The sequence below is a fragment of the Pongo abelii genome, chromosome 4 (assembly GCF_028885655.2).
Source record: "Pongo abelii isolate AG06213 chromosome 4, NHGRI_mPonAbe1-v2.0_pri, whole genome shotgun sequence".
In the NCBI taxonomy this organism is placed as follows: Eukaryota; Metazoa; Chordata; class Mammalia; order Primates; family Hominidae; genus Pongo; species Pongo abelii.
In genome coordinates this window covers 26,894,832-26,958,397 of record NC_071989.2, presented here as the reverse complement: position 1 = coordinate 26,958,397, position 63,566 = coordinate 26,894,832, and the positions used below count along the sequence as shown (strand labels likewise).

The 63,566-nt window shown below is 34.1% G+C and overlaps 1 protein-coding gene across 1 annotated transcript; it reads right to left on the bottom strand.

Annotated features, from left to right (window-relative positions):
- Window positions 1-14,506: 14,506 nt before the first annotated feature.
- LOC129059355 (uncharacterized) lies at window positions 14,507-39,654 on the bottom strand. The gene is made up of 3 exons (XM_054555444.1): window positions 39,079-39,654; window positions 32,635-32,725; window positions 14,507-14,694 (listed from the first exon to the last, which is right to left on the bottom strand). The coding sequence occupies exons 1-3, from the start codon at window positions 39,408-39,410 to the stop codon at window positions 14,641-14,643; spliced, it is 477 nt and encodes a 158-aa protein (XP_054411419.1). The 5' UTR covers window positions 39,411-39,654; the 3' UTR covers window positions 14,507-14,640.
- Window positions 39,655-63,566: the final 23,912 nt, after the last annotated feature.

Below are 63,566 nucleotides of genomic sequence, written 5' to 3'. Positions count from 1 at the left end.
TGTGTGTGTGTGTGTGTGAATTATATTTTCTTTATTCATTCATCCATTGATGGACACATAAATTAATTCAGTATCTTGGCTATTGTAAGTAGTTCTGCAGTAAACATAATAGTGTATGTCTTTGATGTTCTGATTTCTTATTTTTGGATATTTGCCCAACAGTGGCATTGCTGGATCATAAGGTAATTCCATTTTTGATTTTTTGAGAAATCTTCATACTGTTTTCCACTATGAGTGTAGTAATTTACATTCCTACCAACAGTTTGCAAGGGTCCCCTTCTCTCCACATCTTCATCAATATTTGTTATCTTTTGTCTTTTTGATAATAGTCATTCTAATAAGAATGATTTGACATTGTGGCTTTGATTTGCATTTTTCTGATGATTAGTGAAGTTAAGCAATTTTTCTTATATCTGTTAGCCATTTTTTGTATTTTGGAAAATGTGTATTCAAATGTCTTGTTCATCTTTTAATCAAGTTATTTGTTTTCTTGCTATTGAGTTGTTTGCATTCCTTATATATTTTGGAATGTACACCTTAATAGATATGTGCAAATATTAACAATATTAATAGATAATATAGATAGTAGATAATATTACTGGATAATGTGCAAATGTTTTCTCCCATTCTGTAAGCTGTCTCCTCATTCTGTTCATTGTTACCTTTGCTGTGCAGAAGCCTTTTAGTTTGATTGAATTTCACTTGTCTATCTTTGCTTTCATTGCTGTGTTTTTGAGATTAAATCCAAAAAATTAATTCCCAGGCCAACGTCATGGAGCTTTTCCCGTTTTCTTCTAGTAGTTCCACAGTTTTACACTTCAGTCAGTCTTTAATCCATTTGGGGTTTATTTTTAAATACGATGAGAGATAAGAGTCTAATTTCTTTCTTCTACATGTGCATATCCAGTTTTCCCAGCAGCATTTATTGAAATCTATCTTTTCTCCATTGTATGTTCTTTGCACCTTTGTCAAAAATCAGTTGTCTGTAAAGGCTTAGACTTATTTATGTTCTTTCCATTCTGTTCCAGTGGCTTATGTGTATGTTTTAATGCCAGTACCATGTTGCTTTGGTTACTGTAACTTCATAGTATATTTTTAAGTCAGGTAGTGTGATACCTCCAGCTTTGTTGATTTTGCTTATGATTGCTTTGGCTGTTTAGTCTTTTGTGGTTCCATATACATTTTAGGATTACTTTTTTCATTTCTGAGAAGAATGACATTAGTATTTTGTTAGTGATCGCATTGAATCTGTAGATTTCTTTGAGTAGTATGGATATTTTAACAACATTAAGTCTTTCAATCAATAAACACAATATATCATCACTTATTTGTGTTTTTTTCATTTTTCTCATAAATAGTATAGAGTTTTCATTGTAGAGATATTTCACCTCAGTGTTTAAATTTATTTTTAAGCTTTTTTGTAGCTATTGTAAATGAGATTGTTTATTTGATATTTTTTCAGGGAGTTCATGTTAGCGCATAGAAACACTATTGATTTCCATTATGTTGATTTGTATCCTGAAACTTTACTGAATTTGCTTGTTAGTTCTAATAGTTTTCTGGTGGGGTCTTTAGAGTTTTCTGTATATATTAATAAGATCATGTTGTATGCACACAGAGACATTTTAACTTCTTCGTTTCCAATTTGGATGCCTTTTCTTTCTTTCTCTTGCCTGATTGCTCTGGCTAGAACTTTCAGTACTATGTTGAATGGAACTGATGAAAGTGGGCTTCCTTGTTTTTTTCCCAGATATTTGAGAAAAAGCTTTCAATCTTTCCCCATTTGGTACAATGTTGGCTGTGGATTTGTTATATATGGACTTTACTGTATTGATGTACGTTCCTTCAATACTGAATTTGTTGAGAGTTTTTATCATGAAGGAATATTGAATTTTCAAATGCTTTTTCTGTATCTATTGAAATGATCATATAGCATTTGTTAATGGTTCTGTTACTGTGATGTATCATGTTTATTGATTTGATTGTGTTGAACCACTTTTGCATCTCTGGGATGAATCCCACTTGATCCTGGTGAAGTAAATTTTAATATGCTGTGGAATTTGGTTTGCGAGTATTTTGCTGAGAATTATTCCGTCTATGTTCATCAGGGACATTGCAGGGATATTTTCCAGTAATTTCCTCCTTTTAGTTGTGTCCTTGCCGAATTTTGGTATCATGGTAATGCTAGAATAATAAAATGAATCTGGAAGTATTCCTTTCTCTTTAATATTTAGGAAGAGTTTTATACGAATTTTTATTAGTTCTTTAAATACTTAGTAGAATTCAACAGCAAAGACATCCAGTCTTAGCTTTTTCTTTGATGGGAGATATTTTATTATTAGTTCAATATCTTTACTCAGATTTCCTTTTATTCATAATTCAATTTTGGTAGGTTATGTGTATCTAACACTTTATCATTTATTATGGGTTATTTCATTTTTGAGTGTATAATTATTCAAAATACTCTCTTACGATCTTTTGTATTTCTGCTTTATCAATTATCATGTCTTCCTTTTCATCTCTAATTCTGTTTATTTGAGTCCTCTCTCTTGCTTTTCTTTTTATCCAACTAAAGTTTTGTGTTTTTTTATGTTTTCAAGAAGACAAATATGATTTTTGTTGATCTTTCTATTGATTTTATTGTCTCCATTTCATTTATTTGTGCTCTTAACTTTATTGTTCCCTTCCTGTTATTAATTTTGGTCTTACTTTGTTCTTGTTTTTCCAGTTCCTTGAGAAGTAACATTAGGTTGCTTGTTTAACATCATTTTCTTTTTTGACTTGGGTATTTATTGCTACAAACTTCTCTCTTAGTACTGCTTTTGCTATATCTCATACTTTATTTTATGTGGTGTTCAAGTTTTCAATTTTCTAAAAATTATTTAGTTTCCCTTTTAATTTATTTATTGGCCCATTCTTTTTTCAGGAACATGTTGTATAATTTCTGCATATTTATAAATTTTCTGATATTTCTCCCGTTATTGATTTCTAGTGTTAGAAATGTTGTCATCAGAAAAGATGCTTGATATAATTTCAATCTTCCTGAATATATTAAGAATTGTGCTTTTGCCTAATATACGATCTATCCTAGAGAATGTTCCACGTGCATTTAAGAAGACTGTGTATTCTGCAGCTATTAGATGGAATGCAGTTAACTATTGCAACAATTTTTAGGGTAAGATAAAATAAAAGCATGCCAGGACTTTTTTGGAGGGAAGAGTGGTGAAAATGAGGATAATAAAAAAGGATAAAGGCTACAATAGATTGGTGGTGAACTATAAATGCATTTTTTGGTCATTGATTTTCCGTAAATGAATTGGTATGAGTTTACCATGCATTTATTGGTTCTTGATAGAGCTGGATTTTTGTTACTGACTGTAATAACAAACTTTATTTCAGTTGATTTCTAGGCCAGTGCATTTAGTACTATTTTCCAATTCAATTAGACATTTATTAGTCTTCTTTGATAATGTCAATAATTTTCTTTAATAAGAATTTTATTGCAAAGAAATAAATATGATTATTTACCAAATATACTTACATGTCTATTTTATTCCAGTTGTTTCACAAGAATTATTGACTAATAATATGATCTAACGTAATCTATCAGAAAGATTTAGTACGCATTTGGGGTTGACATAGTTCCTCTCTCGTGAATGACTTCAAAGCCTCAATGGTTCCATTTCTTAATGTTCAATAATCTGGTTTCTATTTTAACTCATCTTATGGCATTGCCTGTGCTGTGTTCTTTAAGTCAAATACAATTTCTTACCTCAGGTGTCATTTACTTAACTTCACTTAGATATTTTATAATGCTTATCAGTCATCTTAGCTAATTCTTTCCACTTTACTTTTTAATATATTTTCAACTTCTGTGTTTTCATCTAACTGTATCTTTCTTTTGTTTCCTTTAGTCATATCTCTTCATTTTCCATTCTCTGACTGAGACATTTCTTTCTTGCAGCAAAGTGCTTTTATTTCTCTAAATAAAATGAGTCTTCATTTTAAATTTGCCCCACATGTCTAACAACGTAACTCATATTTACTTGGATACCGTGTAACTAATTCAGCCACAACATACATAACATTTATGATACACACCTTCATGTCTACCATCAGAATAGTTCCTTTTCTGCATTTTACCTCTTCTGAAAATCTACAGAGATATCTTAACCTTGTTTTCCTAAGAAAAAAATATACTTTTTTTTATCATTTTTGCATCTCAATATGAGATGTATTTTAACTTACAATATATAAAGCTGCTTTTACATATTTTTTCTGCTGATCTTTCTGACAAAAACAATCTGTATTGTACAGCAAGATCAAATGATTGTTTTACAAGGTCAACAAATTTATAAGTATTTTATTATCCACATATTTAGATCTTTACCTTCTCAAAAGACAAAGTACAATTATGTTTTGCTAAAATGGAAAAGAAACAGAACTGAAAGGATTACAAGACTTCATTCATTCACAGGAAAAATAGATTATGCAATAGAAAAAGTTGAGATAAGTTTAAAAAGAGAAACTCTAATGTTTGGTAGAGACGAAGATCAAGAAACTACAAGATAGTGGGGAGGAGAGAGAAAAAGTAGAATGCACACATACTTCAGGAGATGCAGGTAAAAGAAAGGAGATTAAGCCATATTTAGGCTTCTGCTTTTTAGTATTAGATATAAATAGAAGGGAGACAGCTATTCTTCTTTAATTTGGGGAAACTGATTTAAAAAGCCTAACAAATTCATTAAAATATTTTTTCACGTGAGAATTTGTTCTTGAAACTCTGAAGAGATTTACTTTGTTTGTTTGCTTCCCCTGAATCCATAATTCTGAGGAAAATTGTTCAGAAGCATAAGAAAATATAATTTTTATGTGAGAATCTAATTTTTAACATTTAACATGAAAATGTTACTCATTCAAAGGCATCCACTGATATCAAGTCAATAGCAAGATCAGGACACATTGATGCACAGCCAAAGGTTAAGTCAAGCATTTCTGAGACCAGGGCGGACCAAACATGAAAGAAATGTTCATGAACTAATCAGTGAGTCCCTCTTGTAGTTTTTGCCAAATTACAAGTGTGTGTCTGTGGCTCCCATCTTCTGTGAAAAGGGAGTCATTTTGCAAATAAAATATATTTTAATATGTTTATAGACACAGTATACATTGTACAAATGAGTGGTATTTTGAAAAGTAACAGGTTTTTAAAGAAATTTTGACCTGCCTTTGTCAATCAACAAGGAAATTTGAAGGTGAAGTTATTTGAATACTACCTGATGACATTGGCTGCCATTTTCCAATGCATTAATATTAACTATTGGCTGCAATCCATTGCAGGTACAATTAAATTTAATACTCCTTATGTTATAAGTAATTTTTAGATGTCTATAATAATGAATAAAAAGTTTAAAAATACTATAAATATTTTAATAATGACTATGGCTTTGAGATTCTACAGAATTTCCAGGAATTCTGATTTCTCATTTTCAAATTCCAAAGACTAATAATATTTGTCAGTAGTTAGAAAAAAATTTTAGTACATTATAATGTATATATTTTTAGATTATTGAGATTGACTCTGTCATTGTACATTGATTTCTGTAGATTAGAAGACTCCAACAAATTCTGAAATCAAGTTTAGAGAGTTACTACATAAAATGTAACAATATTCTACCCATTCTTCTTTCACTGTGCTTTAGAATTTTTCTCCTCTACATCTGCTGAAGATTTCATCATTTTCCTCTAGTCTCTAACTCCTCTGTTCAGCACTACTTGCCTTCTTTAGGCTATCCTCCAAAATTAGCTATTTTTTCTTTATTCCTCTCCTTTTAATTTTTTTAATGGTTAGGTTAGTCCCCTGGTGTTAAAAATATGCATATAATTCTTCTGCTTTATTTAAGAACTGTCTGCCTCTCTTCTGCTTTTCAAATCCGATGTAAAATATCTCTTATAGTCCACAAAAATTTGAAACAATTCAAAGGTGGAAACTGGTAACTGGAACTCTTTTGTATGGTGTTAACATCATACAGACAATATCACAATCCAATATTATTAACTTGTTATTGTTATATACAACTTTTATCGAACAATTTATGTTGAAAAAATACATTCCCAAAATCATGCCTGTTACTAACAAAATGCATCTATTCCTCATACAGCTGGGAACACAGTAACCCTCTCTCCAGATAGGTTGAAAAGCGATTGTTCCAATGTCAGGTGAGTTTTGTTTTGTTTTGTTTTGTTTTTTCTAACTGGAGGAAATTCCTCTTTTGATATCATATGTCTTAATACTGACATATATGATTATCTACTTTTAAAAATCATGTGATGGAGAAAAGGAAAGAAGAGAAAAAATAACTAGCATACACATACATTCACTTCAAAAGAAGTAAGAAATATTATTCCATTGCAGTTCTCATTTCTGAATTGGGCCACATAATTGTAGCTAATTGTAAATCTTTGTTTTGTAAACTCAAAACAATAAACTCAACCTGATCTAGCTTATGTTCTTTTCATACTTAGCCCACAATATTGGGATCCATCTTCACAAATAATCTATAGATTTTTGTTAGTATTAACAAAATAATGCAATTATATTTTTGTGCACCACGCCTGCTTGTGTGGCATAATTTGTCCCTAGCTCTCAAAGCTCTCTGTGACTTGAGTCTGGGGAAACCTAAGGAAGCAACAAGAGATGCAGGAGCATACTAGGACAGATAAGAGCCACCCAAGGATGTCCAGGCTCTAATGCCTGGAACCTGTGAGTATGTTACTTTGCCTGGCAAAAGTGACTTTGCAGATGTGACTAAATTAAAAATCTTCAGAAGGAAGGTTGTCTTCGTTTTTCTGGGTTGGCCTATTATAATCACAAAGCCCTTAATAAGAAGATGGTAGAAAGGCTAGTGTGAGAGGAGATGTGGTGATGGAAACAATCAGCAAGAGGTTGGAAAACCTCATAATTCTGGCTTTAAAAACAGAAGACAGGGCCAGGCCCAGTGGCTTATGCCTATAAACCCAACAATTTGGGAGGCCAAGGTGGGTGGATCACTTAAGGTCAGGAGTTTGAGAACAGCCTGGACAACATGGTGAAACCCCGTCTCTACTAAAAATACAAAACTTAGCTGGGCATGGTGACACATGCCTGTAATCCCAGCTACTCAGGAGGCTGAGGCAGGAGAATTGCATGAACCCAGTAGGTGGAGTTTGCAGTGAGCTGAGATTGCGCCACTGCACTCCAGCCTGGATGACAAAGCAAGACTTCATTTCAAATGAATAAATAAATAAATAAAAATAAAAAAGGAGGATAGGATCATGAGACAAGGAATGTGAGCAGCCTCTAGGAGGTGGAAAACGTAAGGAAATAAATTCTTTCCTAGAGCGCCCAGAAGACATGGAGACCTACTGAGATACATAGATTTTAGCCAAATAGGACCCATTTTGAACTCTGACTTCTAAAACTATAAGGTGATAAATTTGTATGGTTTTAAGTCACTAAGTTTGTTGTAGTTTGTTACTGAAGCCATAGGAAACTAATGAGGGGATAAATCCTGCAAAGGATCATCAGTGTTTTACAAAGCAATTATTTTACAGAAATTTATTATATTTTTTGCAGACAAAGAAAGATTAAGCTCATAGAGGGTAATCATCAAAGAGATGCTGTAACTGGTGAAATAAAATCAGAATAATTTATAAGCTTAAGTTCTTTGGTTTCATTTGAATTTACCTACATACCCATCCCATTTTTCAAGGCTTTACTCTTACAAAATTAATGCTCGATTTTAACATAAGAGACCTTGAGCATTTTGAAATTCCTTTTGTGCTATAGCTCAGATCCAAACAGGATTAGATTCTGGATTTTGTTTTCAGGAACCTCTAACATGCAAGTGCTGAGAGTTTCTCTTTATGTATTCATAGGAGAAAAATCTGGGGCTTTGTAGTTAAAGCCATGAACTCATTATTTTATACCCCAAGTCTTTTATTGAATTTTGACGCAATTATCTAACCCCATTGTATCTTTTATTTCCATCATTTTTTTTTTGAAATTTAGAAAAAAGGTCTCACTTTTTCACCCAAGCTGGATTGCAGTGGCATGATCACAGCTCACTGTAACCTCAAATTTCTGGGCTCAAAGGATCCTTCTGCCTCAGCCTCCCAAAGTGCCAGACTACAGGTGACAGCCATTATACCCAGCACCATATCCTTTTATATAACTTATCAACTTATCACCTGATAACTTGCCTTTTATGCACAAGTAATTATCAATGTCAAAAAGTAGTATTTTAAGTCATTGTTTTGACACTTTCTATGTTTTGCCATTCTGTGAACTTCTAGCACTCCCTTTACCCTCAGAAATACTGTCATAATGTCTTAAAATTGAATCATACAAGATAAGTCATTTCAGATAAATCATATCCAAATCAAATAAGCCATTCTTAAGGTACTGTTCCTCTAGACACATTTCTGGTTCTAAATTCCATATCAGTGCATTAATTAGAAAAGCAGAACTCATTATGGAGTACATATGAAAGGATTTACTATAGACATCATGAGGGATGATTACAAAGTTTAGGTAAGACTGTTGCATCTATATCTGGATCTATATCCTAAGGTCAGAAGGGCATTAATATGGTTAGGCTTTGTGTCCCAACCCAAATCTCATCAGAATTGTAATCCCCAGATGTTTAGGGAAAGACCTGGAAGGAAGTGATTGGATTATGGAGGTGGTTTCCTCCATGCTGTTCTTGTGATGGTGAGTGAGTTCTCACAAAATTTGATGATTTTACAAGGCAGTTTTCCCTGCTCTTTCTTGCCTATCTCTCCTGCTGTCTTGTGAAGAAGGTGCCTGCTTCCCCTTCTGCCATGATTGTAAGTCTTCTGAAGACTCCCCAGCCATGCTAAACTGAGAGCCAATTAAACCTCTTTCCTTTATAAATTACCCAGTCTAGGGTTGATATGGCTTTGCTCTGTCTCCTCATTCAAATCTTATCTTGTAGCTCCCATAATTCCAACATGTTGTGGGAGGGACCTGGTGGGAGATAATCGAATCATGGGGGTGGTTCCCCCATACTGTTCTTGTGGTAGTGAATGAGTCTCACAAAATCTGATGTTTTTTTTTTTTTAAAGGGAGTTTTCCTGCACAAGCTCTCTTTCCCTGCTGCCATCCATGTAAGGCATGACTTGCTACTCCTTGCTTTCTGCCAAGATTGTGAGGCCTCCCCAGCCTTGTGGAGGGGGAGTCCATTAAACCTCTTTTTTTTTGTAAATAGGCAAGTCTCAGGTATGTTTTATCAGCAGCATAAAAATGAACTAATACAGTAAATTGGTATCAGTAGAGTGGGGCACTCCTGAAAAGATACCTGAAAATGTGGAAGTAACTTTGGAACTGGATAACAGGCAGAGGTTGGAACACTTTGGAGGGCTCAGAAGAAGACAGAAAGATGAGGGAAAGTTTGGAATTCCCTAGAGGCTTGTTGAATGACTTTGACAAAAATGCTGATAATGATATGGACAATGAAATCCAGGCTGAGGTGGTCTCAGATGGAGATGTGGAACTTGTTGAGAACTGGAATAAAGGTGACTCTTGTTATGTTTTAGCAAAGAGATTGGTGGCATTTTGCCCCTGCCCTGGAGATTTGTGCAACTTTGAACTTGCGAGAGATGATTTAGGGTATCTGGCAGAAGAAATTTCTAACAGCAAAACATTCAAGAGGTGACTTGTTTGCTGTTAAAGGCATTCAGTTTTAAAAGGGAAACAGAGCATAAACAGCAAAAAAGTTTTGAAAATTTGCAGCCTGGCAATGTGATAGAAAATAGAATCCCATTTTCTGAGGGGAAATTTAAGCTAACTGCAGAAATTTGCATAAGTAACAAGGAGCCAAATGTTAATCACCAAGACAATGGGGAAAATGTCTCCAGGCCATGTCAGAGGTCTTCACAGCAGCCCCTTCCATCACAGGCCCAGAGGTTTAGGAGGAAAAAATGGTTTTATAGGTTGGGCCCTGGGTCCCTGTGCTGTGTGCAGCCTAGGGACTTGGTTCCCTCATTGAGTGGCTTCAGCTGTGATTAAAAGGGGCCCAGGTACAGCTTGGGCTGTTACTTCAGAGGGTGGAAGCCCCAAGCCTCGGCTGCTTCCACATGGTTTTGAGCTTGAGGGTGAACAGTAGTCAAGAATTGAGATTTGGGAACCTCCACCTAGATTTCAGAGGACGTATGGAAACACCTGGATGCCCAGGCAGTTTGCTGCAGGGGCGGCACCCTCTTGGAGAATCTCTGCTAGTGCAGTGTGCAAGGGATATGTGGGGTCAGAGGCCCCAAAGAGAGTCCCTACTGGTACACTGTCTAGTGCTTTGCAGGGTATAGCCCCTCTCCTGGCTGCTTTTATGGGCTGGTGATGAGTGGCTGTAGCTTTTCCAGGTACACAGTGAAAGCTGTGTGTTGATCTACCATTCTGGAGTCTGGAGGTTGGTGGCCCTCTTCTCAGAGCTCCCATGTGTTGTGGGAGAGACCCAGTGGGAGACAAATGAATCATGGGGGTGTTTTCCCTCATACTATTCTCATGGTAGTGAGTAAGTCTCAAGTGATCTGATGGTTTTAAAAAGTGGAGTTTCCCTGCACAAGCTCTCTTGCCCTGCTTCCATCCATATAAGACATGGCTTGCTCCTCCTTGCCTACTGCCATGATTGTGAGGCCTTGCCAGCCACGTAGAATGGTAAGTCCATTAAACCTCTTTCTTTTGTATAGTGTCTAGTCTTGGGTATGTCTTTATCAGCAGCATAAAAATGGACTAATACAAGGGTATTTCTTTATAACAGTGTGAAAACAAACTAAAATAGGCTATCAGGAAGAAAAGATGAACATGAAGTAGAGGAAGCACAGAAAAACCTGAACCAGTGAGGATGTACTGTAACCCACAAGGAAAGCCTGTCTCAGTCTCTCATTGTCTGGATTCCTTTCAACTTCAGTGATCAAGGTGTTTGTTCTAAATGACAGGCTAATGCCTTTCCCCATAAAGCAAAACACATACTTGGACCAGGATTTGAAAAATCTTAAGGAAGAAATCCACCACAAACTAAAGCTTTGGTCCTGGTTGCTGCCTCAATCCAGCAGCAGATAGCAGTTAGGGGATAATTAGCTGGTAAGCAATGACTCCAGTGCCCTCCCCTGACTTTATTAGTATAAAAGTCTGGGTCTGCTGTTTCACCTCCACCTTTAGTATCTTGAATAAAATCACTGTGGTCTACAATAATTTGAGTTGACTCAAATACAAATTCACAATAGTATCCAAAATATTTCAAGCCAGTATGGCCACTGCTATTTACTATTCACAGTAGTTAGATGCCACAGATTTGAAATAGTGTCTTCAAGACCACCTATTTTATGGAGAAGTAAGCCTTTAGTTGTAGGAAGTTTGAGGGCCTGGGGTAAACTGGGTGTTGGAGAAGGGCACTTGTAGAAGGGTTGGGCAGTGGCTATTAAGAAAGTCACCTGTAAGTTTTTCAAATGTTAACAACAGTATGATTATACTATTGGCATGCTGTCAACTGTGACAATTCAGCAAACATACTTTGAATGCAGGATGAATGAACATTTTAATGATTCTGTTGTTCAGCAGAATAAGTGAATTTGCTCTCCGTTGCATCCTTGAAATAATTCATAATCCTTATTCCTTTTAAACTCACAGTTTAATGTACCATGTTAAGTATCGCTTTTCACAGTTTTAAAATTAATTTGCATTTTATTGTAGTCAATATACATTTAGACTCTCAAGATCACAAATTCAATGGTAATTTCACTATTTGAATGTATTAATTAGTTTACTTAATTGGTATTTCAAATGCAGATATAGATTGCCACTATCAGAGAGATGATGTGAAGAATCTCAAAATATATAAATCCTTAATGCATTTTATGCTAATTTTTATTTGTCTAGTTACATTGTAAAAGGTTAAAAAATTCAGTATTCTTTTGCTATATGTTAGAAATTTTATTCATATTTACAAATTTAATTTTATATTTTTAGGGTTAAGCATAGTAATTTGACCATTTTACATAAGAATAATGTTTATACATTTTATAATCTCACAATTATATTTTATTATTATGAAGAAGAAAAAACTCAATATATTTTGTTTTTCAAATAAGTGTCTCAATTCATTCTTGTAATTTACTATTTTTAATAGTAGCCTAAATATTGTTATTTTTTTCTAAATTTGAGTTTGATATTTACACTGTATAACATTGAAAGATACAAAACTTTCTCAGGAGGTAAGTAAAGACTATTTGACCCTTAAATCTCATTTTCTTTCCAGAACTCTAGGGAACCTAGCTCATTATTTCTTCAATTCTAATACTAATAATATTTTTCTGAGTGTGTAACATATTTGTTAATACATACATATATTTCCATTTTATAATGTATTTTGACTTTAGCCAACCTGATTTTAATATATGCAGTAGTACTAAGTTACAAAAAATAAACTTGCAATCAATTGTGTGATTTATAGTGATGTTCTTCAGATCTTTCTAATAGGTTATGCTTTAAATAATTGACTGATTTCTAAGATGAAGTTGATTTCATCATAAAAGGTATGTTCAGGCTATTAAAAAAGTATGTGCATTGGGATAGAAATAGTCATGAGAACTCATCTGGGAAGCCCATGAACTGTGTCACTTAAAGTGAGAAAAACTGTGGTTGATGTGTTTGATGATTGCCATAATGTATTTCATCTTTCCACATTCAATGATAGTGTTATTATTTATGTACCAGGGAATAATTACCTATATATCCCAGAAACATTTTATGAATTTTATATACTTACATATTTACTCATTTTTAGTATCGGCCCTTTGTACTCTCATGAAAGTAATTTATTAATTCATTTATTCACCATTGGCTGGTTGGTGGTGACTAATCTCTCAGGCAAGATACCTTCTATATAGGATTGTTCTTCCTGGAGGAGTAAGCCATTATGCAATTATAAATCATCACCATACACTTTTTACAACAGTTGGAGGATAGATGAACCAGCCTCATGAGGAGATCTGGGCATGGTCACTACAGCATTCACTGTATCAACCCTTGACCTTGCTCAGATTTATTTACTATTTATCTTGTTAACTATATTCAGAAAGAGATTCAGCAGAGTTATTTTCAGTCACAACTTGCAGAAAAAAAAAATAAACTTACGAGACGTGAATTGATGAGATTAAGTAATCTTCTCAACAGCAGTTGAACTTGAGTTCAAAATGATATTCATCATGCACTTTCTCTGTCATGCATTCATGACTCCCTACCCTTCCACCAAGCCAATATTTCTTTAACTGAAGAGGTTTACCTGGAGGGATAACACAGCATCTCATTCTAATGGTTTCTATGTCTATTTCCCCTCTAAAATTGTGTATGTGCATCAAGAGATACACACGTGAATGACTCAAATGCCAAATATATTTGTACTTGTACCTATTAAATAATTACCACACATCTTTATGATGATCAGGTTCCATTACTCTTGCTAATATGGAAATTTGTTTCTGCGCTTTCTGTTACAAGGATGTGAGAAATCATCCAGACAACGCTGCAGCCAAGCATTTATGGAGAAATGGATCCATCTGAGACCTGGGCTTTTTGGACAAAACAGTCTATATTTGTTGGAATAGAGAAACAAAAAATTTCTAAATGTGTCATTGACAGTAATGGAGAATAGAGCCATGCTTACTTCTATTTATTTGTTCCAAGAATCATGTATGTAATTTCTCAGTGTTGGAACACACACACAGTGGAACTTGTGTACTAATGTTTACCTGCCTAGTAGATGGTGGATGCTGTCTATTGTGAAAGGCAGGTCAATTAGTCAGAAGTTATATTTGTGGGGTTTAATATCAGTAGATCAGATAACTCTGTGATTCCCTCAAGCAGAAGTGCTTAACGAAGTCCTCTAGGCAAGGAAAGCAAACCAATATCTGCACTGTGCCTCAACTCAAGTAAGGAGGAATCATTGTCTGATGTAATCAGCTTGGAACCAAGTTGCTAATGTTATTCTCAAGGAATGATCCTTCTCTTGTGTCTTTACAAGTCTTTGAAGGTGGCATTAATATGCCATTGTCTCTGAGATATAATTTTGGTTTTGATTTTCTACCCCAATGGTGACAACATAGTCTAAAATTATTTTATTTGGATTTTCCTACCACAATACATCATATTCTAAAGGGCAAATAAATCAATGTGAGGACTTTGCCAATTGCTAAGATTCTTCACTCCATTTATATATTCATGAATTCAAGGAATAACCAATTGAGCTAAAGAGTGTCATTCAGACTAAAGGCTTTATCACTTCCCAGGACAAACCAAATGGATTGACTGATTAATGCTAAGATATAACAGCTGGCATGGACTTAATAGTGCCCTATCTCCCCCCAAAGCCTATTTGCTGAACATCTAACTCCTAGTGCAACTGTATCTGGAGACAGGGCTTTTAAGACGGTAATAACAGTGACATGAGATCATAAAGGTTGGGCCCTAATCCAATAGGACTGGTGTATTTATAAGAATAGAATAAGATACAAGTGATGTATGCACACAGAATAAAGACCACGTGAAGACACAGTGAGAAGATGCCCATCTACAAGCCAACAGGAGAGGCCTCAGGAGAAAGGAACTTTGCTGGTACCTCGATCTTGGTTTTCAAGATTCCACAACTGTAAGAAAATTAATTTTTGTTTAAGCCAACCAGTCTGTGTAGTTTTATTATGACAGCTTGAGAAGACTAATACAATAGCCCAGCATTCTTGGCTCCAACTTTGGAGTACTTTGATGGGTTATCCCATTTTCAGAGATCCCCAAACGGTCAGTAGATGCCTTGGAGTGATTACAACAGGGGGTGTTTGTTATTGCTGCCTAATTCTTCCTTCTGCAAAATTCAGATTTCTTTCTTCTCCTCTCCTCTATTCCACAGTTGTTGATCCCACATATCCCCTAATAAACTTTCAACATGCGAATCCCTTTACACTAAACTGAGTAAGAACCCAGCCTTCAGCATTTCCCTTGTATATGTTTGCCTCCTTGTGGGTAAAGGTGTTAACAACAATACTGATACAGCATGCCAGGCACTAAGTCCTGGTACCAGCTATTTTAGGTTAACTTCCTTAGAGACACCCCAGAGTCTGAGAGAGACATTCTTGTTAAAGTGATTGAGAGAATGTTTTCCAGACACTGGAAGTACAGGAAGCAGGTGAGAGTAGGGTAACAAAGTTAACCATGAATGGGCCCTTGGCTGGAGACTAAATTTAGCCCCCTCCCTCTATAATATCTGAAGCACAAGTTCAACCACAGAGATGGCTCCAATTGAAGCAATTGAGCCTGTCATTTCATCAGTTAGTCAGTGACCACAAGCTACCATTTTGGGTAAGGTGCTCCTATTCAGTCATTCGCTCAAGAGGAGTAATCAGCTGTGAGCTTTTGGTAGCCATCACTCCCAGAGGCTAGCAGGTTGGTGTACATGTCTGGTGAAGGGATCTTGGGGAGAGTACCTTTAGCAATCACGGTGTCACATAAAGCAGTGATAGCAAGCATAATGTAAAAAAGATGTTCAAAATAGCACATTTAGTGTAAAAAATATATTGACAGCAATTTAAGTGTAGGAACTAATTGCATCTATAAATGCATAACATTTATATCAAATTTGTTGATATAGATATTGCTATTTAAGAAATACATTATAATACATAATTATATAAAATGTTATGAGTAAATTCAGAAGTATATATTATTTAATGAAAAATTACATATCTTAGATATCAATATCTAACAAATGTATTGATTAAGATAATGTATTAAAAATGTTTTCAAAGCTGAACCAAAAGTAACTAAATTTCATCTGTCACATCTGAAACCAAATTTTTTTAAAGATTGAAATTTGAGAAATAAAAATAACAAGGATATACAAAAAGCTTTATATTTTTGGAAGTCAAAAGAATCAAATCAACATGGAAGCAACTCATATATGGGCATAACAGAGAGCCCCGTAATATAAAGTGTTTAATATGATTAATCACGGGAAATACAATACTTATCTGAGAATGATGTATGTGTACAAATGAATATATATAAATTATTTTAAATATATATTTCTAAAGTTAACTCATAAGTTCAGAATTTTTATTAAAAATCTATTAGTTCTTTGAGAAATCTCCAAACTATTCTCCACATTGGCTGAGCGAAATTACATTCCCAACAACAGTGTATAAGTGTTCCCTTTTCTCTGTAGCATTGCTAGCATCTGGTGTTTTTTGACTTTTTAATAATAGCAATTCAGACTGTTGTGGACAATATCTCATTGTAATTTTGATTTGCATTTCTCTGATGATTAGTGATGATGAGCATTTTTCTTATATTTGTTGACTGTCTTCTTTTGATAAGTGTCTGTTCATGTCCTTTGCCCATTTTTAAATGGGGTTATTTTATTTGGTTAAATTGTTTCAGCTCCTCATAGACTCTGGATATTAGATCTTTGTTGGATGCATAGTTTCAAATATTTTCTACCATTCTGTAGGTTGTCTGTTGACTGTGTTGATGGTTTCTTTTCCTGTGCAGAAGCTCTTTAGTTTAATTAGGTTCCATTTGCCAATTTTTGTCAAAGCAGAGCTACCATTTGACCCAGTAATCTCATTACCAGGTATATACCCAAAGGAGTATAAATTATTCATTTATAAAGACACATGCATGAATATGTTCATTGCAGCACTATTCAAAATAGCAGACATGGAATCCTCTCAGGTGTCTACCAATGCTGGACTGGATTAAGAAACTGTAATGCATATACACCATGGAATACTAGACAGCCACAAAAAATGAAATAATGTCCTTTGCAGCAACATGGATGAAGCTGGAGGTCATAATCTTAAGCATATTAATGCAAGAACAGAAAACCAAAAATCACATGTTCTCGCTATACATGAGAGCTAAACATTGAGCACACAGTGTCATAAACCAGGGAACAATCAGCATTGCACAATACTAGAGGGGGGAAGAAGGGGAGCATGAGTTGAAAATGTAACCTATTGGTTACTATGCTAACTACCTGGCCTAGTTAAAATATGTAACAATCCTACACGTGCACCACCTGTATCTAAAATAAAAGCTGAAATTACAAAAAAAATTGGGACCACTAAAAAAAACTCTGTTGGAACTAAAAAGTTAGATCTGAAAAAGGCAACATAGTAAACCATATAATCATATTACGATGTATTATTTGCATAGAATTATGATTGTCAATCTAAACAGGAAATAAGAGAATAACCTATAAAGAAATAAAAAATTAAATATTAAAAATAAATTTTGATAATCTCTGTAAAACAAAATTAAAAGGTAGAAAATATCTTTTGGAGATTTATTTATAAACAGTAAACAAACATTAACTATAATCTATAAAGATAACAGTTCACACAAATCATTACAAATTACATAAAATTTGGCTAAAACAGAAAAACTGTTCTAAGTACAAGCTGATATTTCTCTTACAGAAACAGTACATATAGCACATGAAACTGAATTAAAAAGTCTAAAGATAATTGGAAACAAAACAATTAACACAAGAAGTTGGAAAAACTCCAAGTTAATTTATGTTTTTGCTTTTAAATGGAATTGAAAAATCTCATACTGAACTTAGTTGATCATTTGGTATTACCTTTCTGGAAAAAAATTTGAAATTTGAAATATAGTCTTTGAAAATAAACACAATTTTGAAACATTCAAATTAACTTGATATATATACAATTTAAAATGTGCAATTATATTTTATAAATATTACTTATTTTTAAAATGCATATTGATTTTTAAAGTTGTCTATTTTACAATTATACTGAAGAGTAAACATTGAAAACAGTTCATAGTCCAATTGGAGAAAATTGAAACAATATATTATGTAATATAAATTCAATAGCATATGAAACAGCCATGAAAGTCATCCTTTTGAAAAATATCTACTCCGATAGTAAAATAATCTATATTAAAATTTGTAGAAAAAATTGCTTATAAATAAAATCTACACTGTCTAAAAAATTGCATGTATCATCAATTAAAAATGTCTATATGTGTATGAATGCATTCAGTAGCAATAATTATCATTGGATACAGGTGAGCAAGTAATTATTTCTATGTGTTTCTTCTTTCTGCATTTTGCAAAACAATGACAGTATAAGAAAGAAATAGAATCCTCCAAATGGATGAATTAAAATAAAAATAATTAGTAATACACCATTATAGTTACTTTTGTAAACATCGTCCTCATATCCTTCACAGACCTTATAAAAACCCATGTTTCCCACACAATTTAAGGCCAATATCTACCTCTGTGATTGAGGTTCTATAACCACAAATATTATCATTTTTCTGTATTCATTTTTCCCTACTCTCTTGGTTGTAAACTTGTTGAAGTGCGTTCTACATCAAAGAAAAAAAAGTCTTTTCCTTATCTTTTTTTAAAAAAATTCAAACCCTTCTACAATTATTACTCAACTACAATAGCTCCCTGTGTGTTTACCTGCATTTATTTGATATCTTTCCTTTAGGATATTTTATTTTTTATGTAATATCACCATCTCCTATTTTTGCAACATCATTGTTGGCTGCTTTTTTCCACCTCTATTTCTAAAACTTATTAGCACATTTTTACTTCTCTCATATGTTTGCATGCTCAAGATTTGTTTATTTTTAATAGAAGAAAAGAAGAAAAATTAAATTATTCCACATCTTATGCAACATTGATATGTGCCTATACTCATCTTATGTAGCCAACTTATTCAAACAGTCATTCATCTTACTGTGCCTATATTTTTATCATTCAATCTTCTCCCCACTCTAATTAGGACTCCACTTATCTTTCGACCACAAAAAATACTATGCTAGTATGATTACACGGTCATAAATAGTTTTCAAAATTTTCCATTGCCTTTTAAAAGTGATTATATACTTAGTGTCAAAAAAATCTACAAATAGAATATTTTCTGTTAAATAGTTGTAAAATGAGTTAATAAATGAATAACTGAACGAGTAACATAAGTTCCATGACATGTACTAAATTTTTTATCATTCTCATGTATTTGACAATATTTTATATACATTTTCATATTTTAATTTATGTGGTGTAAAGTGCATTCTAGAACAAAACTGTCAAACTTTCCTCTTTGTTTTCAACAATAATTTGTTAATCTTAGGCACAACTCATGTCAACTCTATTGAAAATTTGGGGGCATAGATATGAAAGCTCTATAGTTATAATTACATTCCTAGGTAAATAGAGTAACTGATATAGATTTTTCCAGAAATAGAGCTCCTTCATCTAACCACACACTCAGTATTGATTTAATAGCAGAAACTCTTATTTCCACATTAACTTTTAACTAGTGGTCCACTCAGTGGAAATGTTTTCTGTATAAGATGTGCCTTCCCAATATTAATAATCAATATAAGAAAATAGAAATATTAAATGGTCAAAAGGAGCTCTGTAATTGATTGTATTGCTGCTCAGTTGAAAACACCTAGAGACATTAGTCAGTAGGATCAGCCCCGGAATAAATTAGTGAATTAACAAGGGATATGGTTATTCAGGGAATTTCATGAGATGATAATAAAATACTTGGGAAGTTTTAATGATTAAATTTTCCCCAAGGAAACCTGTGCTGAACATTCATTAAAAGTATTCTCTAACATCTCTTACACTTTTTATACTTCCTCACAGTTATTCAAATATGAATAATCACATTTCTAAAAATGTATGTAATGATACCTATATGAGGAGTTGTAGGAGTCATGCATGAAAAGATTTCAAAAGGTGGCATTTCAAGGTTTCTTCAAGAAACATCCCCCTTTTGAATTAAAGTACCTGTCACCTTATATTTTAGTATTATTCAAATAGAACATTTAATGAGAACATAATCTCTGACATTTTCTTAGATGCTATATTCTTTAATTTTTATAATAACCCTCCTTTACCATAGTCATAATTCATGAAAAGGAAACTGAGGCTCAGAGGCGTTGAATGCATGTGTGGGTTTTAATGGCTAAATTGGTACTGAGCCAAGGTAAAATTAATTGACTCTGAACTCCAGTTATGTTTCATTTTGCTCTATGATCCCTAGAATGTGGAGGTATTTTTTTCTACTTCGAGAAAAGATGAACTGTTAATACTCAGACGATTGTATCTGTGTGTCACACTGTGCATAATGACTAATAAAACTGCTTACATTTTAAATTATTCTCTGCCAGAAAGTTACCACTTAACCTGAGAAGAACACATTTATTTACATTCCAAGGGCAGTTTGAGATTTGAATTAAACATAAGTGTACACAAGAAAGGCATCCCATGGTGTTTTCCAGGAAGTCAGCTTCTAAGAACTTATTAACTCATATATTTTCTGGGCCGATAAATGGTAAACTAAATGCATTGTGCAGTCAATGGGAGACTCCTGAACTGAGAACCAGGACGTCTACACCCTAGACTTAGTTACTGAGCTAACTTACTCTATACCCTTGGATCAGTTGTCATTTCATGTTTTTTGGCCATATTCAAAAGCCTTTCACAATGAGGGGAGTAACTAGACCATTTATGGGGTTGTTTTGAGCCTTAAAATAGTTTAGAAAGAGTGAAATAATTATAGAATTCTCCTCACAAAGATCACAATCCTTCTAGATTCCCCATCTCAGTTAACCAACCCACTTGGTCAGTCCTCAAGCCATAAGACATTTTCATTGTATTCCTTTCTTGTGTATCCTATGGAATATTGAGACATTAACAGAGAAGGGTTTTCGGTGCAACATGGATGTCAGGGAACATGGAGTCACTCAGCCTCTTTTTATCACATGGACAAACTGTGGATTGCTCATCCTTAAAGGCTTTCTATTGCCCTGCTACTTGACATAGTTCATCAAAGATGCATGAAGATGGTAGATTTTGTCAGCATTCGAATGACCTAGTGTATAGTATAGGGGGCATTCTCAGCTTGGATGCCAGCTGCTCAGAAAGCTGCATATAACCCTGGTAAAGGAACTAGTGAGCAGAGCTCTGCGTTAGTGCCTATTTCCCCATAGCAAGCTGCAGCAGCTGCGGAGCTATCTTGGAAGTGAGTTTGTGGCCCTTTACTTCCTAACTTCATGTGTTTAAAGTTGCAAAAAGTTCTTTATTTTTCACTTCCAAAATGTGGCCTGAATTTGATCCAATCAATCATATCTACAACTATCATTTTAAACAAAGCCTACATGATTGCTCTATTTTTTCATAAGGCAAAAAGATTGATGCCAACTCATCCTGTCAGACTTAGATGGCCAGATTTCTCACTGAAATGCTAAGTTCACATTTTATTAATATCCTCTTTCACCATTCTTAAATAGCTGCACTAGTCTGTTTGTTCCCTGACTAAAGTATTTCCACCTAAATTTACACCTCTAATAATTATTATTATTTATTATTATTATTATTATTTTTGAGATGGAGTCTCGCTCTGTCATCCAGGCTGGAGTGCAGTGGCACAAACTTGGTTCAATGCGAACTTCGCCTCCTGGGTTTAAGCGATTCTCCTGCCTCAGCCTCTCAAGTAGCTGAGATTACAGGAGTGTGCTACCACGCACAGATAATTTTTGTATTTTTAGTAGTGACGGGGTTTTACCATGTTAGCTAGGCTGGTTTCGAACTCCTGACCTCAAGTGCTCCGCCTGCCTTGGCCTCCCAAATGTTGGGATTACAGGCGTGAGCCACTGCGCCTGGCCTGTAAGTTTTCTCCTATCATCATTCATGTCTCAGCTCTGAGAAAATCCTTCTCTGCACAGTTGTTTAAGGTTTCCCAACTGTCTGCCCCTCCCTAATTATCACAATGTTTTACCTTATTACTTTTACTAATCACTGTCATATTATTATTTAATATTAACATTTTTATTTCCACTAGGCTGTATATTCCCCAAAAGAACATAAGACTGTGTCTTGTTCAATCATGAATTCCAAATAAATGCAATAAATAATAGATTTTATGATACAGTGAATAAGATGTAGAGAGTTGAAGGATGAATGAGAAGAGGAATAGAGAAGTAGCAAAGTAGGTCTAGAGATACCTGTGACACTTGGGACAATTGAGTTTTTCTTGATTAATGTTCATATTCATGTGTAATATATGTGTGACATATATTTTATGATCTCTATAGTCTTTGTATTCTAATCATACATCTTCATGCATATCCATATATCATTAATATACAAGAAAATAACCTCATTAAGATTAAATTTATAAGAAAGTATAAAACACAGAAGGTTAATCTTGTTCATTTTTATTTCTGATTTACAAAAGGTGAAAAATGAGCATTCCCCAAAAGTGGTACAATCGCTTCTATTTTAGATAAAAATACTCAAACACTAGGCTGTCTTTTGCTTTATTATTAGGCAAAACTTTTAGATGAGAAATAGTCTGGTTTGCTGTGTTTTACACATCACAGTAGTTTATTCGCTGATCCAAGTTGGTTTAGACTTTTTGTAACCTTATTTGTTGCTGTAAAATAAAATATTGGAATTTGGCTTGTGAGTAGCAGAAATTATTTAGAATTACTCCCTTAAGAGAATGAGTTCTCAGTAGAATGTTGTTTTGAAAAGATGAATAGTATCAAGGGAACATAGAAATCTTTATTGAGATATATTTTGCTTTGTTGTATTATAGTGCTGTGTTTTTTTTCAAGTGTTATTTAGAGTAATAGTCCAAAACTATCCTAAAACTTAGTTGAAATAAAGACAGAAAGAATAGCAAACTAATCCTGATAAAATTCCAAAGACAGAAATGAAAAGTAGTCAAAGGGGAAATATTAACTAAAATTGATAAAAGAAAAGAAAATAAATTGATAAAATAATGTCACTTTAAGACATCAGAATAAAATGAAAGACAGATAGGTTTCAATTTAATGATTGCTTTGTGGCCTATATGAAATACATTGATTTCTCAGTCTAACTTTTAATAGAAAATCATATCTATTTCAAGATAAAGCTAAAATTTGAGTTAATAAAACACTACATGATAAAGAGTTCACAAAATGTTTTTCATTGAGCCAGCCATAAAAACCAAAGCATGGTCATCAACATTGTATAGGACCTCTCTAACTCCTATTTCTTTCACTTCTGTGTCCCTGGGATTATGCTGTTATATGAAGTAATACCAAATACACTATTCCTTCAAGCTCTGATTTATGGAGATACGATGGTAAGGAAAAAAAAAAAGAACGCTAAGAGTTTGCTGGCAACTTGAAAATAATCAATTTAAGTAACAATTTTTCTTCAGTGTAGCATATACTATATAGGCAAATTAGATTATATTGCTCTGATGTAATAATACAGAACAGTAAAAATGAAAAAACAATAGCTAAAGCAACAAAGTGAATAAATCTTAGAAACAATGTATTTGGTATAAATTTGGACTTGCAGAAGAATACCCCCAAAATGATACTATCAGTAAATATTCAAAGGCATGCAAAAGCGAAAACACAATTTCTATGGATACCTATGTTTTTTATTAAAACATAAAAGTGACAAGAGAAAAAATTTATTTGTAAATAAATTTTACTGTGATGTGTAAAACACAGCAAATCAGACTATTTCTCATCTAAAAGTTTTGCCTAATAATAAAGCAAAAGCCAGCCTGGTGTTTGAGTATTTTTATTTGAAAATAGAAGCGATTGTACCACTTTTGGGGAATGCTCATTTTTCACCTTTTGTAATTTTTAAAATTAAAAAATATTTTCCAGGACTGGAATAACATTATGAGTTATATTTGTTACCTTTAATTGTTTAGATCTAGATTAAACTTTATAAATCAAAATATATTACTGAATAATTGTGTTTGTCTATAATTAAATATTTTTGATTCATGCCTAAAGTATTTTGTCACGCTAAAGATATCACCACTAAATAAAAAAGAAATATATTTTTAATTCAGTTTGTTTTTAAAAAAAATTTATTGGTTGGTAAAATTGTGCATCTCATCGTTTCAGAAAACTGTATAGGAGACATCAACATTTAAAGTATTGGGTATGATAATCTGTGAAAAAAGTACGATTAACTATCTATTTGTTGAACGATAACATGCTTTCTTGACCAATATTCACAACATTTTCACTCCTAAAAACATTTTCTTGTATAGTTTCCATATATCACAAGGTCTTACCTATCAAACTTATCAGCTTTATCAACATGCAATTTCTTTTTTGTTCTAAAATTTATCTAAGCCTTGTATTTCAATTTTTAATCATCATTAAGAATTATTGTACTCATAATAAGGTAATGTTTTGTATCAAAAGTAGACAGTTTTTAATTAATTTGAATGACCTTATTTTTATGAATCCTATAGAATTTTATTTTAACATTAATGAAAACCTAATTGGAATCTAGCAGGTTATCTGATAATCTTATATTTTATAAAACTGATGCTTATAATAATGGTAGCTATAAACTAAAGATAGAATGAAAATTTTCAAAATGTCTTATTGAATACTAAGTGATTATAAAATAATACTTAATATACAAAAGCCATAAAACATATTTATAAAATGCAAATGTGTGCACAACACCAGATTTAAGTTCCAAGATATACCATCTTTATTGTTAATTCCTCTGATTTCATTAATTTCCTAATCCTATTTCTGCCCTTCCTATTTAGGGATAAATTTTTTCTCATGTCACTTTTATGTTTTAATAAAAAACATAGGTATCCATACAAATTATGTTTTTGCTTTTGCATGTCTTTGGATATTTACTGATAGTATCATTTTGGGGGTATTCTTCTGCAAGCCCAAATTTATACTAAATGCATTGTTTCTAAGATTTATTCACTTTATTGCTTTAGCTATTGTTTTTTCATTTTTACTCTTCTGTATTATTACATCAGAGCAATATAATCTAATTTGCCTATATAGTATATGCTACACCACAGAAAAATTGTTATTTAAATTTATTATTTTCAACTTGCCAGCAAACTCTTAGTGTTCTTTTTTTTTTTCCTTACCATCACATCTCCATAAATCAGAGCTTGAAGGAATAGTGTATTTGGTATTACTTCATATAACAGCATACTCCCAGGGACACAGAAGTGAATGAAATAGGAGTTAGAGAGGTCCTATACAAAGTTGATGATCATGCTTTGGTGTAAAGTTTAAGTGATAGCTTGATCTAACAAGACAATATTTGAAAAGGCTGTATTGATAAATATATACGGATTTGCGAGGAAGAATTATCCACTGGCTCCATTCTACCATTGGTTAAAATTTATCCCATTGTATGTGACCTCCACTCTGTCTGTGGGTTGTGCATACGGGGTACCCGGTAGAGCCCATGGCATTATGTCATTCAGTGTCAATAGCGTATTCTGAGGCAGGAGATTGTAAACAGGGCAGCTTGTTTGGAGTTGAGCCAAGTTAAAATTTGTCTGAGCCCAAGACATGCTAGATTTCACAGAAAATGGTTAACCAGTGCAAGAGGCCAAAGGCAAGCCATGGATAAAGTTAAGAGGATTTTGAAGTGGATCCTAAAATATATCTTATAAAATGGTGTTTTACATCCTCATCAGCACTAGAACTTGTCAGTTTTTAAATTTATTTTTATTTTTTGACCAGTATCACAGATATAAAATGGTATCATATTTCCAACTATTTATTCCTGACCTCTAATAAACATTTAAGACTTTTCTTGTGAAGTTACAGTTATTTAAGTTGAACCATATGAAATTGTTTATATTCAACTCTTTTGACACACAGAAAAGGTAATTTCAAGATTTCAGTGTAATAGTGTTGTTCACACATTTTCCCCCTTAAATTTGTTGTTTAATCATTTTAGTTACCTATTTCTAAGAGTTATTTTAATGTCACAATTATATTCTGTCAATTCATGGTGATTTTCAATATGATTTATGGTATCTTTTGATAAATAAAATTTCCGAATTTTAATGTAGTAATTTTTTATATTATGGCTTCTCTTATGAGCTATATTTTAATACAAATATATATGTAAATGAAGTTTTAATTTTTAGCAAAAAAGTCTTGAGATTTAACAGGAATCATATTGATTCTGTCATTACATTTTACTTGATATAAATCTTTATGTGAATTAGCATGGTCTAGTGTTCCATTTATTTGAGTATTTTTAACTGTTTTTCTCTTAAAAATATTTATTATTTTCTTCAAACAAGGTTTGTATAACTTGCATTAGAAATGTAACCTGAAGTTTATCCTAGATTTCTCAAATCAGTGTCCATAAATCATATTTTCTAAATATTTATACTGTTACCTGTAGACATACAATTGATTTTCCACTAAACATTTTATTAAAGGATAACACACATAAAAAACACAAACCGTAAGAACAAAGAATGATGAGCAACCATGCATTACTTGTAAGAGGAAGTAAGATATTACCAGAAATGCAGACGTTCCCCCCATGCGTTCTAGGTCACAATGTAACAGTAATTTACGAAGGAAACTGCCATCGTGATTTCTAAACCAAAAGATATTTTTTATGTATATGAAATCTTATAGATGCAATAACAGAGAATAGATTATTTGACCTCTGATTTTCTTTGTTTAACACTATGCTTTGAATTTCATTCATGAATCACAAGTTTATATTTTTGATTATCACTATTCATTACAAGAAATTTCTTTTATTTATTTATTTATTTATTTATTTATTACTATTATACTTTAAGTTTTAGGGTACATGTGCACAATGTGCAGGTTAGTTACATATGTATACATGTGCCACGCTGGTGGGCTGCACCCACTAACTCGTCATCTAACATTAGGTATATCTCCCAATGCAATCCCTCCCCCCTCCTCCCAACCCACAACAGTCCCCAGAGTGTGATGTTCCCCTTCCTGTGTCCATGTGTTCTCATTGTTCAATTCCCACCTATGAGTGAGAATATGCGGTGTTTCGTTTTTTGTTCTTGAGATAGTTTACTGAGAATGATGATTTCCAATTTCATCCATGTCCCTACAAAGGACATGAACTCATCATTTTTTATGGCTGCATAGTATTCCATGGTGTATATGTGCCATATTTTCTAAATCCAGTCTATCGTTGTTGGACATTTCGATTGGTTCCAAGTCTTTGCTATTGTGAATAATGCCGCAATAAACATACGTGTGCATGTGTCTTTATAGCAGCATGATTTATAGTCCTTTGGGTATATACCCAGTAATGGGATGGCTGGGTCAAATGGAATTTCTAGTTCTAGATCCCTGAGGAATCGCCACACTGACTTCCACAATGGTTGAACTAGTTTACAGTCCCACCAACAGTGTAAAAGTGTTCCTATTTCTCCACATCCTCTCCAGCACCTGTTGTTTCCTGACTTTTGAATGATTGCCATTCTAACTGGTGTGAGATGGTATCTCATTGTGGTTTTGATTTGCATTTCTCTGATGGCCAATGATGGTGAGCATTTTTTCATGTGTTTTTTGGCTGCATAAATGTCTTCTTTTGAGAAGTGTCTGTTCATGTCCTTTGCCCACTTTTTGATGGGGTTGTTTGTTTTTTTCTTGTAAATTTGTTTGAGTTCATTGTAGATTCTCGATATTAGCCCTTTGTCAGATGAGTAGGTTGCGAAAATTTTCTCCCATTCTGTAGGTTGCCTGTTCACTCTGACGGTAGTTTCTTTTGCTGTGCAGAAGCTCTTTAGTTTCATTAGATCCCATTTGTCAATTTTGGCTTTTGTTGCCATTGCTTTTGGTGTTTTAGACATGAAGTCCTTGCCCATGCCTATGTCCTGAATGGTAATGCCTAGGTTTTCTTCTAGGGTTTTTATGGTTTTAGGTCTAATGTTTAAGTCTTTAATCCATCTTGAATTGATTTTTGTATAAGGTGTAAGGAAGGGATCCAGTTTCAGCTTTCTCCATATGGCTAGCCAGTTTTCCCAGCACCATTTATTAAATAGGGAATCCTTTCCCCATTTCTTGTTTTTGTCAGGTTTGTCAAAGATCAGATAGTTGTAGATATGCGGCATTATTTCTGAGGGCTCTGTTCTGTTCCATTGGTCTATATCTCTGTTTTGGTACCAGTACCATGCTGTTTTGGTTACTGTAGCCTTGTAGTATAGTTTGAAGTCAGGTAGTGTGATGCCTCCAGCTTTGTTCTTTTGGCTTAGGATTGACTTGGCGATGCGGGCTCTTTTTTGGTTCCATATGAACTTTAAAGTAGTTTTTTCCAATTCTGTGAAGAAAGTCATTGGTAACTTGATGGGGATGGCATTGAATCTGTAAATTACCTTGGGCAGTATGGCCATTTTCACGATATTGATTCTTCCTACCCATGAGCATGGAATGTTCTTCCATTTGTTTGTATCTTCTTTTATTTCCTTGAGCAGTGGTTTGTAGTTCTCCTTGAAGAGGTCCTTCACATCCCTTGTAAGTTGGATTCCTAGGTATTTTATTCTCTTTGAAGCAATTGTGAATGGGAGTTCACTCATGATTTGGCTCTCGGTTTGTCTGTTATTGGTGTATAAGAATGCTTGTGATTTTTCTACATTGATTTTGTATCCTGAGACTTTGCTGAAGTTGCTTATCAGCTTAAGGAGATTTTGGGCTGAGACGATGGGGTTTTCTAGATATACAATCATGTCGTCTGCAAACAGGGACAATTTGGCTTCCTCTTTTCCTAATTGAATACTCTTTATTTCCTTCTCTTGCCTAATTGCCCTGGCCAGAACTTCCAACACTATGTTGAATAGGAGTGGTGAGAGAGGGCATCCCTGTCTTGTGCCAGTTTTCAAAGGGAATGCTTCCAGTTTTTGCCCATTCAGTATGATATTGGCTGTGGGCTTGTCATAGATAACTCTTATTATTTTGAGATACATCCCATCAATACCTAATTTATTGAGAGTTTTTAGCATGAAGGGTTGTTGAATTTTGTCAAAGGCCTTTTCTGAATCTATTGAGATAATCATGTGGTTTTTGCCTTTGGTTCTGTTTATATGCTGGATTACATTTATTGATTTGCGTATATTGAACCAGCCTTGCATCCCAGGGATGAAGCCCACTTGATCATGGTGGATAAGCTTTTTGATGTGCTGCTGGATTCGGTTGGCCAGTATTTTATTGAGGATTTTTGCATCAATGTTCATCAAGGATATTGGTCTAAAATTCTCTTTTTTGTTTGTGTCTCTGCCCAGCTTTGTTATCAGGATGATGTTGGCCTCATAAAATGAGTTAGGGAGGATTCCCTCTTTTTCTATTGATTCGAATAGTTTCAGAAGGAATGGTACCAGTTCCCCCTTGTACCTCTGGTAGAATTCAGTTGTGAATCCATCTGGTCCTGGACGCTTTTTGGTTGGTAAGCTATTGATTATTGCCACAATTTCAGCTCCTGTTATTGGTCTATTCAGAGATTCAACTTCTTCCTGGTTTAGTCTTGGGAGAGTGTATGTGTCGAGGAATTTATCCATTTCTTCTAGATTTTCTAGTTTATTTGCGTAGAAGTGTTTGTAGTATTCTCTGATGGTAGTTTGTATTTCTGTGCGATCGGTGGTGATATCCCCTTTATCATTTTTTATTGCATCTATTTGATTCTTCTCTCTTTTTTTCTTTATTAATCTTGCTAGCGGTCTATCAATTTTGTTGATCCTTTCAAAAAACCAGCTCCTGGATTCATTAATTTTGTGAAGGGTTTTTTGTGTCTCTATTTCCTTCAGTTCTGCTCTGATTTTAGTTATTTCTTGCCTTCTGCTAGCTTTTGAATGTGTTTGCTCTTGCTTTTCTAGTTCTTTTAATTGTGATGCTAGGGTGTCAATTTTGGACTTTCCTGCTTTCTCTTGTGGGCATTTAGTGCTATAAATTTCCCTCTACACACTGCTTTGAATGCATCCCAGTGATTCTGGTATGTTGTGTCTTGGTTCTCATTGGTTTCAAAGAACATCTTTATTTCTGCCTTCATTTTGTTATGTACCCAGTAGTCATTCAGGAGCAAGTTGTTCAGTTTCCATGTAGTTGAGCGGTTTTGAGTGAGATTCTTAATCCTGAGTTCTAGCTTGATTGCACTGTGATCTGAGAGATAGTTTGTTATAATTTCTGTTCTTTTACATTTACTGAGGAGAGCTTTACTTCCAAGTATGTGGTCAATTTTGGAATAGGTGTGGTGTGGTGCTGAAAAAAATGTATATCCTGTTGATTTGGGGTGGAGAGTTCTGTAGATGTGTATTAGGTCTGCTTGGTGCAGAGCTGAGTTCAATTCCTGGGTATCTTTGTTGACTTCCTGTCTCATTGATCTGTCTAATGTTGACAGTGGGGTGTTAAAGTCTCCCATTATTAATGTGTGGGAGTCTAAGTCTCTTTGTAGGTCACTCAGGACTTGCTTTATGAATCTGGGTGCTCCTGTATTGGGTGCATATATATTTAGGATAGTTAGCTCTTCTTGTTGAATTGATCCCTTTACCATTATGTAATGGCCTTCTTTGTCTCTTTTGATCTTTGTTGGTTTAAAGTCTGTTTTATCAGAGACTAGGATTGCAACCCCTGCCTTTTTTTGTTTTCCATTTGCTTGGTAGATCTTCCTCCATCCTTTTATTTTGAGCCTATGTGTGTCTCTGCACATGAGATGGGCTTCCTGAATACAGCACACTGAAGGGTCTTGAGTCTTTATCCAATTTGCCAGTCTGTGTCTTTTAATTGGACGACTTAGTCCATTTACATTTAAAGTTAATATTGTTATATATGAATTTGATCCTGTCATTATGATGTTAGCTGGCTATTTTGCTCGTTAGTTGATGCAGTCTCTTCCTAGTCTCAATGGTCTTTACATTTTGGCATGATTTTGCAGCAGCTGGTACCATTTGTGCCTTTCCATGTTTAGCGCTTCCTTCAGGAGCTCTTTTAGGGCAGGCCTGGTGGTGACAAAATCTCTCAGCATTTGCTTGTCTGTAAAGTATTTTATTTCTCCTTCACTTATGAAGCTTAATTTGGCTGGATATGAAATTCTGGGTTGAAAATTCTTTTCTTTAAGAATGTTGAATATTGGCCCCCACTCTTTTCTGGCTTGTAGAGTTTCTGCTGAGAGATCTGCTGTTAGTCTGATGGGCTTCCCTTTGAGGGTAACCCGGCCTTTCTCTCTGGCTGCCCTTAACATTTTTTCCTTCATTTCAACTTTGGTGAATCTGACAATTATGTGTCTTGGAGTTGCTGTTCTCGAGGAGTATCTTTGTGGCGTTCTCTGTATTTCCTGAATCTGAATGTTGGCCTGCCTTGCTAGATTGGGGAAGTTCTCCTGGATAATATCATGCAGAGTGTTTTCCAACTTGGTTCCATTCTCCCTGTCACTTTCAGGTACACCGATCAGACATAGATTTTGTCTTTTCACATAGTCCCATATTTCTTGGAGGCTTTGCTCTTTTCTTTTTATTCTTTTTTCTCTAAACTTCCCTTCTCACTTCATTTCATTCATTTCATCTTCCAGGGCTGATACCCTTTCTTCCATTTGATCGCATTGGCTCCTGAGGCTTCTGCATTCTTCACGAAGTTCTCGAGCCTTGGTTTTCAGCTCCATCAGCTCCTTTAAGCACTTCTCTGTATTGGTTATTCTAGTTATACATTCTTCTAAATTTTTTTCAAAGTTTTCAACTTCTTTGCCTTTGGTTTGAATATCCTCCCGTAGCTCGGAGTAATTTGATCGTCTGAAGCCTTCTTCTCTCAGCTCGTCAAAGTCATTCTCCATCCAGCTTTGTTCCGTTGCTGGTGAGGAACTGCGTTCCTTTGGAGGAGGAGAGGTGCTCTGCTTTTTAGAGTTTCTAGTTTTTCTGCTCTGTTTTTTCCCCATCTTTGTGGTTTTATCTACTTTTGGTCTTTGATGATGGTGATGTACAGATGGGTTTTTGGTGTGGATGTCCTTTCTGTTTGTTAGTTTTCCCTCTAACAGACAAGACCCTCAGCTGCAGGTCTGTTGGAGTACCTGGCCGGCTGTGTGAGGTGTCAGTCTGCCCCTGCTGGGGGGTGCCTCCCAGTTAGGCCGCTCAGGGGTCAGGGGTCAGGGACCCACTTGAGGAGGCAGTCTGCTCATTCTCAGATCTCCAGCTGCATGCTGGGAGAACCACTGCTCTCTTCAAAGCTGTCAGACAGGGACATTTAAGTCTGCAGAGGTTACTGCTGTCTTTTTGTTTGTCTGTGCCCTGACCCCAGAGGTGGAGCCTACAGAGGCAGGCAGGCAGGCCTCCTTGAGCTGTGGTGGGCTCCAGCCAGTTCGAGCTTCCCAGCTGATTTGTTTACTTCAGCAAGCCTGGGCAATGGCGGGCACCCCTCCCCCAGCCTCGCTGCCAACTTGCAGTTTGATCTCAGACTGCTGTGCTAGCAATCAGTGAGACTCTGTGGGCGTAGGACCCTCTGAGCCAGGTGCGGGATATAATCTCCTGGTGCACCGTTTTTTAAGCCCGTCGGAAAAGTGCAGTATTCGGGTGGGAGTGACCCGATTATCCAGGTGCTGTCTGTCACCCCTTTCTTTGACTAGGAAAGGGAACTCCCTCATCCCTTGCGCTTCCCGAGTGAGGCAATGCCTCACCCTTCTTCGGCGTGTACACGGTGCACGCACCCACTGACCTGCACCCACTGTCTGGCACTCCCTAGTGAGATGAACCCGGTACCTCAGATGGAAGTGCAGAAATCACCCGTCTTCTGTGTCGCTCACGCTGGGAGCTGTAGACTGGAGCTGTTCCTATTCGGCCATCTTGGCTCCTACAGTCCACAAGAAATTTCATCACAATTTACTTGTTTGTTTTTCATGCTGATGGCAATTTCATTGGATTTTAACTTTTGCCTACTAAAATTACTGTTGTTTAATATTCTTATATATATATCTTTTGGTTTACATAAATGTTTGGTTATATATGTTGAGAATATAAGTTTAGGACTGCAAATTCAGGTTTATATGGTGTTGCATGCTCAATGCCAGTAGACAATGAAAGAATTTCAAAAGTGAGGGCCCCGATTTTCACACTCTTACAAGCGGTGAATGAAAGATCAAGCCTTTTCACATACTTGCCAGCATATGACTGTGTCAGTTTTGAAAATTCTTGCCTTTCTAATAGAAATGCAGTATTATCACATTATGGTTAATTTCTGCCTTCCTAGATAATAAGGTTGAGCACCTTCTAATGAGCTTACTGGTCATTTGGATTCCATAGTACTGTAAATTACCTACTCAAGAAGTTTCCCATTATTTTTCTACTAGGCTGTCTTTTTCTTATTAGTGTCTGAGAATTTTTAATATATTTAGAATATGTGCCTATTTTGTTTTATATATGTTGCTAATATATTTCTTGACTGCAGTTTTAGATATCTGCACATCAGAGTTCATATATCTCTTGGATCATACTACTCACTTCCATTCTTTTGGAAATATATCTAAAAGTGGGATTGCTGATCATATGGTAGTTTTATTTACAGATTTTTGAATAATCTTCATGATGTTTTCCATAATGGCTTTATTAATCTATATTCCTACAACAATGTGCAAGGCTTCCCTTCTGTCCACATCCCTGCCAACTCTTTTAATATTCCTTTCATTTGACAACAGCTGTTCTAACAGGAGTAAGGTGAATAATTCATCAGGGTTTTAGCTTGCACTTTCTTGATAATTTGTTGTTGAGCATTTTGTTATATGACTGTCAGCTATTTTTATGTCTTCTTTTAAATAATGTCTATTCAGATCTTTTGCCCATTTTGAAAATTTGGTTGTTTTCTTGGTATGAATTGCTTGAATTTCTCATATATTTTGGTATTATCCCCTTATCAGGTGTATTATTTGCAATTTTTTTTCCATTCTGTTGTCTCTTCACTCTATTGATTGTTTCATTTGCTGTGCAGAAACTTTTTAGTTTGATGCAATTCTATAGTCTATTTTTGCTTTCATTTCCTATGCTTTTGAGGTCATATCAAAAAAAGTAATTGCCCAGACCATTAATTTTTGTGGATCGAATGAGATATGTGTCTAATTTCATTCTTCTGCAGTTGGATACCCAGTTTTCCCAGTGCTATTTCTTGAAGAGACTTTTATTTCTCTATTGTTTGTTCCTGGCACCTTTGTAGAAAATCAGTTAGCTGGAAATGTGTGAATTGGGCTATGTGTCTGTTTTTATACCAATGCCATGCTGTTTTAATTACCATATCTTTATTGCATACTTTGAAGTCAGGAAGTGCAATGTCTCTAGCTTTCTTCTTTTTACTTAAGATAATTTTGGCTATTTGGAGTCTTTTGTGGTTTCATACTAATTTTATAATTTTCATTTAATTTCTAGTTATCTTTTACTGTCATTACAATTTTGATAGAGATTACATTGATTCTTTAGCTCTTTTTGAGTAGATTGAACATTTTTATAGTATTAAGAGTTCCAATCCATAACATAGGATACCTTTCCATTTATTTGTGTCTTCCTCAATTTCTTTCATCCATGTTGTAACCTGAAGTGTAGAGATCTCTCATCTCTTTAGTTAAATTTATTCCTAGATATTTTATTTTATTTTGGTAATGATTGTAAATGAGATTGTTCTCTTGGTTTCCTTTCATGATACTTTTCAAAAATAGTTTGTTTTTCATGTATAACAATACGCCTTTTTTTTTTTTTTTTTTTTTTTTTTTGAGACAGAGTCTCCCTCTGTCGCCCAGGCTGGAGTGGAGTGGCAAAATCTTGGCTCACTGCAAGCTCCGCTTTCTGGATTCATGCCATTCTCCTGCCTCAGCCTCCTGAGTAGCTGGGACTACAGAGTCCACCACCATGCCTAGCTAATTTTTTGTACTTTTGGTAGAGACAGGGTTTTACCACATTAGCCAGGATGGTCTCGATCTTCTGACCTTGTGATCCACCCGCCTCAGCCTCCCAAAGCGCTGGGATTACAGACATGAGCCACCGCACCCGACCCTAATTTTTTATGTTGATTTTGCATGCTACATTTTTACTGAATTTATTAGTTCTAACTGTGTTTTTGATGAAGTCTTCAGAGTTTTCTATATATACGATCATTTAACATGCAAAAAGGGAGAATTTTTGGTCTTCTTTTCCAATTTAGATGCCTTTTATTTTTTCTCTTGCCTAATTGCTCTGTCTAGGATTTCCACTATTATGTTGAATTGAAGTAACAAAAGTGAGCACCCTTGTTCTGTTTCTAATCTTAGAAGAAAAGTTTTCAACTTTTTCTAATAGTGCATGATGTTAGATGAGGGTTTGTCATATGTAGCCTTTATGATGTTGAGTTACATTCCTTCTATCATTAATTTGTTGCAAGTTTTTATCATGAACTTTTGCTAAATATTGTCAAATGCTGTTTCAGTATCTACTGAGATGATTCTTAGTTTTTGTTCTTCATTCTGGTAATGTGATATATTGCATTAAGAGATTGGTATACATGGAATCATCCCTGCATCCTTATGATTAATAGCACTTGATTATAGTGAATGATCTTTGAATAAGTGTTTGAGTTTACTTTGCTAGTATTTACTCGAGGATTTTTGTACCTTTTTTCATCAGAGATACTGCCCTGTAGTTTTCTTTCTCCGTTGTGCTCTTGTTGGAGTCAGGTTAATTCTGCCTTGATTTATTAGAAATCTTCTTATCTATTAGTGTATTTCCAATAAATGTCTTCTTCATAATTTTCCCGATTGTTGGTAATTTCTGCATTACCATATACATTTTAAAATCAGTTTGTAAAATTCTCTCCTTTACCACTTTTCCCCAGATTAGGCTTCCCTGGGATTTTCTTTGGCATTGCACTGAAAATCTCTTTCAATTTGGAGGAAATTGACATGTAGAGGATTAAATCTTGCAGTCTACAATGGAAAATATTTCTCCATTTTATAATTTTATAAATTTTAAAATGATAATATATTTTCATAGAGGATTCACATTTTTCTAAATTATCAATTTCAAAAAAATTTATGTAATTAATGTTATTTGAAATAATATTTTAAAATTTTATCTTCTTAATTTGGGCTAGAATCAAGAAAATTTATTTTATAATAACTTTATATCCTATATATTTTTAATTTACTTAGTAAATTTATTATCTGTAGTTTTTTTTAGATTTATTGATGACAAAGTTATGTTTCTGATAAGAATTTTTTCTTTCTTTCAATTCTTGTACCATATTATGCCCTGAGTCCATGAACTGAATAGGAGACAGAGTATGATGTTTAATAAGAATGAAGCTAAGAAGTGTTCCTGTCTCATTCCCAACTGTGGGAAAATTTTTAATATTGCACAATTAAATATGATTAGTTGTATTTGTTTGCTTTTAGTAGAGACTTTTGATATATGCCCCTTTAGAATATAAAATTGTTCTTTTACATTTATCATTGAATAATAGTTTTTTTAAATAACTCAAAGGTAAAAGTTATAGACATAGAGGTTCTAAAAATTTTTGCTTGATATATCTATACTTTTTAAATACATGTATGATTTAGATTTTCCACTTATTCCTGTACTAATTTTGGTGTTTTATCCTAAAAATTTAGCATTGAATTATCTTTTCCAAATTTATATAAATAAAATTTCATTTATTTTTCATGTTTGTCATATCTGAAATAATGTTCCCTGTTCCATTATCATGTCGATTTGAACCTTCTCCCTTTTTAAATTATTTAAATTTGCTAGTATCTTGTTATTTGTATTAATCTTAAAAACAAACTATTTTATATTGTTGCTTTCAGAAAACTCTCACATGGTCTTCTTTCTTTTTCACTTTTCAAAAATTGTTTTATCCTTATTACTTGCTTATTTCTTTTTTTGTGTCTATTTTTCTTTTTAAGTTCTGAACATGAGATGCTAGTTTTTATCTTCTGAAATATTCAGATATTTGTATTAAAAGCTATATTGTTTCATTTCAAACTAGTATAACTGCATTTTGTCTTTTTGATATGCTTCATCAGTGTCATTTAATAAAAATATATTCTTCTATACATTGGACTTTTTCTTTTGTTTGTGTTCGTTTTTATAGTTTCTTGCTTAATTTCTAAAGTGTTGGGAATTTTTTGGTCTAATTTTATTATCAATTACTGTCTTAGTTCCACTCTGGTTAGAGAACATATTTGGAATTATTCAATACTTTGAAGATTTTTGTGACTTTCTTTATGACCTAATAAGTGGTCTATTTCAGTAAATGTTCAAAGTGCCTTTGAAAATAAGTGTGTTGTATTTCTATATATGTAAATGCAGTGACATTTGTTAATCTTGTGGATCTAAACTTCTATATTACTCTTCCTTCTGTATTTTCATGTTATGGATTGCGGAGCGATTGTTGAGAGAGAAATCACCATAATCTCTCATATTTCTCATTTTTTTTTTTTTCAGCAAAGGCCATGATTGCCTATATTCTAGGTCATCTTTTCAAGAATATCTGTATAGTGAACAGCCGTTGAAGATAAAGATGTATGTCTCTCTAGAATAAAACAGGAGGCTTATTTACTGTCCATAATAATAAAGGTACTGTTTCTCTCTATGTCAAAGGTCCAGCAGGTTCACTGCCCCTTATTAAACATATGAGTGCCCCCAGCCCTAGTTTCCTCTCTTTTATGCAATCCTCCGTGTCTGCAGGATTACAAGGCCTTTGTGTCACCATGTAAGAACTGGGATTTGGAAAACTAAAACAGAAATAATATTAAACTGGCAACTGCTATTGCTGCCAGTAGTAAACTGTCTTTTGTCTCTCATCCAGATATCTCATTTTCACTTTCTGAGACTTGTAAAGTCTCACATCCTTCACAATTCTTGATAGAAATGTATTTTAAAGATCTGACAACATATTTTTGGATTTGTCTATTTCTTTAGTTATGTTAATTTTTGCTCTCTGTATTTTGACACTGAAATTGTATTTAGAAATTGGTAACTCTCAGTTAGATCAGCCCTTTTGAATTTGGGAAATGTCCCTTTTATAGAGTTAAGTCATATTGCCTAAAAAAAAAGCCATTTATATAGTTAAGTCATGTTGCCTAAAAGCTTATTTTGTCTAAACTTAGTATAGCTACAGTAATGGCGTTTTTAAAATAGTGTTTAAATAGAAATTTGCCTCCAAATTCATTGTGTGCTCAAATTTTAAGTGGGTATTACATTAGTAACATAGTATTGTTCCTATATTTAATTTGGCAATCACTTTTAGTAAGGAAACTGAATCTTTAAATCTCATATAATTACTGACATGTAATTATTTTTTCAATTTTACCTATCTATTTTATTATCCATTATGTTTTTACTTTTCTCACTAGTTCCAAATTAATCACATATTTTAAATTATTTAATTTTTTATTAGTAAATAATCATTTTAACAGCTTTATTGATGAATACTTGATAGACAATAAACTGTGCATATTTAAAGTATACAACTTAACAAGTTTTTACATAGTTTACAGTTCAGAAATTATCATCACAATCAACATAATGAATACACTCTTTATCCTATAAAGTCTCTTTGTCCCTCCTCCCCATTGGAATCCCTCCTCACATGTACCATTCTCCTGTCACTAGGCAATCAGTGATACACTTTCTTATAAGAATAAAATTATATAAAATAAACACTTTTTAGAGCTTATTTCATTCACCATAATTATTTTGATAATCCATTCTTGGCATTGTACATATAATAGAGCATTTCTTTTTCTTCAGAGGTAGTAGATCATTCTATGAATCAATCACGATTTATCTATTTTTTTATTTGTTGTTTCCAGTTTGAGGCTATTACAAATAAGGCTGCTATGGGCATTCATGTTCAAATCATTTTATGGGCATATGCCTTTTTTTTATCTTGCATCAATAATGAGGAATAGAGTGCCTAGATCTTATACTAGGTGAGTAACATTTTAATAAACTGCAAAACTGTTTTCCAAAGCAGTTGTATCTTACAAGGAATGTATGAAAGCTCTATTTCCTCCACATCTTCATCAACACTGGATATAGGCAGTACTTTTAATTTTAGGTATTCAAATAGGCAGGAAGTAATATGTCATTATGGTCTTAATTCGCTATTTTCTACTGACTAATGATGTTGAATATTTTTATGTGTTTATTTTCCATCCAGATATATATTTGGGGACAACATCTTACCAAACTGTATCTTCTTTATCTCCTCCTCTTCCTCCTCCTTCTTCTTCTTCTCCTCCTCCTCCTTCTCCTTCTTCTCCTTTTTCTCCTCCTCCTTCTCCTCCTCCTCCTCCTTCTTCTTCTTCTCCTCCTCCTCCTGCTCCTCCTTCTCCTTCTTCCTTCTCCTTATTTCTTCTTTTCTCTTCTTTTTTCTTCTTTCTCTTCTCTTCTCCTCTTTTCTCTTCTTCTTCTTTTCTCCTCCTCCTCCTTCTTCTTCTCCCTCTTCCTCTTCCTCCTCTTCTTCCTTCTCCTTCTCCTTCTTCTTCTTTGAGACAGAGTCTCACCCTGTTGTCCATGCTGGATTACAGTGACATCATAATGACTTACTGCAGCCTTTAACTCCTGAGCTCCAGCTATCCTTCTGCCTGAGCCTCCCAGGTAGGTAGGGTGACAGGCATGCACCACCATGCATTCTAATTTTTTTGTAGAGACTGGAGTCTCACTATGTTGCTCAGCCTGGTCTTGAGCTCCTGGCCTCAAGCAATCATCTCTCCTCAGCCTCCCAGTGTTGGGATGACTGCCATGAGCCTCTGCATTCAGCTTGCCACCTTCTTATTAATTAAATATTTAGTTTTCTTTTTTTATATATATAATCTGGATACAAGTCTTTTTTTTTTAGGTTTTACATTCAGGTCTATGACCTATTGTCAGTACATTTTTTATATAGTGTGAAGTATAGATTAAAGTTTATTTTTTGCTCATAATATTGAATAACTCCGGTTTGATTTGTTGAAAAGATCCTCTGAATTGCCCTCTGAATTGTATTTGTAGCTTTTTCAAAATTAATTTTAAAAATATACATGTTTCATTAGACATACTATAGAATTCAAAGATCAGTTTAAAAATGAAGTATTTATGAAATGAAAATTCTATACATGATATAATTAACTGCAATGGGCATTCATGTAAGCATAAAACATTCTTGTATATATAATTACATAAAATGTGAAAAATGTATGTAAAAACGTATGTGTGTATATATAATTATAAAGGGTCTAAGAGGACATATGCAATTCTGTTAGTATTGATTACCTTTGGTATAAATAATCTCAGAAAAAAATTGGGCATATTAGTTTATATACGACTTGTTAAGAATATAATACTTAAAAATATATTTTTGAAAAAAATATCATAGACATAGAATTGATTTACAACTGAACTAGTAAAACAGCATTTATATCACTAGTGATGGCTACTTGGCTGTTTTTTTTTTTTTTTTTTTGACTCTTGATCAACATAAGGAATGAAATTTATCATGCTCTGTTCAGGGTCTGAAACTCTCCTGGTAACCCATCTCCACCTGTGTTTTACTTGTATTTTGCAATTTGTCTAAGTAGTTTCACAAGCCTGTCTTTATTACCTATCTAAAGGGAATTATGAGCATCCCTACTGAGAGCTTCTCTGAACTCTCTGGAAGCCTAGCTTCCTTGCACGGGTTTTGGCCATTCAAATAGATTCAGTCTGGCCCTTTGTGAGCCAAGATGGCCTTGAATAATTTGGCTGGGATATAACTGAGACTCAATCTAGGGCTGCATTCTTGTCTCCTAAATGCACTGTATGCTTTACCTTTAAATAAAAACCTTATGTTGGTGGAGTCTGCTAAGTTCTTTCCAATACGCAAATGGGGGAAAACAACACAAATATATTGATATATTTTTTTCTACAACACTTCACATTTTACAATTTTCACTTCTAAAAAGTATTTCTTTTTTCTTTATAACTATTATTTGGTTTACAATATGAAGAGTGTTTTAAGAAACTGTACAAGTTTTCCTGGCAAAAGGGAAGTGAAAATCTGTTTGTTTGTTTTGGATGACCTGGTGTACTTCAACCAAGCATACCTAAGCACATCACAAAGTACTAAAAAACACAAAGAGGAAAAAAACTTTTGAAAATAGTCATAAAATGACACACCATCTACAGAGAAACAAATTGTGTGACTGCTGAATTATATCAAAATTGTGTGGCCCTAGATAGTGATAGAGCATCATTAAGATCCTGAAAGACAAAAAATATCACCCTGGAATTCCATATACAGTGAAAATACACTGTGGTCCCCATTATAAACACATACTTTCAGTTTTTCAAAAAATTCTAAAGGGTTGTGCAAGTATAGAGGAAACAGAATTCTGTCAATGTGGCTGATAATTATGTGTAATCAACTACTAGTTTCTTTCCTAATGTCATCATCCTTTTCTTCTTCACTAACATAATCTGACTTTAGGTAAATATAAAAAATTTACATTCTGCTACCTCACTAGAGGTCATCTTATGTGGCGCAGTTCTTGGCAAGAAGATATAAGCGGAGATCAGTGAATTAGACTTCTAAAAAATTAGTTGGTACATACCCTTCTGCCCTTTTGTCCTTTGCTTCACTTCTTTTATCCTTACTAGAAAGGAAAGTTAATTCGCTATATCTGCAGAAACTGAATGTGACCATTAGAGAAAAATTGAGGTAAGTGAAGAGATATTTGTTCAGAAATCCCTAAACCCTAAATCAAGGCCTATAACTACCTACTCTACCTCTGGTTTCTCATTACATAGAAAGGCACTTTTCTGTTCAAGGTACTGTTATTTGGATTTTCTGTTACAGTTGGCAAAATTATTTATTGATAGCTAAATATATAAATTTTAAAATGCATTACAAGTTCTTGAAATGCTGGGATACCAATAAACAAGCAAACCAATACATGAACAAATGAAGAAATAGACAGATGAGCATATTGATAGATTTGATTTGATACAAGCTCACAAAATGGCAAACATAATTTCTTTTTTTTTTTTTTTTTTGATGATATGGAGTCTCACTCTGTCACCCAGGCTAGAGTGCAGTGGCATGACCTCTGCTCACTGCAACCTCTGCCTCCTGGGTTCAAGCGATTCTCCTGCCTCAGCCTCCCAAGTAGCTGAGACTACAGGCCCGTGCCACCATGCCCAGCTGATTTTTTTGTATTGTTAGTAGAGACGGGGTTTCACTGTGTTAACCAGGATGGTCCTGATCCCCTGACCTCATGATCTGCCTGCCTCAGCCTCCCAAAGTGCTGGGATTACAGGCATGAGCCACTGTGCCCGGCCTGGCAAAAGTAATTTCTAAGAGCTAGAGATCAAGAGCAAAGTCAGCTTAGCAAATTTTTTCTGAGAGATGTATACAGGATTTGGCAGGTGAGGGTTGTTGTGTCTTGTTATATGTGAAAAGATTCTAAGGATATAGGAGTAAACAACCAAGTTATTAGAAGTTTTGACACCTCAGGGAGCTATAACCTTGGTAGTACATGATGCCAATGATTAGGATTCACACATAAAGCTAAGAATCTCAAGGTGAACTACAGAAATCCTTGTATGTACAATCATAAGAACAAAAGGGGGAAAATGTCATTTCTCGAATTAGGGTTTAAAAACAACAACAGCACAACAAAAATCTTTTCTGGAATGAAATACAGTATTCCTGAAGTTCCCTCAGGGAAGACCCAGGAGTTCTAAACTCATTGCTAAGAGCTCCTAGTGAGACCAGCTGTAGACATTTAAATAAAACAAACCATTCAAGAGACATTTAGTAGATTAGAATTAGCAGATAAAATATAGATCTGATAAAATTATTTATAATGCAGCCCTGAGAGGTACAGAAATCACACACAAACATTCACAAATGGTGGAAGGCATGGAGCGTGAAAAAGTTCAGCTTATGTCTAATCTGACTTCCAAAGTATATGAACTGAAGTGTGTGACAGGTGTTATTCAAATAGATGAAAATAAATAAAAATTTCCCAGAATTTTGAAAACAACAAAAATAAAAAGTTACCAATACTTACTTTACATGAAGTCATTGAGGAGGCTAAAAACTACACATTGAGAGACTTTAAAACTTGACAATAATGATGTGTAAAGTAAAATAAGGATTGGTTAGAGAGTTGGGGAGATGGCGATCAAAGGATACAAGGTTTCCATTAGGAGGAATAAATTCAGATCTGCTGTACAACATGATGACTATAGTTAACAACAGATTGTATTCTTAAAAAATGCAAAAAAGAAAAAAAGAAAACATTAACCTTGCAAATACAGAGACTTTTCTGTAACAACCTACAATTTTTGCATATTAAAGAAAGTACTTTACTTTGTTTTACTATAATATGTTCATTGCTTTTGATTTTTTTTAAATCAACAGAATGTTATCTTAGTCAATTTCAAAGTTTTTCTAACTTTGAGAACAGAAAACCTGATTCAATTTAGATTTGTTTTATGTCAAAAATGCATTTTCAAAATATAAGGCTAGATAAATGACTCTAAACTTTGTTCCATCATAGCACATACAGAGATCATATTGCTAACACAAAGTGATAAATGGAAGAAAGTGCTCATAGCCAGAGGTGATCATCCTGGGCCCTACACAGTTGTCGTGAAGCCCAAGGGGATTAATATCTGAGCATTTGTTCTCTATAAATACTCATTTATTGCAGATTGTTGTCACACAGCATCCTTGGATTAAAGCTCTGACTTAAAAATAGAATTAAAATATATAGCTTCAAAGCTAGTAGGATAGAGAAATAATTGAAGAAATACTCAGCCATCCCAAAAGAAGTAGAAAATTGGGTGGGGGCAGGAAGGAGTGAAAGAAAACATAGAAAAACGATGCTAACACAGTTATTGAAAAGGCAAAATATTTTAAGATGGATGAGCATCACAAGGATAAACAGTCTGCTATATAAGATTTAGAGGGAAAAGTCAATATCATGATGTAAGTATGAAAAATTACAAACATACTGTGGCATCAATATATGAAAGGAACATTGTGCATCTACAAGAGGAAAAAGATAACCTCTACAATATTATGTGGGACAATTTTAGCACATTTTTCTCAGCATTTAATAGATCTGCTTGGATTAAATTTAGAAAGAAAATAGAGCTCTAGAAAACATATTTGATAACAATGAACATGTATATTGATTTAACCATTATATATGTATTTATATATACATGATTGTACTTTTTGAGGATATATGATAAAGTATTCGGCATACATAATATGTAATACGTTATTTTGAGAATATGTGTATATATGTATACACACACAAAAAGCACACATATAGGCATTCATAAACATTAAACTTTTCATAAATGGCTATAATGAATGCAAAGCAAGACTCAAATTTACAAAAAGTTGATATCATAGAAAAATTATCTGAAAACAAGGAAAATAAATCGATTTACTTACAGAAATTGAATTCCATTTAACCTAAATGCCATGTGCTTATCAAAGCATTAAAAAAGATTTAGCTCATCATCACTGGTCATTAGAGAAATGTAAATCAAAACCATGATGAGATACTATCTCATGCCAGTTAGAATGGCGATCATTAAAAAGTCAGGAAACAACAGATGCTGGAGAGGATGTGGAGAAATACACTGTGCCTTTACGCTGTTGATGGGAGTGTAAATTAGTTCAACCATTGTGGAAGACAGTGTGGCAATTCTTCAAGGATCTAAAACCAGAGATACCATTTGACCCAGCAACCCCATTACTGGGTATATACCCAAAGGATTACAAATCATTCTACTGTAAAGACACATGCACACGTGTGTTTATTGCAGCACTGTTCACAATAGCAAAGACTTGGAACCAACCCAAATGTCCATCAGTGATAGACTAGATAAAGAAAATGTGGCACAAATACACCATGGAATACTATGCAGCCATAGAAAAGGATGAGTTCATGTCCTTCGTAGGGACATGGATGAAGCTGGAAACCATCATTCTTAGCAAACTAACACAGGAACAGAAAACCAAACACTGCATGTTCTCACTCATAAGTGGGAGTTGAACAATGAGAACACATGGACACAGGGAGGGGAACATCACACACTGGGGCCTGTCACAGGTTGGGGGCTAGGGGAGGGATAGCATTAGGAGAAATACCTAATGTAGATGACAGGTTGATGGGTGGAGCAAACCACCAAGGCATGTGTATCTCTATGAAACAAACCTGCACATTCTGCACATGTATCCCAGAACTTAAAGTATAATTTTAAAAAAGCATTTCTAAATTATTAATATATCATGGTGATGTTAACTACATTTGCAAATCATTATAACTGGATGATCATGGAAAACACTGCACATTGCCATTAACAAAATTTTTAAATAATAATTTCCTCAAACTCATATATGAGAAACATGTGTATGCCTATGTATTCTCTATTCTTTTTTTTTTTTTTTGAGGCAGAGTGTCACTCTTGTCTCCAAGGCTAGAGTGCAGTGGCATGATCTCAGCTCACTGCCAACCCCCATCACCCAGCTTCAAGAGATTATCATGCCTCAGCTTCCTGAGTAGCTGGGACTATAGGCACGCGCCACCTTGTCCAGCTAATTTTTTTGTACTTTTAGTAGAGATGAGGTTTCACAATGTTGGCTGGGCTGTTCTCGAACTCCTGACCTCAGGTGATCCGCCCTCTATGGCCTCCCAAAGTGCTGGGATTACAGGCGTGAGCCACTAAGCCAGGCCATGTTCTCTCTTCTAAGGGCACCAGTAATACTGGATTTGAGACATATCCTCATCCAGTGTAATCTCATCGTAATTGATAACATCAGCAAATGTGCAGTCCTGTTTCCCCATAAGATCACAGTCTGAGTTTCAAAGTGGACGTAAATTTTGGTGAGGGAGATACTACCCAGTTTATCGTATATGGCTTAAGAAAAAAATAGACAGGGCACCTGAATTGTACTAAACCAAACACCTCCATGGGCCAGTTCTACCAATCATTTAAGGAACATATTTTCTATTTATAGAAAGTGGTCAAGAGATCTGAGCAGGAATTTTACTGCATAGTATGAGACTAGTGAGACGTTTCTACAAAACCCGAAGAAGAACACTACTGCAATGGAAAAGAGTGGACCAATCTCGACCAGAAACGTAGTCCCTCATTATTTTTTAAATATTAAGAGAGTGGTATCAGCAACGCATTAAGTACCTGCACATTATGGAAGGGAGATTCCATATATAAAAGAATGCATTAACACATTAAAGGAGATTCATTATATACTCACCTTAATTGAGGCAATAAAAAAGGCTAAATTGATTTTTAAAAATCACCACCTACTTGTAATAAATTATACTTAGCAAACCAACAAAAGAGGAGTAATTTCTCAATGCGATGCTGGGTATTTAGCAGAAGAAAGAAGCTCTAAATTGAGGGCAGATATCTAGGAAGAGTCCATTTATTATCTTTTAATTTTCAAGAGACACAAGCCAGTGTTTACATGTCTTCTGTCTAGAAAATAAAGATGTGTAATTTGTATCATGGTAGGTAATCAATGTAAGTTTACATTTAGTAAGTTATCCATTAAAACAGTGTTATCCTATGTTTGAGTAAACTAAGTTCCTCTAAAAAACATTCTTGCAAACACTGTTGATTACAGCAAATTTTAAATTAATCACTGAAGTCATTTTATCCTTGCTGGTAGTGGTTGTTTTCCATGGGAGCTGTCCACATATTTTTTGTATCCACTTACGAAATAGCACAGGATTTATTATTATTATTATTCATGGACAGAAACGTCTTATATGCAATTTTATAACAATAGATTACAAAAAATTAATAAATTTAACTTAAGAAATTCATCTCACTTGCAGTTACTCTTATATAATCATCTTCTTACATGCTCCTTTACTTTTGAGACCAAGAAAAATCATGAGTCTTACACTTTTTATAGTCACCCTATCGGGGAAACAATTTTTATCCTCCAAAGTTTTGCATCAACTACAAAAGAGATTTGTGATCCGTGTTTTCTTTTCATTTTAACAAATGACAGATTAGGATATTTGGTTTTGTAATAATAGTTTTGTAACTCCATATCCTCATTCCCTTGCTTCTTTTGAATCAATTTGCTTTATAATAGAATATTTTGAGTAGAAACCTTCTCTTGATCATCTCAATCTTATTTCTGAATACATATAATATTTACATAAGTAAATAGTTTTGATTTTCAATACTATTGTAGTCTACATCACATTTTATCACAAGTTCCACCACATATATACTATATACCATGCTGCTTAGATTTTTAATTTCTCTTAGAATGTATTAGACCAAAGACATAACCTTATTCTCTAATGTAATGTGATCTTGCCCTTACCTTTCTAACAAAACTAGTAAAGTCTCAAATAATTTCTGAATAATCAGAAGTGTATGTTCAATGTTTTTTACTAGAGTGCACTCTCTTATTATGCAATTGAGTAATACCAAGAGACAAATGAAGTATTAATAATCACATTTCTATTTTAATTGTGTCCTGAAAATTAGATTTGTTAATACTAAATTTCTTTAAATTTTTCACCTTTCCTTTCTATCTCTTGTGTGAACAGACCACATAACCCATGTGTTAGGGGTGCTTGTACTTTCAGAAAGAGCCATAAGCTCCGTAAGCTACCCAATCCTTTGGTAACCATGGAAAAATACATAATAGAGAGAAGTCCCTTCATGAGTTGTTGTACTTTCTTCACTGGAGTCCATGAACTTGGGTTAGAACAACCAAGAGGGTTGAGGTCTTACTATCATTAAAGCGACTTTGTGATGGAAGTATCATTATAGCTAACTAGGATAAGAAAATACCTCTCCTTTTATTTGTGGCAAAGATGGATGTGTTAGCCCTTATAAATTCCACTAGGCACAAAGGAAATCAACATGTACTAGTTAGTAGCACAAGAGAGATAATTAGACAGCAAGTCTATACCACAAGCCTGGCTCACTAAAATGCCATACTTAAATCTGATCAACTGTATGAAGGTCTCGAACAAAATAATATAAAATATTATTTATAGCATTATAAGATACTAGTTGTTTGATACATTGTTTATTGCATTTCAGGGATGGAACATCTCCAAAAATCTTAGCTTTCAGAACATGTGGCGTGCTTAATCTGTTTAGAAAAATTGAAAACAAAACAAAAAGAATTGGGTAATAATTTCGAACATGGAAAGAAAAACCATCTCTAACTCTTAGGATATAACTAAGACAGAAACTCGTTAATAATGACCACAAAAGTAACAGTAAGTATATTAAAATAAATAAATTACTAGATAATCTTTAAATCAAAAGATAATGAAAAATATTTTTTCCAACCTCTCTGGAACATACTAGAAACTTGGCTTGTCCAGAACTTGTTTTCAGAGAAAAAAAATTAATTTTAAATGTCTTTAATATTGAAGAAAATGGTTATTCTCAGATAATTGAAAGATTTAAAAGGAAGTTTATAACTATGAAGAGAAAATTAACTCTAAAAATGGCATCAACAGCCTAAATAATAATAATAAATGAGAAAGAATTAATAAATCCAAAAGATAGTTCCTGAAAAGTTAAATAACAATTAGTAAGCCCCAAAAAGCGAGGAGAAAGAGGAAAGAGAGAGCACAGGTATGTATAAACTTCATGAATTTGTTTTAATTTTTAGCTTACAAAAATAAGTGAAAACTTGCAAAGTTTGTCTTTCTGGCAAAAACCACATGATTGTCTCAATAGATGCAGAAAAGGCTTTCAATAAAATTCAACATCGATTTAGGTTAAGTCTCTTAATAAACTAGATGATAAAGGAAAATACTTCAAAATAATCAGAGCCATCTATGACAAACCCAGAGCCAACATCATACTGAATGGGCAAAAGCTGGAAGCATTCCCCTTGAAAACTGACACAATACAAAGATGCCCTCTCTCACCACTTCTATTCAACATAGTGTTGGAAGTGTTGGTCAGGCCAATTGGGCAAGAGAAAGAAATAAAGGCATCCAAATAGGAAGAGATGAAGTTAAACTATCCCTGTTTGCAGATGATATGACTTTATATCTAGACTTAAGAAGTTTAAAAGAGAAATCAATATTTGAGGGTTTCACAGTCTAGTTTTATTTAAAGAACGGAACTCCCCAAAGAATTTTCAGTCACTTTTAGTGCATAGAAAGCTCAACAATGTATTTTAAATAGACAATATGTCTTTAATACCAACACCAGATGAAATTACCATACGAAAGAAAATTATAGATATCATCTTATTTACTTATGAATATAGATGCAAATATGTAAATAAAGCAGTTCTTAGAATACTTAGAATAGACAGTATATTAAGAGAAAGATATTCTATATGACTTTATAGTAATTTTTCAAAATTTAAGGAGTTTTTAGTTTTAAAACATGTATTAAAATAGTTTTGAAAAATGATGATTTTAAAAATAAATGTCTATATATGCTGATAATTTTTAATTTAAAAGTCTAAGTAATATAGAGAAAAGAATCAGGAGATCCAGTTAAATAGGATGCAAATTATTTCCAGAATTTCAGAGCAGATAGTAATCTAAATATTGTGAAACTAAAATATACTTTTACAATATATAGTTCCTGTGGGGACAATCTTGAGTTTTCTTTGTAGACAATTAAACTGTCTCTTATTTATGCATTTTTTATTTCTTTCCAAAATTTTCCTTTTAATACGTTAATTATTTTATTATTCTTCTAGTTTCAATGCTCTGAATGTGCCATCTAGTATACTTTTAAAGAGAAATGGTGTAAGCATGTTTCTTGTTTCTTTGTAGACTTAAAAGGAAAATTTCAGTTTACTATTAATTTATAATGAGAAAATGAATCTCTCCTATAATAATAATATAATATTGACAGCATATATTGAATTGAGGTGGTGAGTAAATGGTGTCTTCTACAATGTTTTTCAAAAGTTCACCTTTTTAGTTTATAAAGTAACTGTATTTTATGAAAAGAATTTTAAAGTGTTGCTCTTCCACAGACTTTGCCTGAAGCAGGGTGATTTGATGGATACATATATTTATTTTCTATCTTGGCCTCTATATCTTAATATTTTGCTTGTCTCTTTCTTGATTGCCTCCTTTAAAATTTTTCCATGTGTGAATTATTATGCACTATTAGAGACTCTACCTCTACCTCTACAATCTGAACTCTCTCTCTATCAGGATATTTATACAAATGTAAGGCTTTTCTCAGTCATTTTGCCAATTGGGAACCTCTGGACAACAATGTTCCCCACTTGCTCGGCCACACTACCTGCTGCAGGAGATGGCCTGTTCACCTGGCCTGCTGGGGACACACCTGAAACTTGTGCACTGGCTCAGCCTGTGGCTGTGTTATAGCTCATACCTGTGTTTGGCAGCTCCCGAGTTCTCGTCCTGCATCCAAGAAGAATGTAGATATGCTGCCAATTGAAGGATGAGGAGGGTGGAAAATAATTTTATTGAGTGATGGAAAACCTCTCAGCAGAAAGGGGATGGAGGAATGGACCCCCACCGAAGTCAGTGGTTTCTCTTCCAGTGTGGCTGGGTCTGGGGTTTTTATGGGTTCAGAATAGGGCAGTGTGTGCTGATTGGTTTATGAGTAGGCAAAAAAAGTTACAACAAAGGCACCACTCAAAGGTGGGCATGACAGTGTAAAAAAAAGCCAATTAGGGAAGGGTAGGCATATGTAAAACAGGTAAAGGGTGAGGATCAATCAGGAGAAATCATACCAAACCAGAAGACAGCTTTGCAATCTGGCCCATGGATTTACTTGGGACTTATAGCTAGGATTTAAACTATCTTTGGGTTGAAGGTGGGGTTTCTCTGGGGACCAACCCTGTCTGCCTCAGCATTTGTCTGTCTCCTGCTGCCCTCACTACTATTCCATGGAAAAAATTTTCCTAATGTGTGATTTTCATATATTTCTGTATAAGACTGACATGAATAGATATTCACTCAACATAACAACTACATTTCACAGGCTAAAACTCTGAAGACTTCCTTTAAAAAGTCTCAGAATCTTTATACATTTCAATAACAAGAATTAAACATTGTCTAGGGAATTTTAATTTTATTGATCAATAATATATGTACTGATTTTATATAGAAATAATTATGTGCACAGATGCAGGCATACTCCACTTTTGTTCTAAGTACCTGCTACTTGAATTGGCCAAAATAATTTAAACAGTTAGCTTACTGTTATCTGTTCATAACTCACTAAGGTGTAAAAAAATAATTTTTATCTAGACATTTTGTTTTAAAACTAAAATTTAGTATTAAACTTTAGAATTTAGAAAAGTTGAATAATTCTTTTGAATCACTCAGTAATATTAAAAAATATGAAGAAATATCTGGTTGAGAACATTCATTGCAGCCTTCAAAGCTCATCAAAACTCTCTTTCAGGGTCAAGAAACCTCCTCTACTCTGAAGAGAGAGACAGTTTTCAAATTAAGTAGCGGCTACTCTGAAATGCCTTATAGTCACACGTCTCTTTGTAATGTCAGTTCTGCCAATATTGGGGCTTCAAAATTCAGTTAATAACATAGTCCATAGAGATATTTACATACTTCAGAGCAAAATGTACTCACTCAAATAATCTGGTTTCTATAAAATAAAATAAATATAGTAAAAAGTTAGACATTGCAGCAGTGAGTATGTTTTTTAACATTAGCCCTAACAAATACATTTTTTTTTTTTGAGTTGGAGTCTCACTCTGTCACCCAAGCTGGACTGCAGTGGCGTTACCTTGGCTCACTGCAACCTCCACCTCCCGTGTTCAAGGGATTCTCCTGCCTCAGCCTCTCCGGTAGCTGGGATTATAGGCGTGTGCCAGCACACCCAGCTAATATTTTGTGAGTTTTTTTAGTGGAGACGGGGTTTCACCATGCTGGTCAGGCTGGTCTCAAACTCCTGACCTTAATTAATCTGCCTATTTTAGCATCCCAAAGTTCAAGATTTACAGGTGTGAACCATCACACCTGGACCCAAATACATTTTACTTAAACGTAATTCAATAGTTACTTAAAAGTTTATTTAAATGTATCTCAATATTTGCACGTTCATATGTCAAAAGTTATCAAATTTATAATAAATGAAGTGTCGCTATGTTCAAGGAGTTGCTATTCCTTGTCTACGTCATGAGATATAAAAGGTACTGCCTCTAATTATTGAAGCATCTGTACATATGCTTTACTCATGGAAAACTTCTGGAGAGCCTGGGGTTGGCTTTTAAAAATATGCTTCTGCCACAATAAAATCTACCTAGAGAATCTGTAGAACTTTTCTTGTCTATGTGAGGTTTTTCCCTTATATATGTACACCACACCATGATGAAGAGAAAAGAACTTATTGAAAAAAAATTGTACCCATGTTATAACTTGAGACCAATCATTTGAACTGAATTTGGTTCTTTGTGTGACATTCTTCAAAGATTAAACAAACTCAAAATGAAAACCTGGGCCTTTGTATTTAAATTCCACTTTTTCCTACTCTTGTACATGACTAAGACCTCTGGATTTTTAACATGTATGTGTGTGAGCTTATTGACAGGGTACTTGTCCTTTCTTTGTGTCATAACTCACATTCTCTTCATTACTCATGGTCTGCAATGTGCAAAGTAAATTACTTTAAATTTGTTAATCCAAGTCCATACATTCATTGTATATTTTGTAGGAAATCTATGCTTTTAAAAAACTTTTTTTTATAAAGACTGACTTGCCAGATAATACACATTTTTTCCTGAAATTTGACATTATTATTTTTAAGAGTCCAAGGAAAAATGGAAGGGACTTGACAGAGAGTTTCTACCAAGTTGTCTTCTAAGATGCTATCAAGAGTGTAATCAAAATATAAGAAGTATATGAAGGGAAAATAATTCAAGTCCAGAACATTTATTCATAAAATATTTTGTCTCCCCCAGGGAAACAATTTTGTGATTAAAGTTTATATTTCTTATTCATCATTTCTTATTAGGCTATTGGTTATATTATGGTAATAGAAAACATAGAATAGAAAACATACCATTAAAACTACTATTAAAACATACTATTAAAACACTTGATATGTCAATGTAGTATATTATACTATAAAACTAGTATAGTAGTTTAGTGGTATAACATACTATTAAAATGCACTATTAAAACATACTATTAAAACTCTTGATATGTCAATGTAGTATATTAATGTGGAATTCTCAGGGGATGCCTGTCAAAACTTGTTTTCATATATCTTATAAATATTCGTTTGCAAAAGTAGGCAGTTTCTATTTTAACGCTGTGTTGTTCACTTGACTTAAAGCTGAACATGTATAAAATTGATTTTATGTTTTAAACAAACAAATCAGTTGCTCATAGTCATTTAAAGCACAAGTTACTTATACGTGTCATGCTAAATGGTATTTAAAAATAAAACAAAAATATATTTATTCATTTTAATGTCTTAATTTAGGCATGACCTCTAAAATTTTTAACTTATTGTTCCTCAGATATTTTAGATCTATTATATGATTTCATATGCTTCATAGTTTATGTTGTCCTTAATTCAACTTATCATCATGAAGAAAGAATTAATGCAAAGATAAATACATGCATAGTGTTATCTCAAGTAACACTTTTTGAAGAAAACTTATTTTTTGTACATGAAAGTCCTAATGAAGCAAAAAATTCACCATAAAAACATTTCATTACAATATTATTGATTGTACTCTTTACATTTAATTTGCATTTGGCAATCCCAATATGTGCTCTGCAGTTTTATGGATTGCTGATTCAATATATATGTGGCTATAATAAACCCTTCCAGATCCAAGTCCTTTAAAAGAGTTAGATATCACTGGCAGAATAACAGAAGCATTCCTTTATGCAAACATTACATTAAGGTGAGATAAATCTAAGAAATGGTCACATAGGCACATGTGACACCACCACATGAGGAATTAACTTGAATTAGCTTATTTTGATGTGTTTGGTACTCTGAGAAGTCCTCGCCCAAGAGACTAACTAGGGCTCTCAGAAGCCACAGTGTTTGAGATACTGATGGTCACCCAAGTAGTAGGGAAGTACTCAAGAACTGCCTTCTCCTAGAAATACTAACTATTACAGTGGAAGCTAGGAACACCAATAAGCAAACAACAGGCATGTTTTGAAGAGAAAAAAAATACGGGTTTCCCTGAGGACAAACATCACAGAACACTAAGAGGAGCAGCAATATCAGAACATAAAAACCTTAGCAAGTAGCAAAGTTATCTGAACCTGGATGTGTGGTTCACTTCCTCTCTCTTTCTCTCTCTCGGTCTTTCCTCCCTCCTCATCCATCACAGTCACTGAGCCAGATGACTTATTGCAAACAAAGAGTTTCCAATTTGGTGATGCTCCTAACTAGAAACAAAAGGAAAGGGAGATTATCTCTGAAGAAAAGTGATCCCAATTTAAGCACATATTGAAAGAAGGTGGAATAAATTAATATGCAGAGACAATCAAACACAGAACAAAGTGTACAATACTTTGTGTTTGGTTCAGTAGAAATAAACAAACAGAACAAAACAACAAATTACATCTATATTCCTGAAGACTGCATACTTTATATTAAACATGTGCTTCCCACAAAAGCCCCACAAGACAAAGAGCTGGCATTTAAGCATAGGTTATTCAGAAGGCATGGATAGTCACATCAGTCATTTTTTCCCCTGCACAGTCACGATCACATGAGGAAGATGGAAGAGTGACTTGAAGAGTTCGGTGGAAATGGAGTGAAAAAGCTGAGAAACATCACACTTCCTTTCCACTGCATTCTTCAGAGGCTCAGCCATGCTGAAGCTGAATCTTTCTGTTTGCTTCTGTAGCATATATTTGCCATTCCTTCTTAATTTTAGATGCAATGCAGTGTAGTTTCCGGCAAACTAATCCATATCCCAGCCAGTTTAATCTAATTTTAAGTCATGCTTTCTATCTCTCTGCAATGAGCAATGCAGAGATTAACGTGCAATTTGTGTTATGCAATCAAATACTGAAGGTATGTGTAAGACCTCGTCAGCTTCCATGAGGAAAGCCAATGATAGAGTCAAAAACCCACAAAGGAATTGTGGCGGGACCTCCCTAACATTGGATTTGACAGTTTTTGATTTATAATTTTCCTTTCTTCTTCTTCTTATTTTGTATTTAAACACAATGGTTTAGTCTATAAAACACCAGAGGTCATAACTATAAATTCTGGTAATTCTAGCATGTGCTGTATACCCCACAAAATACATTTTTTAAGCCTTAATGCTTCTCTCTTTCCATTCCCACTGCCGCAAGAGCATTAAGCAAAGTTCACATCATTTCATAACTAAGCCATCACTTCCTAACAGGCCTCTCTGATTCTTATATTTCCCCCAGCCAATCTATCTACTCTTTCCCTACAGCACTTTTTCAATGACAACCCTTCCAATCAATTAAATAACATAATTAAAGATCCATGATGGAAGTGAACAAAGGAGCAGGGAAGGAACCAAGTTTGGGGAGGGTGACCAGGGAAGGCCTCTCATAAATAGTGACATTTAAGCTGATTATGCTGAGACCTGAAGTTAGCAAGTTGTTGCATAGTCCAGGTGAGACTATGAAAGGAAGGCACAGGTAGCTCTAGAAGTCAGGGAGGAGAGGAGATTGTGGATTTTTTCCCTGGATTTATTTATAATTCCTTGAATAAACCCAAGTTCCATGCAAACTTTCTCCATGAAAATGTATCTATTCTGTCACCCTTGCAAATTCTTAGGAAGTCCAGCATTGCTCATGCAATTCCTTCCATCTACTCCACCTTCAAGATCTAAAGACCACTCTCTTTTTGAAGAGCAGACACAGAAGGCAACATTCCCACTACTGAATTCCAGTGGCCTTTTTTTTTTTTTTACTTTTGTTTTAAGTTCAGAAGTACACGTTGAGGTTTGTTATATAGGTAAACTTATGTCATGGGGCTTTGTTTTACAGATTATTTCATCACTCAGGTATTAAGCCTAATACCCATTAGTTATTTTTCCTTATCCTCTCCCTTCTCCCACTCTTCACCCTCCAATATGTCTGAGTGTGTTGTTCCCTTCTATGTGTCCATGTGTTCTCATTATTTAGCTCCACTCTTATAAGTAAGAACATGCAGCATTTGGTTTTCTGTTCCTGTGTTAGTTTGCTAAGGATAATGACTTCTAGCTCCATCCATGTTCCTGTGTAGGATATAATCTTGTTCCTTTTTTGGCTGCATGGTATTCCATGGTATATATGTACCACATTTTCTTTATCCAGTCTACCATTGACGGGCATTTAGGTTGACTCCATGTCTTTGCTATTGTGAATAGTGCTGCAATGTACATACACATGCATGTGTCTTTATGGTAGGACAATTTACATTTCTTTGGGTATATACCCATTAATAAGATTGCTGGGTTGAATGGTATCTCTGTTTTTAAGTCTTTGGGAATTGCTACATTGTGTTCCACAATGGTTGAGCTAATTTACACTCCCACCAACCTTCCCTTTGTTATTTAAGCCAGTATGACTAAAGGGTTATCTTTTTGATAGGAAAAATTTCTAATAACTAGATATGACATTGATTGTCTTAAGTGTGAATTATTCTCTTATAGCAATACTCAACATTTCATTTTCATAAGGCTGTATACTATATGTTATGTGAACTACCCATCCCTTGAGTATTATATCAGTATAGCTTACAGACTGACTACTTTATCCTTCTTTGCTAAGAAAGTTTATAAAATGCAGAGTAAGATTGATTCTATCCAATTATTTTTGTATACCCATGTACAAAAAGGCAACAAAATATTCAGAAGACCATGATAGATTCTCATTCCTTAGTTTGTCTAAAGAAACTTTCCAGCCCAATAAGCCAAGGACATCATCACAAGTCCTTTAAATATCAGAAATGGAGATACTCTAGAAAGCTGATAAGCATTCTTTACAAGTTCAGACATAAGGAGATTAGGAACAGCTTTGCAGAATCAGCATAGTATTATGAACTGACAATCACCTTGAAGAAGACAGCTCATTAGCAACCTAAACCATGAAAACACCATAGAAAACTAAAGATCTTCATGGGTGACATGGAGTAGAAAGCTGTCAGTGAACACTGCTACTTATTTAGCACAATTGCCTTTAAAGAAAAAGCTAATGGGAAAAAAATAGAAAACCAGATCAATGAAATCAGCATGACCTTCAAATGGCAGGAGGCAGAGCATGTTATCCAACGAAGTTAATAGTTTCTTGAGCCGTTAAACACCACTGATTTTGAGGGTTTTGTTATTTATATATGACATGGACATTACATATACAACTTTTGAAACACAATTACTTAGAAGTTGACCAAATATGTTCTATATTTGACAAGAAAATGACAAAAAACAATGACTAAGTCCATCTAAATATTAGAAAGGCAAAGAGTATTTGTGGCAGTTTTACAGAAGTATCAGAAGTATCATAAGTATCATATAAAACAAGAATTTTTAATGAGAGAAAAAGAATATGTGTGGCCTCTGGTTTATATTAGAAAAGTAAAGAAGTGGGTGTCTTTATTCTAAAGCATAGATGTAATAGGCAAGTTCACAGAGAAATGTCAAATAACTGAGAAATATTAACATTTTATGATTCCTATATCTGTATAAACCCAATGTACAACTTTAGCTCCTATCTCTCTATGATACAATTCTCTATTTTTATTGATTATATAACATTTAACCAAAAATGAAAAGTAAAAATATTACCAATAATAACTAAGGCATAAATATATAGAAATAGAAGGACATAGAAAGAGAGAGAGAGAATGAGAGAGATTTGTTTATGTAGATACGTAAAATCTAATCAATCTGTCAACTATTGCTTAACAACGATTAGCAATATAATGATTAGCATTTAGTAAGTGGATGGAGTAGGGAAATCTAAGAATGCGAATTCATGAATGTTTCTCAGGTTGAAAGCTATGAATAACAAAAGTAAACTAAATTTCTGCATTTTTTTGAGTATTCATTGGCATGCCTATTCTTGTCAGTGCATAAATCTAGTTCTCAACACTGATTCAAGTAGTAAAGGAAGGAGTACTCAAAACCCAAGCATGAAAGGCACTCAAGGTACAAAACCTTGTTAATTAGCTTGATTGTGGTAACCATTTCACAATGTATACACACATCAAAGCATCTTGTACAACTTAAATATACACATGTTTATTTATACAATTTATACAATTATAAATTATATTTATACAATTTATCCTCAATAAAGCTGAGGGAGAAAAGAGTACAAAACCTGTTGTGGACATTAAGTGTTCTCACCACAAAAATGATAGCTATGAGAAGTAATGCATTTGTTAGCTAAATTCAACCATTCCACAATATATATTTACTGTAAAATATCATGGTGTACATAATAAATACATATAATATGACATGTAGATTTGAAGAAATAAGTTAAGAAATCTATCACGTGGCTTCTCTGAAATGTTTAAACGCCTAAAATATTTTAAAATGTTTAAATAATGCATTTAAAAAAAATAGCATAACATCTTGTGTGGGATGTGGAAGAACATATACATAAAATAAATCTCCCCCATTCTATAATAAAATAGCTATGTAATTAGTAAGCAGTAAAAATCAAAAGTTATTTATGTTTTTTAAAACCCACTTAGAGCTTAACAGTAAACATTGCTACTGCTTTTCTCCATCAGTAACGATTTTACCTGTTTAAAAATATAGAAACTACCTAAAATGAATGGGGAATTTAGTTTCCTCTGGAGAAAATTCTAAAGCTTGCTTCTTGGGTTGGAATTGTAAATGAGTAACTAATGATATTTGATATTCCAGGATATGATTATAAATAATAATCTAAAATATACAGTAAAATTGAATTTTGACCTTTTATTCACCTCTGAAGAAACATGATAAAAGACCATTGAGACTAGGGAATTTAAACTAAAGAAAAAAAATCAATAATATTAACTAGACTTTCCTCAGTAGACTAGAATATATCCTTATGTCTCTGCTAAACTGCCTATAAAGTCACTTTTTTGCATTGACAAAACTCTTCAATTATTAGAGACATAAAAAACTTTCCTAAACATTTTAGATTATATCTCAGGAGAATATTATTTAAATTTCCAAAGTTTTTTCTCTGTTTTTTAGTTAAAGTCACCTCAATAATTGTTGAAATAACTAAAGAAAAATTATATACTTTAAGAGAGGATGTTTCTATTTATTTTTTTTCCAATCTAGTTCAAAAATTTCTTCCTGTGAAGTCTTGGTGATCACTTATTTTGTCAAATTTCTTAATGTTTTTAGTTACTTATTTCTTTAGGTCATAAATATTGTTATGAATATTTTGAAAACATATACTACAGCTATTTCAAACTAAAGCAGTTCCTATTTTTGATGTTCTTTATTATGTTCTGGGGCATTGAATATATATGTTTTTATACATATGCATGCATATATATTTATCTCTATACATATATTTTAATTTGCAAGCTCTAAATACATATATTTTTGAAGTCTGACTTTGACGGGTAAGAAATAAAATGTTATAAAATTACACCCTTCAAATGAGATTCTAGCTTAAAAGTCATATAGGCCCATGGGCCAACTTCATCCCACAGGTGCACTTTGTTTGACTTTGTTATCACCATTTTTAAAAGGTAAATTCCACTTAAATACCCCATAGGCACTTGAAGTTTTACCTTTGTTCTCCTTTGACTCCTGGATGAGATAAGTTGAGGGGTTGGAGAGAAGTCATCTGCACATTGTTCAGAAATTAAATATTACAATGTGCCAGTAAAGAAAGTTTCTGTGATTCATGACACTTTATGAAAAAAAAAAGTTACACTTATGATATGCCTGTCTTAGTCAGCTAGCTGCTATAACGAAATATGACAGACTGGGTGGCTTAAGCAACAGACATTTATTTCTGACAGTTTTGGAGGCTTGGAAGTCAAAAAATAAAGTGCTAGCCTTTTCGGTTCCTAGTGAAGTTTCTCTTCCTAGCTTGCAGATGTCCATCTTGCTATATCATCTCATGGAGGAGACACAAAGACAGAATCTCCTTTGTGTCTCTTCTTATAAGGACACCAATATCATCATGGAAACATCACACTGATGACCTCATATGAACTTAATTATCTCCCAAAGGCCATATCTCCAAATACCATAACATCGGTAGTTAGGGCTTCAAAATGCAACCTAAATTTTGGGAGAGAAACATACCTTAAATCCATAACAATTCCCATACAAAACCACTATTCCTTCTCTTCATTAATATTATAAAGACAATGTAAAAGGGTTTTCTAATAAACCTTCATAATAGTTTTTGATATCCCTCAAAATGACTGTGAAGATGTAATCTTATTTAAAACACTGGAAATTCCTCTTACTTTTTCTATCACTCTGTATATTATCTAGAATCAATATGCACAAAATCAAATTATAGATCAGGTTTAAAAATAAAGTAAGCAAGAGATTAAAAGTAACTAAATATGAGTTTCACAAAGTGTAGAACCACAAAAGTGAGAGGTAAAGGAAACTGGTTGCCCTAAATTGAATGGTCTATTATTCCTATATTTTTCTAAAATATCATAAATTCTATTCTCTCCTTCAAAACCATCATTTAAACAACATCATATTTTTATATTATTCCAAAGTTTAGCTGCTAAATTTGGGAGAAATTCTGAAGTATGTTCTTGCTGTCACCACCTTGATCTTGAGAAAAAAAAAAAGTTCTTGAGGAGTGTTGCAAGAAGTGACAGAAAAGGGTCTTCACACTTGCCCCATTTTGTTCATCCCAAGTGTTTTCAGAATGAACATTCTCATAGCTTTCATTTGCTCATGTTGAGTCTGCATATTGCTCTCAAAATAAAGAACAGCTTCTTCTGCAGACCCTAGCAGTATCGAGATAGATTCTCCTATGGAGATGGAATTATTTTGTCTTTAACATATCATTGTCACCAACTTGGCAATGCTCCAAGAATCACTTGTACCAAGAAACAGAGCCATAAAAGAAAATGTATAAATGTATAAATGTACATAGTAAAAGTGGTTTCAGGAAAGTCATTTTCCTGTGATGAAATGAATTTAAAATTCTTTTGCCTGTATTTAGAGACTACAGCTTCTGAGAAATAGCTAAAAGGCGAAGCCTGTGGCTCTAACAAAAGTCATCACTTCATACCTCAGAAGTGGTAATACAATAACATGAAGGATTGGAAAGCACTTTATACATATGATCTGATTTAAACTTCCCACCCAGTTTATAAATCGAACATTATTATTCTTCTTTTACCAGGATGGAAACTGAGACTTCATGGTTATATCAGTAATTTTGACAGAAATATACATCTAGTAAGGACCAAGACAGTCCACCTTTATTTTATTTTAAAAGCACATTCTTCGGTAACTTTACTGTCCCTCCTTCTCCTAGAGAATGTATAGTTGGTACCACTTAATAGAAAAAAAATTTCTCAATATATTAAATTATACATCCAGTAGCCCTCTAAATAATATCAGATTAAATTCCACCTTCAAATTTGTACTTCCTTTGCTTTTTACTATTTACTCTGGACATCCTATTCTCAACCAAATTTTTTTTTTTTTTTTTTTTTTGTTGAGACGGAGTCTGGCTCTGTCACCCAGACTGGAGTGCAGTGGAGCCATCTCAGCTCACTACAAGCTCTGCCTCCCAGGTTCACACGGTTCTCCTGCCTCAGCCTCCCAAGTAGCTGGGACTACAGGTGCCCGCTACCTCACCCGGCTCATTTTTTGCATTTTTAGTAGAGACAGCGTTTCACCATGTTAGTCAGAATGGTCTCATTCTCCTGACCTTGTGATCCACGCACCTTGTCCTCCCAAAGTGCTGGGATTACAGGTGTGAGCCACTGCGCCTGGCCTCTCATCCAAATATTTACAAACATACATCTACTTCCTGTTTCTCTTTTTCCTCTTTCACTTCTTTTTTTTTTTTTTTTTTTTTTGATGGCGTGTCTCTCTGTTGCCAGGCTGGAGTGCAGTGGCACGATCTCAGCTCACTGCAACCTCCATCCCCCTGGCTCAAGCCATTCTCCTGCCTCAGCCCCCCGAGTAGCTGGGATTATAGGTATGCGCCACAACGCCCAAATAATTTTTGTATTTTTAGTAGAGACAAGGTTTCACCATGTTGGCCAGGATGGTCTCAATCTCCTGACCTTGTGATCTGCCCGCAGCCTCCCACAGTGCTGGGATTGCAGGCGTGAGCCATCCTGGCTGGCCCTCCTATTTCGCTTCTTCCTGCTCCTCCTCCACCTTCTCCTTGTCCTACTCTACTGCCTTTTCTTTTTTCTTTACCTTTTAACATTTTCCTTCTTGCAGAAAACTACATGACACATGGACCACGTGTACTTATCTCCTGGGGGTGCACTTCTGTATTGAATTCTGGGTAAAAGTGTTTGTCCTTTATTTTGTGCTGTGTAAACCATCTAACATCTAATATTTTTCACTGGCAAGCTGGGAAAGTGTAGAACCAGTGCAACGTCTTAAGGAATAACTTTTCCAAAATCAAGATTTAAATGAAGGTATCTTTCTATATCCTTGTTCCTTTGCAATTTATACCAAATAAGAATAATTTACATATATTTAGTCAAGTTATTTAAGTAACTGCTTTTCTATCATTGTCTAACTTCCTAGGTTTTTGCTTAATTAGCACTGCTATATCTTTACTTGGTAATAGTAATTTCAGTTATTATGGGTGAAAAATTCATTAAATGAAAACATATATAAACACTTTAATTAATGTAGGAAACACAAAACTTCTCAATATTTTAATACAAACAGAGCAAAATGTTTGCATGAATCTTAGATGACGTAAAATGTAAAAAAAAAAAAACATGTAAAATGATTAAAAAATGTTATATTACTGACCATGGGGTCTTGGACTCTCAATGCAATAAAAATTGACACGAGGCCAAAAGAGTTTTCCCAGTCAAGGCTTCATTGAATTTTATGCCCAGGCATAAGGGAAGTAACACAAGTGAGAGAGAGAAAGAGAGAGAAAGAGAGAGAGAGAGAGAGAGAATTCCCTGACTGACTCTCCAAAGAGGGCCATATGCAATTTTTTATTGTGCAAGGTGCAATAATTGGTATCAGGGGTAGTATATGCAGGTCAAGATGGGCAAAGCACATGAAGTGTAGAGTTTACAGGCTATCATATCTCATTACAAAGATTATCTTGCATAATGACTCACCTAGTGGTCTGGTTGGTGGCAACAGGCTGTAAATCAATTGATTAGCTTTCCTTTCCAATGTGGGACACTCCACAGCCTTGCTTTGATATTTTGAACCTCCTAAGGCAAGTTCCTGGAAGTCTTTAAGTAAAATGCATGGTTAAACATTATGAGAGTGCAGAGGACAATATAGAATGACTATTATCTTTGTACAACTAAAGCTTTAGGGTTAGTGGAATGGTATCAGTGAGCTAGTGGTGTGGATTTTGTGATTAGTATGAATGCATAAAAGAATGCTCTCTCTAGTGGGAGTGAGTTGAAGCCAAACCCTGTTCCTACTCTATCTCATTCCCCTTTGAGAGACTTTATACTCTTTATTATTATTATTATTTGAGACAGAATCTCACTCTCACCCAGGCTGGAGTTCAGTGGTGTGATCTTGGCTCACTGCAACCTCCACCTCC

Coding starts and splice junctions, on each gene's coding strand:
- LOC129059355 (XM_054555444.1), bottom strand. CDS start 39,410: ATGGACAACAGGGTGAGACTCTGTCTCAAAGAAGAAGAAGGAGAAGGA. Junction 32,726..39,078: donor GATAAAGAAGATACAGTTTG/GTAAGATGTTGT, acceptor TGTGGACTGTAG/GAGCCAAGATGGCCGAATAG. Junction 14,695..32,634: donor TTTCTGCACTTCCATCTGAG/GTACCGGGTTCA, acceptor ATTTTCTTACAG/TTGTGGAATCTTGAAAACCA.